The sequence below is a fragment of the Ursus americanus genome, chromosome 9 (assembly GCF_024610735.1).
Source record: "Ursus americanus isolate L20-20 chromosome 9, mUrsAme1.1.p, whole genome shotgun sequence".
In the NCBI taxonomy this organism is placed as follows: Eukaryota; Metazoa; Chordata; class Mammalia; order Carnivora; family Ursidae; genus Ursus; species Ursus americanus.
In genome coordinates this window covers 53,601,783-53,673,871 of record NC_142135.1, presented here as the reverse complement: position 1 = coordinate 53,673,871, position 72,089 = coordinate 53,601,783, and the positions used below count along the sequence as shown (strand labels likewise).

The 72,089-nt window shown below is 36.3% G+C and overlaps 1 long non-coding RNA gene across 1 annotated transcript; it reads right to left on the bottom strand.

The window, feature by feature from the left end:
- Nucleotides 1-24,875: 24,875 nt before the first annotated feature.
- Nucleotides 24,876-51,807, bottom strand: LOC123797700 (uncharacterized). The gene is made up of 3 exons (XR_006781028.2): nt 51,578-51,807; nt 45,723-45,833; nt 24,876-30,604 (listed from the first exon to the last, which is right to left on the bottom strand). It is a non-coding gene; the product is annotated as an uncharacterized LOC123797700 (long non-coding RNA).
- Nucleotides 51,808-72,089: the final 20,282 nt, after the last annotated feature.

Here is a 72,089-nt window from a genome sequence, read left to right as displayed (position 1 = left end):
AATTGAAGATTCCCAGAGACGTGTAAGATGTTGAGTGAATGCAAGGGGACAGGAGATTTAATCAGCCCAGTGAAGTCAGGAGAGGCTTCTGCAAGGAATAGTCTTTGAGCTGATATACTAGGGTTAAGCTGAGATATTTCAGAGAGGAAGGCAGGATAATGAAACTTTAGATAATAAGGAATTTCCTGGGAATCAGAAAGTAATTCAAAACTTTTAGGATATAAAACACAAGCAAGGTTGAAGACGGTGGAGTAGGAGGACCCTAAGTTCACCTCATCCCACAGATGCAACTAGATAACACTCGTATCGGTGCAAATAACCCAGAAAATGACCCCAAAACTGGCAGAACAAACTCCACAACTAAATGTAGATGAGGCCACATTGAAGAGGATAGGAAGGGCAGAGACTCAATGGGGACTAAACAGACCACAGGACTGTCAGCAGGTAGGGGGGACACAGAAGGCACAGAGAGGACAGAGAAACAAACTATCACACCAGGGAGCCCATGTGGGGAAGATGAATCCCCATAACATTGGCTTTGAAAGCCAGAGGAGCCAAACTTTAGGAGTTCTTGCAACCAGCAGGACTTAAAACCTAGAATTGTAAAAGTCAGTGGGCTCAGCTCTGGGAGAGCTAGGGAACGAAGAAGCTGGCAGGTGCCATTTTCCTTCCCTGCCACCCAGCATAAACATATGGCCACTGCAGGAACCAGCAAGGTGCCAATATGCAGTACCTAACTCGGTAACATGCCCTCCCTCGCACATGTCACAGATCTGCCCCATCTGTGGTGGTACCATGGGCCTGGCAGTGTGCAAGCAGCCCCAAGGGAGATAGCACCACCCCAAAACAATTCCTGTCCTGGAGAGAGGACCAGTCCAACAGCAGCCCCAGGGAAGCCGGAGGGAGACAACTATTCTGATTGCAGGTCCTGCCCACCAACAAAAGCTTCTCAGGGGACAACACAGGGAAAGAGCCCTGCCGTTTGGAGCTACTGCATTCTGACAAATGCCTGATCTGACTCAACGCAAGCCCAAGGTGACACCAGACTGGCCCACTAACAATGCAGGGACAAAACACTGCCCACAACAGGCAGAGAGAGCCACCGCAGATGACTGGACTGAAGGAAAAAGTGGCTCAGCCACAAAAAAGGAAGCATATGCAACACATGTAGGAGATAGTCCTACAGCACCCAGGTTCCAGTGAACAGGGAGCACTGCACTGCAAGGCACTCTAGGATCTCTTCTTCCTAAGGTTATTACTTTCAAAAGTAGGAGACATAGTGGACCGTCCTAACACACAGCAATAGACACAGAGGACAAAATGAGGAGGCAGAAAAATATGTCCCAAATGGGCACCTGGGTGGCTCAGTGGTTAAGCGTCTGCTTTCGGCTCAGGGCATGATCCCAGGATCCTGGGATCGAGCCCTGCATCGGGCTCCCTGCTCTGCTGGAAGCCTGCCTCTTCCTCTCTCACTCCCCCTGCTTGTGTTCCCTCTCATACTGGCTGTCTCTCTCTCTGTCAAATAAATAAATGAAATCTTAAAAAAAAAAAGAAAAGAAAAAGATGTCCCAAATGAAAGAACAGAAAAAAATTACAGCAGGAGACGTAAGTGGAAGGGAGATAAGTAATATGCCTGATAGGGAATTTAAAGTAATGGTCATAAAGATACTCACTGAACTTGATTAAAGAGTGGAGGACATCAGTAAGACCTTCAACAAAGAGACAAAAAAAGAACCAATCAGAGATAAAGAACACAATAAAATGAAATTTAAAAATATACTTGATGGAATAAAGAGTAGGCTAGAGGAAGCAGGAGAACATATCAGTGACCTGGAGGGCCAAGTAATGGAAAGTTATCAAGCCAAGCAGGTGGGAGAAAAAAACAATTAGGCAAAATGAGAATAGATTTAGAGAACTCAGTAAGGCCATGAAGCATAATAACATTTGCATTACAGGGATCCCAGAAGAAGAGAGAGAAAAGGGGACAGAAATTTTATTAGAAAAAAATAGTACCTGAAATCTTCCCTAATCTGGAGAAAGAAACAGAAATCCAGATCCAGGAAGCACAGAGATCACCTGACAAAATCAATCCAAGCAGGTCTGCACAAAGACAGACAGTGATTAAAATGGCAAAATGTAGTGATTAAAAGAGAATTTTAAAAGCAGCAAGATAAAAGAAAGCAGTTTTGTATAAGAGAAACCTCATGAGGCTATCAGCTGAATTTAAGCAGAAACTTTGCAGGCCAGAAGGGAGTGTCATGAGATGTATTGAAAGTGCTAAAAGGTAAAAATTCTAGAAAAAGCTAGAAAAAGAAGGACAAACAAAACCCAAACCAGTAGAAGTAAGAAAATGATAAATATTAAAGCAGAAATAAATGAAATAGAAACTAAAAACAAAACACAATAGAACAGGTCAATGAAACCAGAAGCTGGCTCTTTGAAAAGATTTTAAAAAATTGATAAAACTTTAGCCAGACCTATGAAAAAAAGGGGGGGGGGAAGTACTCAAATAAACAAAATCATAAGTGAGAGAGGAGAAATAACAACCAATACTACAGAAATACAATGGATTATAAGAGAATATAATTTAAAAAATTGTATGCCAACAAATTGGACAACCTAGAAGAATAGATAAATCCTTAGAAACATCTAACCTCCCAAAACTGAATTGGGAAGAAATAGAAAATTTGAACAGACTTATTACCAGCATTAAAATTGAAACAGTAATAAAAAAAACTCACAACATACTAAAGTCCAGAGACAGATGGCTTCACAAGTGAATTCTCCAAAACATTTAAAGAGGAGTTAATACTTATTCTCAAACTATTCCAAAAAATAGAGGAGGAAGGAAAACTTCCAAATTCATTATATGAGGTCAACATCACCTGATATCAAAACCAGATAGACATTACAAAAAAAAAAAAAAAAGAATTACAGACCCATACTCTGCTGAATATAGATGCAAAAATCCTCAACACAATACTAACATATTGAATCCAACAATGCATTTAAAAAAAAATTCACCACAATTTATTTATTCCCAGGATGTACATGTGGTTCAGAATTTACAAGTCAATCACCATCACATCAATAAAATGAAGGATAGAAACCATATGATCATTTCTATGGATACCAAAAACAAAAACAAAAACAAAAAAACAACAAAAAAAAATCTGACAAAATATATCATCCATTCATGACAAAAACCTTCAGCAAAGTATGTTTAGAGGGAACATACCTCAACATAATAAAGGCCATACATTAAAAACTCTCAGCTAACATCACACTCAATGGTGAAAAAGTGAGAACTTTTCCCCTAAGGTCAGGAGCAATAGTGGATAAAGGATGTCCACTCTCACCACTTTTATTCAACATAGTACTGAAAGTCTTAGTCACAGCAATCAGACCAAAAAAAAAAAAAAGTGGGAATAAAAGGCATCCAAATTTCTAAGGAAGAAGTAAAACTTTCACTATTTGCAAATGACATAATACTATTTATAGGAAACCCTAAAGACTCCACCAAAAAACGACTAGAATTGATAAATGAATTCAGTAAGATCACAGTATACAAAATCAATATACAGAAATCCATGGCACTTGTATACACTAATAATGAAGCAACAGAAAGAGAAATTAAGAAAACAATTCCATTTACAACTGCACCGAATGTCATAAAATACCTAGGAATAAATTTAACCAAGGAAGTGAAAGACCTGTACTCCAAAGACTAGTAAAAAAAAAAAATGATGAAAGAAATTGAGGACAAACAAATGCAAATATATTCCCTTCTCATGGATTGGAAGAACAAATATTGCTAAAATGTCCATACAACCCAAAGCAATATACAGATTAAACACAATCCCTATCAAATACCAATAGCATTTTTCATAGGACTAGAACAAACAATGCTAAAATTTGTAGGAAACCACAAAAGACCCCAAAAAGCCGGGCACCTGGGTGGCCCAGCCATTAAGCCTCTGCCTTCGGATCAGGTCATGATCCCAGGGTCCTGGGATTAAGCCCCGCATCAGGCTCCCTGCTCAACGGGAAGCCTGCTTCTCCCTCTCACACTCCCCTTGCTTGTGTTCCCTCTCTTGCTGTCTCTCTCCATCAAATAAATAAATAAAATCTTAAAAAAAAAAAAAAAAAACCAAAAAGCCAAAGCAATCTTGAAAAAGAAAAATAAATCTGGAGGTATCACAATTCCAGATGTCAAGTTATACTACAAGGCTGTACTAATCACAATGGTATAGTACTGGCACAAAAATAGACACATAGATCAATAGAACAGGATAGAAAACCCAGAAAGAAAAAACCCTCACAAGATTATATTGTCAATTATCTTCAACAAAGCAGGCAAGAATATGCAATGATTAAAACACAATCTCTTCAACAATTAGTATTGGGAAAGTTGGACAGCTACATGCAAAAGAATGAAACTGGACTACTTTCTTATGACATACACAAAAATAAACTCGAAACGGATTAAAGACATAAACGTGAGACCTGAAACTATAAAAATCATAGAAGAGAGTGCAGGCTGTAATTTCTCTGACATCAGCCATATCGTTTTTCTAGATATGTCTCCTGAGGCAAGGGAAAGAAAAGCAAAAATAAACTATTGGGACTTCATCAAAATAAAAATCTCTGTACAGCAAAGGAATCATTCAACAAAACTAAAAGACAACCTACTGAATGGGAGAAGATATTTTCAAATGGCATATCCGATAAAGGCTTAGTATCCAAAATATACAAAGAACTTAAACAACTCAACACCCAAAAAACAAATGATCTAATTAAAAACGGGGAGAAGACATAAACAGACATTTCTCCAAAGGAGATATACAAATGGCTAACAGGCGCATGAAAAGATGTTCAACATTACTTCTTGTCAGGGAAATGCAAATTAAAACCACAATGAGATATCATCTCACACTTGTCAGAATGGCTAAAACCAAAAGCAAAAGAAACAAGTGTTGGTGAGGATGTGAAGAAAAAGGAACCCTCGTGCATTGTGGGTGGGAATGCAAACTGGTGCAGCCACTGAGGAAAACAGCTTGGAGGTTCAAAGAATTAAAAATGGAACCATTCTGTGACCCAGTAATTGCACTACTGGGTACTTACCCAAAGAATACAAGAACACAATTCAAAAGGATACATGCTTCCCTATATTTCTGTAGCATCATTTACAATATCCAAATTATGGAAGCAACCCAAGTGTCCATTTGCAACAACATGAATAAATCTAGAGGGTATAATACAAAGCAAAGTAAATCAGTCAGAGAAAGACAAATACCATCTGATTTCACTCATGAGGAATTTAAAAAACAAAACAAAGAAAGAAAGGAAAAAAGAGACAAATCAAGCAACAAACTCTTAACTATAGAGAACAAACTGATGGTTGCCAGAGGGGAGGTAGATGGGGGGGCAGGGGCTGGATGAAACAGGTGTAGAGGGTTAAGAGTAGTATGCTTATCTTGAGGAGCACTGGGTGTTGTACCGAACTGTTGAAGGACTATGTCGTACACCTGAAACTAATATGCCCCTGCATGTTAACCACACTGCAATCAAAGAAGCAGCAGCAGCAGCAAGGAAGATGACAGATGATAAAATATCTCCAAAGACATTCTTTTAATATAGTAAATTCTTAAAAATTACACATTAAACTAATGAAGTTTTGATGTCAACCAGAAGAAACTACTGAAGTCCTTTGTCAAAATGGCCCAGATTAAATTCACACCCAAGGAATAACATGAATCTGTTGTGAGCCGTGAACTGTGTTATTTCCTTTACACATTATCCCCAGCAGTTGTGGCAGAGCACCTTGGTCATCTGCCCAGTGGTGGTATTTTCTCTTTCTTGCTGGTGGAAAATTTGGACTCGGTGTTCATCCAGAACCATTTTCCACCTCCAGCCTCTCTAACCTACTTGTCTATCCCTGAGACGAACTGCATTTGGCTTTTCTTTTCACGAGATACTTACAATTCAGAGCTATCTCCAAGCCCTTTCATCTCAGTAGAGTGTCTCTTATTGTTTCATATCCACATAATTCTTCCATTTCATATTGATGTTTCCTCATTTCTGCCTTTTCCTCCAACCTATTCCAGTACATCAGAGTAGACAACAAATGAGGCCCTTTCTGAATACACCATGGGAGTTAAAGTCATACTTTATGGTTAGATCGTTAGAGTAACTTGAAAATTTTCAATTCCAAAAGATGTTCATAGCGTAACATTTATTTGCAAACTGAACATGAGATTAGAGTTATGTGGCTGCTATAAAAATCACCTAAGTATATGCTCATATGTAGGAAAACATAAACGTTTTCCTCTTTTTCCTTACCAAAATCACAAGCTTCTCCTTTGTTAACCCAAAGCACACATCTGTGAGAGATGAGGATTAATATACAGAATGAATGTAAAATAAATAGAGGATATTGCTATTCTGTGTTACACATGTTAAAGCTGAAGAAAAGTTAAACAATTAATCCAGTCACCTAGTTACACAGCAACTGAGTTGTGAGTAGAAGCAAGTTCTACTGGGCTGCAAAGTCCATAAATGTTTTAACTATGAGACACTGTTCGACTTGGTTCTCCCAGAATTCTTTGTCTACACATTATTGTCAATTTGAGAATTCTGGACTAGCATGGGCCAGGTGAGATAAATTGATACCACGAACAAAAGAGAGAAATGAAGACAGACTGAAGTTTAAGATTTTAAATTTTAAGAAAAAAAGATGACCTTTCTTTCTTACTCTTAGGTAATGACATTGAAATGCTGAATAGAGATCAAAAGATCAAAGAGAGGACAAACTGGGAGACCTTTAGTCTGGATGCTGCCCTTTTGGGGCGGCAGCACAGACTTCATCAAAACTCTGTTGACCCCCAAAAGATCAGTTCCTGTCACTTTTTCTATTTATGATGATTCTTTTTTTAAAAAAAAGATTTATTTATTTATTTATGTGACAGAGAGACAGCCAGCGAGAAAAGGAACACAAGCAGGGGGAGTGGGAGAGGGAGAAGCAGGCTCCCAGCAGAGGAGCCTGATGTGGGACTCAATCCCAGAACGCCGGGATCACGCCCTGAGCCGAAGGCAGACGCTCAACAACTGCACTACCCGGGCGCCCCTATTTATGATGATTCTTGCATCAATCCCTCAACTAATTCCAGGTCAAAAAAAATCATGCTCCGGAACTTTGTAATTTGTGAAGTAAAGGCTTTAAGATGGATTATTGCTTTGGGGGATGTCCTTACAACAAGTTATATTCTCCTTTGAATAAGCATAGTTTAACAAAATTCTGAAATTCTACAGGCTACATCAAACTAAATATTTGTCTTGCAATCAGCAGTCAAAATCCTTGTTAATTAATTGTATTATTTCTGTTGTGAGGTATGGCTTATCTGACTAAAAAATAAAGAATTGTTTTTAAAATAATATTACAATGAACATACTTAGATTCTCATCTGTGAGTTAATTTAAAATTCAGTTTTCATACTTACATTTTTGGCTTTAAAGAAAGTGATTTATACAAAAGTGTTTCTTTAAAATTTTGATTGGCAATAATCAGTATACTAAAATATTCTGAAATTTTTACAAAAATGCCAGTTTATATTACATTATAGTATTTTAATCTCCTCTATACTATTTTACATACATTTATTATTTCCTAGTTTTTAATTATCTGGGAAAAATTTTTATTTCTATTTTAAACTTGGTTGGACTTTCTACTTTGTTTTTAACTTCCATTTAAATTTTATTTGGGGGGCCCCTGGGTGGCTCAGTCAGTTAAGCATCTGCCTCCGGCTCAGGTCATGATCCCAGGGTTCTGGGATTGAGTCCCGCATCAGGCTCCAAAATAAATTTTATTGGGGTGATGGGCATTAAGGAGGGCACATGATCTGATGAGCACTGGGTGTTATACACAACTGATGAATCATTGAACACTACATCTGAAACTAATGATGTACTATATGTTGACTAATTGAACTTAATAAAAAATAGAAAAAAATAAATTTTATTTAAATTAACACAAAAAATGATATTTCTAAAATTTTATGTCACCATTTATCAGAAAGATAGATCAGAATTTATTAAAGTAAAAAATTTTTATAGGAAATGTTGGAAACATAGGGCAGAACAACTGACAGTGAAAAAAAAAGTGGACTTCAATAGTAGGATGAGATGACAGTTATTTTTAATTTATCACAATGACAGAAAAAATACTAAGATTAAGTAAGCTTTGCTTGTCACAAATTTATTATTATTGAAACATCTGGATTTTTGAATAGTGAATTATTATTTTTTAAATCTTAATATAGTCTCTTTGTATATGTGGGTTGTTTTCCACCAAAGAATAAGAGCTATTCAAGAATCTGTCCAAGTAAAAGTAATTATGATTTATTGTTATTACACATTTTAATACAAAAGGTATACCCTCAAACCATACCAGTCATTGTGAAATACTGAAGTAATAGCATTTTCATTGCTGAGTTTCATCTAATATACACTGTAGTCCCCCCCCATCCAGCTTGAAGATTGAATTAAATGAGGGTATTATGAGTTAAACTGTATCTCCTCAAAATTCATATATTCAAATCCTAACTCCTAGCACCTCAAAATATGACTATATTTGGAAATAGGATGGTGGCAGATGTAATTAGTTAAGATGAGGTCATATTGGTGGAGGGTGGGTCTCTAATAGAATATGACTAGTATCCTTATTTAAAAGGGTAAATTGGAAGATCCACATTAACACATAAACATGAAGTTCATAGATCATGGTAATGAATCTACAAGCCAACAAACACCAAATATTGCCAGCAAACCACCAGAAGTGAAGATAGAGGCATGGAACAAATCTTTCCCTAATGTCTTCAGAGGGATCATGGCCTTGCTGACACCTTACTCTTGTACTTCTAGCCTCCACAACCATGGGATGGTAAAATTCAGTTTGTGGTACTTTGTAATGGCAGTCCTAGCAAAATTATACGGTTGGATATTACACTTGATATTTCATGAATTCACATAGCCTGGTGTCCCCTAATTTAGAAGTTAAAAATAACCATCCAAAGATCTTAGTGTCCAAATGGCTTGTTGTTTTAATGAACTCACTTTGGTGAGTTCACAGCCTCTGTTTGAAGTCAAATCATAGATTCACCCTTATGATAATTTAATCTTTCCCAACATGCTACTTGTTTCTGCATCTGTCTCCCCAATAAATAAGAGAATTAAACTTATTTGAAGTACAGTTTTCCTAATTGTCTCTATTTATGATTTACTGTGAATTCCATTAGTTTTAATTGTTAAAGGCTTTTGATTTAAGCCTTAGCATTCACTTATTATTTAACAATTACTATGTACCAGGAAGGTGTCTGGATGTTGAAAACACAGTAAGGAAAAAGAAAGACAACAGATAAAATCCTTACCACCCAAAATTGACATTTGAGTCCTTGTAGAACTAGTATTTAGAACTATACTCTTTTCAAAAAAAAAAAAAAAAGTAGGGGTTCTTTTAGGACTTTATCTTATATTCATACAATTACAGGTTGTTTTCAGGTAATGTAAACACAGTTTGGACAATCAAACTACATGTATATGAACCATGTTTAAAACCCTCCCTTGGGGCGCCTGGGTGGCACAGCGTTTAAGTGTCCGCCTTCGGCTCAGGACGTGATCCCGGCGTTATGGGATCGAGCCCCACATCAGGCTCCTCCGCTATGAGCCTGCTTCTTCCTCTCCCACTCCCCCTGCTTGTGTTCCCTCTCTCGCTGGCTGTCTCTATCTCTGTCGAATAAATAAATAAAATCTTAAAAAAAAAAAAAAGCAGCCTTTAAAACCCTCCCTTGATCTCGTATCTCTCTTTTGCTCTGTCCCATATATCTCCTTCCTTTACGGAAAAACTCACTGTTCCCTATTTGCTCTCCACATATCTATCTAAATCGACCCCAGGCAAGATTTTTCCCCTGCCCACCAACCCATAGTATTCTTTGTCAAGTTCAACGATGTCTCTGTGTTGTCCAATCTAGTCCTCCACTTTTTGTATTCACCTTATTTGCAAAGTCATCAGAATGTAAGCCAGTAGATATTTTTCTCCTCAAAACCCTTTCACCACTTGGCTTCAGGGATACCACCTTCTCTTAGTTTCTTCCTACACCTTGGCCACTGCTTATCCTTCATCTCCCAACCAGAGCAGATTTACTGTGAAGTTAATAAAGTTAAGCCTTAGTGTTTCTGATCTTAATAAACACCTTTCAAATTTTTGTACTTAATTTTGTATTTGTAATTGTCTATGACTTTTTTCAAAAAATAAACACCAAAATTGTGAAGTTTCAAACTCTGTAAAATCTGACTCCATCCTGGTCAAAAAACTATACGCATAAGATCTCCATTGCTTAGTCCTCCAACTTCTGTTTTATGTCAGTCGCTTACTGGGTAATCTTAGACCCAAAGTTTTAGATTCCATCTGGACACTGTTGATTCTTAAATGTATATGTCCAGTCTGGACCTTTCTACTGAACTTCATGCATGAATATCAAACAACCAATTCAACATTTCAAATTTAGTATCTCCAAGGCTAACCTTTTGGTTTCATATCCAGCCTTACTCCTCTGACAGTTGGCTTCATCTCAGCAAGTAAGTAAAAATTTCAATTTTCAATAGCTCAGGTCAAAAACTTTGGAATTAATTAAATCATTAATTGATCTCTTTTTTTATGGTCTACCTCTAATTCATCAATAGACATCAGTAGATGCTGTCAGTTCTAATGTCAAAATCCATCTTGAATCTTCCAATTCTTAGTCCTCTCTCTTGCCACTCGAGTCAGACTGCCTTCAGTTAACACCTAGATTATTGAAGTCACTTCCTAACCAAACTTTTTCCTTCCTCTCCTTCCCCAGAGTCAATTTTAAAGTCCAATCATCAGAGCTATCCTCTCAAATCATAAATTAGATCATTCTGCCCCTTGCTCTTAGCCTGTTAATAGTTTTCTGGCTTCCTTAGAACACAATCCAGACTCTTTACAATAGTCTACATGGTTTTACATGTGCTATGTATGCTCTTTTAGCCTGTATGACTTTATCACATATGATGGTTTCTAACTTTCCTACTGTTCCCTGAAAAATCCAAGTAACTTTGACCCAAGGCTAATACTATTCATTTGCTTGGACATCCCTTCCTCCAGGAAAACTCATCTCTCAAAACCATACTTTACCCTGGTTTCTGCTTAAATTCATATTATTGGAGAATTTTCCCTATTGACTTTTTTTTATAAGTTGGAGAAAAATGTTCCCACCACCAACACTTTTACTAAAGGATTCCCATCCTTAACAAACTTTATTTTCCCATGGAAATAATCCTTACCGGAAATTACATATTTTTTTAAATCTTTTTTTTTTCATCCCTCTATGAAATGCAAGTTCTATATGCTCAAGTACTGAATTACAGCCCATTACACTGTATCTGGAGTATATCATGCGTGTACATGTGTATAATTAATTAATTAATGGTATTCCGAAAATGACAACTTAATGCAATTTCTAAAACCAACTGAACTTAACTATACAAAGGCTTAGCATAACATAAGGAGAAGAAAGAAACAGAGACCTGATGAGCCTTCTATTTAATTTCAGAAAGAGCTATTAGAGGACTCTCTCCATGCTACTAATTTTCAAATAATTTCACAAATATTGAAGTTCTGTGCCTAGAAAATGGTCACTCTTTTTGCTGACATTTGCTATTTATAAGTCAATTGGTCTGTATTATCTAGGAATTTCCCTCACCATGAAACTAGGTGTATTTATTCAAGGAGAAAAAAAAGAGTGTATCTTGTAGACCATTTTAGTATTCCTAAACTGTTGCTTTTGATAAATAAATAACTGGATAATAAACCTATTGTTGATAACTAATTTGGAATGATTCCGGAAGGCATTAGAAGATCATACCTAGCTCTAGGCCTCAAAAACTAAGGTTAATGAAAGTCTCTGTAAGCATGGAATGGTGTCTAATTTTTAAAATTTATCATTTTCCATAAAGGAAAGTTCCAAACTGCTGGTTATTTTCAGTTACAAAAAAAAAAAAAATTGGCCTATTTTACAAAGGTAACTATATTTCCAGAGATTTTTTTCAAAAGATATTCAAAAGGAATTTTCAAAATGACTTAAATTAGTACTTTCTTTAATATTCCTCCAAATTATAAAGAATTTACCTTTCTTACAGCATATATCATACATCATACATTTTCATTTTATTTCTGCTTTGTAATTAATGTTTGTTATCTAAAGCTGGGGTACACCTTTTCCATTAATCACATTGTGAAGTCCCTAAATATAAATCCTCATATTTGCTATAAAAAAAGTTACTGAAAAGAATACTTTAAATTTCTACACTATTTCTGTATGTTACCTTTATTTGTAATTCCATTTATTGATTAAAAAATAAGGTATCTACTAATATTTAAGAAATTATCCTAATATGTACAACCTCTTTCAGAGATTGAAATGGGGGAAATACTTCCTAACTCATTCTGAGACTAACATTACCGAACACTAACACCAGACAAAGATATCATAAGAAAACTACAGACCAATATCTCTCATGAACATAAAACATAAAAATCTTCAACAAATTCTCAGTATATACAATCCAACAATGTAAAAAAAATAATCATCACCACAATCAAGGGAATTTATCTCTGATATGCAAGGCTGGTTCAACATCTGAAACTCAATGTAAGCCATCACATCAACATACTAGCAAAGATAATGCGTATGATCACCTCAATAGGAAAAAGTATTTGACAAAATCTAACACCCATTTATGATACAAAATCTCAAAACTAAAAATAGAGTGGAACTTCATTAACTTGAGAACTATCATTTACCAAAAACCTGCAGCTAACTATCACATTATAAGAAACTAAGAGCTTTCCCACTATGATCCGTAACAAGGCAAAGATATCCACTCTCACCATACCTTTCAACATCATGCTGGAATTCCAAACTAATAAAATAAGTCAGGAAAAAAATAAAAGGCATGCAGATTGGGAAGGAAGAAACAAAACCAAATGACCAAAATGCAAAACACCAATGACACCAATTTCTGGCAAGGGGACATGGAACAACAGGAACTTTGACTCATTGCCGGTGGGATTACAAAATGGTAGTCACTTTGGAAGATAGTTTCACAGTTTCTTAGAAAACTAAAGATACTTTCATCATAATATCCAGCAATTTTGCCTCCTTGGTATTTACCCAAATGAAGTAAAAACTTATGTCTTCACAAAAACCCAAACACAGATGTTTATAGCAGCTTTATTCATAATTACCAAAACTTGGAAACAATCAAGATGTCCTTCAGTAAATGAATGGATAAATAAACTATGGTATATCCAGATGATGGAATATCATCAAGTGCTAAAAAGAAATAAGCTATCAAGCCGTGAAGAAACATAGAGGAAGCTTAAATTAATATTGCTAAAAGAAAGAAACCAATCTGAAAAGGTTGCACACTATGTGATCTCAATTACATATTATGGAAAAGGCAAAACCATGAAAACAGTAAAAAGATTAGTGGTTGCCAGGGGATTGGGGAGGGGGGAGAGGGACGAATAGGTAGAGCACAGGGAGTTGTTAAGGAGAATTTTTAAGGAAACTATTATATATATAATGCCTTAATGGTGAATATGTGTCATTATGTATTTGTCTAAACCAATAGAATGTACCACAGCAAGAGTGAATCCTAACATAGGCTATAGATTTTGGATGACAATAATGTGTCGACGTAGGTTGCTGTGATATTATAACATCTGGTGCAGATGTTAATAGACAGACTGTGTACGTGAGGAGGGCCGGGAGGTTGGACATATATGGGAACTCTTTTTTCCTTCTCTTTTATTTTCCTGTGACCCTGAAATGGCTCTTAGAATGTCGATTTAAAATAGGAAAATCGGAATTTAGGTGTCCCAGAGAAGATTCCCTGCAGTCTGGTTGCTTTCCATTCCTTTGTGCTAAACGACTTATTGTAAGGTTGGAGTTATTATTTCCTTTGTTAGTTTTGTTTTCATTTATGGATTTGGTCTGTTGCTTTCTGTGACACTTACGGTGATGAAAAATGACTGTTTCTAATTTGCACATGGAAAGCTGTGTGTGGTACCTGAATACTAGGACTATGACAATTAGTGTATTCATTTTCTAGGCCTGCCACAACAAATTAGCGCTAACTTGATAACTCAAAACAACAGAAATTTATTCTCTCCCAGTTCCGGAGGCCAGAAGTCCAAAATCAAGGTGTCAGCAGTGTCAGTTCCCTCTGGAAGTGCTGAAGGAGAATTTGTTTCTTCCCTCCCTCCTAGCTTCTGGTAACTGTTAGCAATCTTTGACATTCCTTGGTAGGCAGGTGCCTTGATCCAGTCTCTGCCTTCAGCTTCGCACGACCTTCTATTCTGTCTCCAATTTTCTCCTCATCTTTCATGGACACTTGCCATTTCATTTAAGAGCCACTCAGTTGGTCCAGGATAATCTCATTTTGAAATCCTTAATTTAATTACATCTGCAAAGGTTTTTTTATTTTTGTTTTTTTTTTTTTTTCCAAATAAGGCCACGTTCACAGGTACCAGGTGTTAGGACTTGAACATATCTTTTTTAAGAAGTCACCACTCAACCCCCTACAATTAGCATTAATATAGTGCCCAAAAATCTGATGCCAGCATAATCCTGTTACCAATCAGCTTGCTCGCATATCCATACTTAACAGATGGAAAAAAACAGTCAAATCTAAAATTTTTTTCAAGAATTTTTTCTTCCTGACTTCCAGTGCTTTCTTTTACCTTCAAAGAGTCCTCATTTTATAATAAGAAATAACTAAAAACATATTTACATACATGAGATTTTTTTAAAAATAGACAAAAATATCCTAATCATTCATATAGAACCTTACACATTTTGTTCTGTGCTATCGCCCAATTGTATGTAGTTTATCAAAGTTTGTAGATACTTTTAGAACTCTAAATGAACTGTATCTCAGGTTTATTTCAATAATAAACTTTAGAACTAATCATTCAGGCTAGATCATCTACTTTTATTTATTTCTGTTTGGTTTATCTTTATATATATATATATATATATTGGGGATCCTAATGTCAGTGCTCATATTATACCCAATTATATTATACTAAGTTCCTAGGAGACCCCAAAAAGGATTTCTGTAAACATAGTAATGAACAGGAAAATAAAAGGAAAGACTATCAAATATTCTTTGGTTCTAGCTGTGCTTTTAAATAAGGTTATATCGGTAGGTAAATATCCCAGCACGGTCGTCATATAAGAAAGGGTTACGATGTGATTTTGAGTTTTAAAGATCCATTCCTATATTTTTCCTTTTTTCCATTTTTTTCTGATACTACTTTTCAGCACTGTCACCATAATACAGAGCAAGAAAAGTATTAAATTCACTGTAGGAAACAAGCCTTCATTTTTTTTTTTTTAAATAATGGGCTTATAACTATGCAGGACAAACCCTTCCTGACAGTGACAACTTTAAAGCATCTCTCTCTCCATCTTCAGCTGAAGGAAGTAAAAGCCATTGTTATTGATGTATGTGAAATTCTGGGAAAGAAGCAGAACTGGGGAAAACATGTATGCTCCCTAATCCCAGTTAGGGGACCAATTTGCAGTTTACCAATTTCCATACAGATGGTTGTATTCATTTCTCTGCTTTGATTATTTGCCCAGTTGCAAACCACCTTCCCTCCCCAAACACACACGTTGCTTGGATTTAGCTGATGATGAGGTCTGAATATTGCTGGAATGAAGAATAGAAGAGTGTTTGAATGTCATTATATTTGTCAGTGGGCTAGTCAGGAGGACTAAGTTAGCAATGATTCCTCCTCCTTGTCATCAAAAAACCCACTCTGAATACATTACCATGTGGCAGATTGGGATACAAAATTAGAGAAGAGAATATTATTAGTGACTGAAAAAAATCTATTCCAAAAGAAGCAGCCACATGTTTTCATCTGTTTTAAAATATTTTCTGATAGTACTGTGGTTACTATTTGCACTTAAGGGTTCTAGAAAATCTAGAAAATCCAGTGCAGGATGAGTTAGATTAAAGAAAAAGTAAAATAGTGAGTAAGGGAGAAAGAAGATCTAAATTCCAAACAGAATTCTCTCAGACTAAGTTTACGATGAGTCTCTCACAGTACATGCAGAATCCTACAGTTACACTTAACGAGCTTTTCAAAACACATAAGACACTTGCTCAGATTAAAAGTGAATTTCCTGGGATTTCTGTGGAGTGGATCTAGGGTTATTCTGTCATGACTCCAAAGTTTGGTCCCTGCAAAAATGTGGGCATGAGACGCTTGCTCCAGAGTGATTGTCTAATATATGTAATAGCTAATGGGCCAAAACCAGCCTCTCTTTCATAATATAATAAAAAAATAAAAACCTCAAAGCAGTCTTCTACATACTAAAATTTGTTTGAGTCAGTCCTTACATTATTCCGTTCTAAAAAAAAATTACTTTTTTTCTTAAGGAAAAGTTCCCCTAACTTCTTTTCCATGCCCATTAAATCAAGTTTCTGCTTTTTTTTCTTTTTTATTCATCCAATAAACTATTGCTTACAATTATAATGAAACAACATGGTTCTTTACTTGTCTTTTTCCACTAGTGACTCATAAGTTACTTTAGGATCAAGATTAGGTCCTGATGTATCACTTCAAATCCAGCACTTTGCTCTGAATATGGTATGTATGTTAAAATTAGATAGAAGATGATAGATAGATGATAGATGATAGATAGATAGATAGATAGATAATATGGTAGACGGAGGATGAGAGAGAGAGAGGAAGGTTTTGAAAGCCATTTTTTAAAAAGATAGTTGAAAAGCTAGAGAACATGCAGAAGAAAAGGACAGGGGGTCTTGAGTCCATATCCTAACAGTAAAAACTGTGCAAGGATGCTACAGAGTAAAATAATGAGTTTCCTATTGGATATTTTCAAACAGAAGCTTAATGACTCTCTATCTAAAAAGCTAGAGTCTGTAAATGTCTTGTTTGGGAAGAGGATGGAAGACTTTCAAGATCTTTTTAACTTTCTGGGGTGCTTGGATGACTCAGTTGAGCATCAGATTTTGGCTCAGGTCATAATCTCAGGGTCTTGAGATCAAGCCCCCCCAAAAGACCCATGCTCAGTGCAGAGTCTGGTGTCCCTCTCCCGCTGGTCCCTCTCCCTCCCCTTGCTTTCACTGTCTCTCTCTCTAAATTAAATAATTCAAATCTTTTTAAAATAAAAAGTTTCTTCTAACTCTCTGAACTATGGACTCTGTATTCATATGTCAATTATCTTGTCTATCCAAACTTTTGTTTGTTAACTTTCACTCCGAAGTAGGTGATTCAAAACAACTCATTTATTTGTTGATTTTAAGTTTTCTGTAATAAATATTATAAGCTCTTGGAAAATTTTCAATAGTTATGTGTGTCCAAAATATTAAAGGTAGAGATGAGGAATTCTGTTTTCATCGTGTTTAACACTTGAATTATGAAAATTAGGAAATTAGAGATGACTTCAAGGTAGTAGAAAAATAAGAGTTGTAGTGTGAAGCATTATCATGAAAAGATTGGGATTTGACATTTACCTATATAAACTAAATTGGAAGACAATGTCCCTTAAGACTTTTTGGGGGGAAAAAGTGATCAGCAATTCTTTTGTGTGGCAACCTTACTCAAGGCTCCTTATATTCAAATTCTTCCAGGATACAGGTAAGTGGATGTGTCTTTAAGATTCACACATATAGGGCTGCCTGGGTGGCGCTGTTGGTTAAGGGGCCAACTCTTGGTTTCGGCTCATACTGTGATGTCAGTGTCTTGGGATCAAGCCCTGCCCTTGGACTCTGCACTGAATGCAGAGTCTGCTCGAGATTCTCTCTCCCTCTCCCATAATATAGTTACTTAACAATTATTTTATTTTCCATTATTTAAATGTTACATGATATTAATATAATATCATGTTGTGTTGGGTTTTAATGAGAAGCAAACTGAAACAACTGAAAAATACTTTCCTATATCCACAGACTTCTGGCCAACTGGTAAATCCCAGGTAAATTAGGGAGATCACTAATTTAATGAATCCATTTTGCAAAATTAGCAAATTCATCAACTTTTTATACTAAATCTAATTTACATGGAATGTCTTTATAAACTGTTTCAGAACTTTGGGGGGAAAATGGCATCAATCTGTGTCCCCTCAAAAAAAATGTGATCACATATTTCTTATGAACCCAGTGAGGGATAAAGGTTTAAATCAGTCTCTCCTTTGTGTCATTTTCCCAAAAGTAGCAGGTCTTATGTTTGATATGCTTTGGGTGGTCAGCACCCATTAATGGCTGCCTCCCATAATAAGCTTAGTCCCCCAAAGCCCTGTGGTGTCTCAGAGTTAGTTCTATGAGGAGAAAGACATGAGAGTCAACAATAGTTGGGAAATCCTCTTCATGACTTAGAGTCTGCATTCTCTCCTAACTAGAGATAGGCCCCCAACGGAGACCCGCATGCTTCCCAAGGTAGAGCAAATTGGGACTTTTCCTGATGCTTAGATTCACAACGTCTTTGTCTGATGGAGTCACTTCTTCAGTGTGGCTAATTATATATATATACTGTTTTCCATTCTTTTAAGACGAACAGCTAATCGCCTCTGAAAAGAGTACGTGTACAGACTAATTGATTTAAAATGCTGATATCCATCTATCTGTGCTACCCCACCAGGAAGGTAAAATCCAATGAATCGGGTTTTATGCATTTGTATAAAGGTCAGATGGTAAAAACAATGCTGAGAAATTATTAGGACAAATCTAGTTTTGTCAGGGCTGCATTTAATTGGGTAGCATTAATGGTATTATGTTTTTAAGCAAGGGCTAATGTGCAATTTTATTTTTAAAATTACCTAGAGACATATTGTTTCTGGACTATTAACTTTTTTTTCTCAGTATTTAGATCACAACTCCGAAAGGCTTAGCTATATTTTGACAGGTACTGACAAAGAGTGCCATGGAATTGTGACTCGATTGTCACCTTCAGAGTGTTCGAGCTGAAAAACTCAGGATGAGTGCTAGGTACTAATTAGAACTGTTATATTAGGAAAGCAAATACAATGGTGTCTAACATTAAACAAAGCACAGTTCTCATCAAAAATGGTTTCTTTTGTGTGGGGGTTAGTCTATAAAACCATTTTGCATGTTAATGAAGCACAAACAATTATTGGCAGAGTAACTAGTTTCATGCAATTACAAAAATCACATAAAAGCCCTATTGTTTGTTGTCTTATGATTTTTTAATGCTAATTTTGCACTTGATAATTTTGGATTTCATTTGTACCACAGTGCACAATTAGGTTTTTATATCTGTGGAGGTGAAGGCTAGTAATGGGAGAAATAACTCCTCCTGTAAAAAGTAAAAGAAATAGTCGTTTCCAGAATGAGACGATCAGACAGCCCGAACACATGGAGAAAGGCGATGAGGCGAATTTCCATCAAGTGAAAAGGCAACGTTTATGTAGCTGAGAGACGAGGGTAACCTAGACTCTTTCCTATAGAATTTGGAGGAGAGACAGAAAGAGACAGAGAGGGAAGGATGGCGGGAGAGAGGGGGAGGAGAAGATTGGGAAGAATAAAAGAGAACACTGAAATAGTGGAAGATAAGGGATGGGAAGGAGAGGAGGGTGAAGACATGGCTGTGATCATGGCAGAGCCGCACGCAGAGCATGGTAAACCAGTTACAGCTCTTCAACTAGCGGGGTTCAGTGGGATGGGTTTACAAGTAAAAGTCCATGGAGACAATTAGGTGCCAAAACTATTTAAGCAAAGAAATGCCACTATCAAAAAGTCAGTATGACCACTGGCTGAAATTTCAGCAAAACCTTGGAATAATGGCTTCATTGATGACCAACGTTTTGCTTCAGCATCAGGAGAAATGGCAGATTTGTGCCTCGCGAAACCAGGCTTTCATTTTCGCCTCAACACGTGCAAGAGAGCTCACTCCTCAGGCTTCCCCTTTAGATCACAATTTAATATTTTACTCCAGGAATGCAGAAAGTAACGTGACGAAACAGTTTTTCCCTAGGGGGAAAAATTGCTATGATGTATTTAATTTGTTTGTATTTTATTTTTTAAATGAATTTTTAAGAAACCATAAGCCATTTGGAATGACTTCAACCGGTGCTTACCTCCTGCAGTGTTTATGAGAACTCTGTTTTTTCTGGTTGCTGCTACTTCCTAGACAGTGCAACATCCAGCAGGTACGAGCTTCGATTTAATGCTGCCTTAGACATTGTCGAACAGAGCACACTGTTTGAAAGGTCAGAATTCATTTTTCTGTTAGGATTCTGGGTTTTGTTTTTATTTACTGCAATTTAAAGCATGCTAAATGTTTGTAGCTCTCCTTCCTACTAAAGAAAATATTGCAAATATCCTTAAAAGGAGTATGCTTACACTGTGAGAATAAGAGCTCCAAAATCCCAAACATTTCACTTTCCACATAACTGGCTGAGTTTAACCTTCTTTCTTCCGGTTTTTTGCATCTCCGTTTTTTCACTCTTCTTTTTTTTTTTTTTTGGTCTACTTTTTCAAGCATGCCTCAGAACATTAGCATTTTCCAGGGGTGAATTTTCCTATTGCTAATTTTACAGTTAATTTATATCCTTGTTCCTCATTGACTATGATTTTGCCTGTATATAGAAAATACATCCTATCATATGGAAATATTAACATACACTTGCAGCTATGTAGCATTTTAGAAATATTACACACTTTTAGGTAAATATCTGTTTCGTGGTTATCACAAATTGAAGGCGTTACTGTATATTCCTGAATCTCTAACCTTCCTTGCCCACTACTACTGTCTCGTTGAAGGAAGGAAGGAAGGAAGGAAGGAAGGAAGGAAGGAAGGAAGGAAGGAAAGGAGAGAGGGAAGGAGGGAGGGAGGGAGGAAGGAAGGAAGGAAGGAAGGAAGGAAGGAAGGAAGGAAGGAAGGAAGAGAAGACAGAGAAGGAGGGAGGGAAAGGAAGTCTGGGAGTGTCTAAGTTGTTTCTACTACCTAAAGCAAAGAAAATCCTCAGGGTTTTTCTTTTAAATTTTGTTATCACTGTTTTTTACCTTTGTGCGAACATGATAATACATTTTCCTTAATGATGTGGAAGTCAATGACAAATATTTAGTGCATTAATCATGTACATTTTCAATGTAAAGAATTTTGAAACTCTCTAGACAAATAATGAAATCCGTTTTATGCACACATATTCGAGGCAAACGTAAGAATACATGTGTTTATTTAAATACACAACAACACTGCCTTCTGTTAATGTAAAAAGTCGTTTTTATATTACACAGTAATTGGTGACTAGCTATAGCATAATAATCTTAAGTTTATGTCCATGACTTACTTCTTCTGGTGTTTTACGGACCTGCAAAAAATAGATTTTAAAAATTTACCTCATGTCTATTCATTTTCGGGTTCAAGTCTATATCCCAAGCCTTGGTTCATAGATGTGAAGAAAACTTGCAGAGTATAAAATAATCATTCAGCAGCTCAGCAGTGTTACTAATGAGTCCAAAACAGGACTGAGTATGAGGGGTTAATAGTTTGGGAAATCAATAGACATTTTGGAGAATGCATACTTTAATGGGCATTCCCTACATTAATCACTCTTAAAAAGGATTAGATATACTAAGCATTTCAGCATCATTTTTTCTTGTCAATTTAAAGTAGGCGATGCATTGTTTCCATAACATTTTCTAAGCCGTTAGACAGAGGTGGTCTAAGGAGTCCCCTGAACGAATTCCTATTTATTAGTCATAAACCATAAAGTGATTGGTCTGTCTCACATTTTAGAAATGATAACATATCTGAAAGCAAAAATGCCACTTAATAAAAGGAATGCCTCCCATGCTTGTTTTCCCTCCAACTTTGGTCTCCTGCTCTTAACGTGGTTGTCAAATGTCCTCGACGGAAGCCACTGCCAGCCTGGCCAGGAAAGGGGGAGCCAGGAGTGCCTCAGGATCTCCGGAGTCCTGTGGCTAATCCTTCCCTTGCCCTGCTGCCCTGCCTGCCTGAATAGGGAGGGGGTCAGGAAACTTCTTTCAAACAATACCTCAGTCACTAAGTTTCCAGGGAAGGAAATGCCATGTATAAGCTACCATCTCTCCTTCCTTCTGGGGTCCCTCCACCTCTTTTTCCTTGCCAAGCGGCAGGGACACCTCCAATCTTGACCGGCCCAGATTCTGGGAAGAAATCTCCCTCTCCTTCACGGATGCCTTTTGGCTGCTCTCTGGATGCCTCCGTCCCACAGCTGGAATGACTAGCCCTACTGGTTTATTTATGATGCAATCAGCTGCTGTAAGAAGGTGAACAGTAACTGCTCTTCCATTGCATAAAAAAGCCTTTTTAGCCCAATGCTATAAACATTTAAAAGTCTCTCTTTTACCCTTTTAGAAAAAGCACAGCAGGAGGCAGATAGAGGTCACCGGGAGTCTCTAATTCATCTACATTTATAGTAGGTGTTGCAAGCTCTATTAGCAGAAAATGTATGACAGTCAGACCTAAGTTTAATGTTTTACTTAAAATATCTGCCTCTCCAGCTAATGCCAGAAGCTGTGCCCATGATTGGTGGCATGTAGACACTTACTAGCAAAAGCTTCCCCTTTGGCAGAAACTATCAGTTGGAAAACTGCTGTTCCGATAATATATTTGAGTATCATCCCAGAAAATCCTGCTTAAGAGAGATTTTTTTTTCCCCCTGCACAAGCCAGCGCTAACAGTACACAATGCTTCCTGCCAACACAGACATTGACGTGCACTAAAATATTGAATGGGAACCAGACGTATGTATATTATCTTGCAGTTCGCTGGTGGAAATTATTTTGAACCGGGAAAATAACGCTCTTCTCACTGTACCAGGGAGAGTGTCCTAAAAGAGCGTCAGCACCAGTCCACCAACCTAGCACCCCGAAAAAGCTTGTAGAGTGCTGCCCACTGACTGACTTCATCCTGTAATTATAATGGCTTCCTTAGTGGGCCCATTTCTTCTTTGCACACTGCCGTCTTGTGAGTACTAAATACATCATCAGTGAGGCTTGTTCTCATGTATCACACTAATACATCATTGGAATGACAACTGCTTCTGATGATCTATTAATGCAATACATCAGAGTGAGGTGTTTGAATGGGGTATTACTCAGAAGCCAGTGCCGTCTTCATAAAGCCAGGTCCAAAATCCAATTCCATTTAATTACACAGAACTCAGAGCACGCTAGCCGCAGACGAGTAATACCCAAATTCTAGCATCATCAAAGAAATTATTTGCATTCTCATTAAATTATCAACAAACTCTTTCCTTTCCTGGAAACAGAGCTGTCTGGTAAGTGGGTGATTCAGACTCCATGAGCTCACCATCCCCTACGACACGCGAGAGTCATTTTGCAATGGCCCATGAATGAAACAGATACTCTTTTCCCTATCCTCAGCACTTCACATTCTACGGTCGTTAAAAAGAGCATCAGATTTCCGCATCTAAACACAATTTCTTTGGTAAACATACACACTGCACTGAACACTCTTTGTAGTCACTAGACACCATCTAAACATTTGTACTTCTGAACATATTAGAAAAAAGAAGAGACGAGAAAAAAGCAGCTGAATTTGCTTTAGAGTCAGTTACACCGCACTCTATGTATGTGTCATTTGTCACAAAGCTATCATAAAGCACGCCCAATCCCTCTGTTCTTCATTTCTGTATAGAACACATCTATTGGTGTTTGGATAGCTTACCGTGAAACTTAAATCGTGTCATCTATTGCTCGTTGGTTGGTGTTATGAAGATTTTGAATTGTCTTTGAATAATCAAAGTTCAAACATCATAGCCAACCTTAATTAACATGAACTCTTTTTAGAAATTCACGTTTTTACCTGCATTTTTTAAATCCCTCGAGTGTTTTCCATTGTGCTTCACAACAAGGATCCAGCACAGTCTAAATGAGCCAGGTATCAAGATTTTGCAGCATTAACCTATGAGTGCTAGGTTATTTTGCTCTCGGTTAAAGTGAAGCCCACACGAAAGTGTGTCACAGATTGGTACCATAGTTTATGACACAATCGAAGCCCAATCGTACAACACCCGCCTTCCTTTGTAACAGATTTTTCAAATAGACTATTTTGTTTAAAAAGCTTTTATCTATCGTTAATGTCTTTGGAGAATTCATCTTGGGGTTTATGCTGAAGATAAATGCAGGCGTGTGAAGGTTTATGAAAAATGCCTCTGCGAGTGACATGCTGCCTGATATGAGCTACCACAGTCCGTTTCACATGTGGGCCGACCCACTACTTGCCTTGCATTCATTATGGTTTCTCGCCATGTATTTTTTCTTCCTGTTATTGAGATCTTTTGATATTATATGCTCTTAACTACAAAATGCTGGCAGTAAATCTGCAAAGAACGATCTATATCTACATATCTCTCTATATATATTTAATATCACATTTTATATTATATATAATGCTATCTACATAAAGTTAGAGTCACTTCGATATCAACTGCATTCCTGAATACCGATTGCACACCTCAAATATGCATTTCATTTTAACTCAGGACAAGAATAACAACAAATCGTCCTTAAAAACTACCTCAAAAAGAAAAGCTGCCTCGAACAGATGCTTCTTACTTTTGGAGCCAGAAAGTGTATGTGGGGGGGAGGGGAGGGTGACAGAAGGTACAAGAACAATGGTAAATAATGCATGTCTTCTGGAAATATAGATCAATCAATCTAGTTTGAATCTGTGATAAAGCTTCCTGTCACCTAAAAAATGAATGCAGAAGGTTTTAAACACGTGACTCCTTTATTGAGTTTACAATTCCTCCAAAGTTACAGTTCTGCTTTCCATTTCTTTTTCTCTCCTTTCCTTTCAGTAAAGTTTTCTTAGTCTCACAATTTCCCTGATATATGTTTCTCATAATAGTACCCACAATTAACTTCCAGCTTTTGCTACGTAAGGAATTACCTCGAGAGTTGAAGGCACACAGTATGTGAATAATACATAGTTGTTAAAAAGAAGCATGCTCACGATTAGTTCAGTTATAGATCTTCTTGTTTTTCTTTCCTTTCAATGGTGCCCCACGCCACTTGCTAATATTTTCCACCTTTGCAGCTTTTGGGTTGTCTACCGTACAACTACTAATCTGTACCCACTTAGGCACACATGAAAAGCCCTGGGTTAACGCAGGGAAAGTGCCTTCTGTGCTCTGAGGTGACGTTGCAAGTAAGTTCACGGTGACAGAGATACCCCCTGTGCAGTTTCAGGATGTCACGAGCAAGGGGAAAGATGGCCGGACTCCATCACTCTGGATGGATGCACTCAGGGGCTGAATGAATTTGAAATATAACCAAGTCTGAATGGAAGAGTGGTCAGAAAGCCAAGAGCAATTACTTCAGCTTGCAAAATGTTTAAACGATTTACTTCACAGGACAAATGCAGAGTCTTTCTGTGCTGGGAACTCTTAAAACTACATTTGGACAAAATTTGGTGAGGCTCCTTCCACAAGCTGTTGGAAAAGGGGAAGGGAAATGGCTTGAGATGCCAGCAGCATTTAGTCAGATCTTTCTGAAACCCAAACCCCTATCCTGTCACCTTTGTTTCAGAAAGTCTGACTCGTTGGCGTTTTCCATCACCTTGGGTAGAAAGCTCAGGTAAGTGGCTTAATTTATAGATTGAGGGGACAAACTTATTTAAAAATTCTCAGTATGTTATCATGAATCATGTAGGCCTATTAAACTAATTGCTAAGTAAATTTAAGCAGTATTACAGTAGAATTCAGTAGAATTTATCATCAATCTGGAGAGATCTTTGGTGGTCTCATGCTGCCCCCCACAGATATGTCTCAGAACATTCATTATGCCATAATTACAAAGTCTCTTTGAAGAGGCTAAAAAATCCCTAGACTCCTCTCATCAATTATTTTCACCTGTTAATTCATTTTGTGTGAGGTAATAACCTCGGCATAATAACAAATGTGCAAGTACTCCGATTTTGCAATTAAAAGCAGCAGGGCTTCTATTTTGATCATACAGACTGTGACATCCATCATAGAAAACAATTTGGGCCTAGCAGGATGACAGATGCCGTACTGATGGCTCTACTAACTAACTGCCTGTCCTAGGGAAAAAAAAAAAATGGTCGGGCCTCAGCCTGCAGCTGCAAGCTATCTGATAGCTTCTGACCAGTCAGCGGGAGAAAGCCTGCAGTGACTAAATTACTGAAAGGTAATTTTACTTCACAAAATGAGGATTTCTGAGCCATAAACGTATGCATTCCAGTGGCTGCTGTAATTTGGAAACAAATAGCCCTTTTCATTTGAAAATGACTGGAATCACTGCCAGTGTTCAGGACGTTTTGTTTCTCAGGCTTTTACATGAAAAAATACAATGTAATACTCATTATTTCTGCCCCCTTTCACATCTTATTAGACACAGAAGGCAAGGTGGTTATCTCTGCTCTCTTAGGCTAATCCACACAAGGAATTTCCCCCCCAACCTCCGGACAGGTGCCTAAATAATGGAAGAGAGCTCCTTTTTGTCGTTTGCTCTGCACCAAGTCCCAGTGAGCTCTGTCTGAGAACGGGATCCCACTACCCCAGCTCATCGGAAAGACGCCCACACCTAATGCAGGTGGAAGCCGCTTACCCGCACATCCTAGCTGCGGAAAAGGGAATTGGATACTAATAGATGCAGACGAAAGGTTTCTGCCTTATTTTTTCAATTCGTCGTATTTCAAAAGATTTCATAAAACACAATGTGCCTTCTCTTTTCACTTCAAAATTAAAGTATTTGGCATCTTACCCTACGCTTCATTAGAATGACTGTCTTTTGAAACATATGCTCTCATACTATTGCCAATTTCGAAGAGAAAAAATCGTACAAATGTGCAAATAAGTTTTGGCTAATTGAAAACATAAATATTTTCATTATTACCTTCAATAGGAAAAGATCTAAATAGAAATTGAGAGGCTGTGTGCATCTGTTTCTCTTGCAAAACTGAATTCAGGGAATAGATTATGGACCACGGGCCACTCAGTATAATAAAAGCAGATACGAAATGCAAACAAAAACCATATTATCGGAAATTGTTATGTTTTTAGGATTATGTGTTCAGATTTCTTGAGTGAAGCAGGACAACAAAGGATGAGGCAAAGACGAAAGGTTAAGCACAGTATGAACTTTCTCAGCTGTTGGGCACTTTAAGAAGATAGCGCCGATTATGATGTTAACAGACAATAATGCCTACATTTTACACTTTGCTCCCACATTCCTTGCAGACAAACAGCAAAGAACACAGTGTTTCTCGGGGAAAATCTACAGTTTCTTAGTCCATCGTGTCGATCTCATAAACCCTGTCGTCAAGAAGGACAAACAGATGATTGAGGCAGGGATGTTCTCCTGGAGAAACAGAGAGCAGGAAGGGAAGGGCTTCTTTTTTCAGCGCTCCAATCAGGTTCCTTCCTAAACCTTTGAAGGTAATCCAGGGTTGGACATGGGTCTCCTTTGACTTTTAGTAGGGTGATCCTTTCACATTTGCTACTAATAAATCCTTTACACTTGTGCAGAATACCTCTGCATAAGGGCAAAAGCCTCTGTGAGCAGCCTGGTAAGTTTCATACACAAGTTCTTTTCATCAGGTAGCACAGTGAAAAATCAAATGAAAGAGACGCATTAGAACAACGAAATTGCAATTACCCATCCGAGATCTCCTTTAATGGGATGCCAGGAGGACTTGCCCTTTATGCACGCGCTCTGACTGTAACTAATGCTCAGTAGCCATCAACAAATTATGACTCGTGACACTTTTGCTGCCGCAGTATTAAGCCCAAAGTCCAATGGAGAAAATATATGGTTTTTATTACAAAATTGTTCTTGTTTACAATTCTAATATCCTCTTCATTATCTACTTTTCCAGACATTTTAGGCAGTTCTGAAGACCTGGGGCAGCACTAGTCCTGTCATAAAGAGAAATTAATGTTGTTAAAGTTGGCCTAGCTGCCCTCTGGGACAGCAGAAGATGTGGAAATACAAGGCTCTGTTTTTAAAATGAAAATGATTAAAGGCACAGACACCTTGCTCTTGGAGCAGCCACTAAAACTTTTAATAAAATACGTGGGCACATACACACAAAAGCTGCTTCTCTTTCTCTTTCTTTAAGTCATCATCTTCCCTCTCTCTCTCTCTCAAATCCAACTTTGTTCTGTAGAAACAGCTTGCTTTAAAGACTAATAAGCGTAGGAATGACCTCATCATTATAAAGAACACATTTGTTTCATTGGGCAGTAGCTTACTCAGTAATGACCAGGCGCAGAGAGACCAGGAGAGCTTTCTCCAGATAGTCAGGAAGCTAATTAGGAGCACTCTTCAATGGGTCATCTTTACGACGACCGACAGGCTCAATCTGGCCTCTCGAAAACACATTCAGAACAGCCTGGAATTCACCACTGCCGGAGGTGTGCGCCCCTGCATGCCTCTTCCCAGATTTCAAGAAGGGGGTCTCCTCGGCGGGGGGCGGGGAGGGAAGCAAGGAAGAAACAGCAAGCCAGTGGAGGTTACGAGAAATCATTTTAGAGGGAGCCTACGAAAAGTATCTTGAACAAAATGGCTCATATATCAGGAGAAAAATGGCAGGAAATAACTCAAAGGAAGAGAGCATAACCTTTGCCATCCAAGGGCCAAAGAACGGCAGTCTAGACTTCACCTCCCTGATCCTTCCAACCTTAGTCATTTTGTCAGGTTAAGTGAATGCCCTCCATATAGAGCTGAAGAGTGAAGTAACACCTCCATTCCACTAATGTTTTAATTGTAGTGTTTTATTTCAAGAAGTGTTGTTTTTCCACTATTTTTCTTTTCTTCTTTCTTTCTTTCTTTCTTTCTTTCTTTCTTTCTTTCTTTTTCTTTCTTTCTTTCCTTCTTCTTCCTTCCTAACTTCCTTCTTTCTTTCTTTTTGGTTTCTGATTTCTTTCTGACTTCTTTTTAATTTGCTCTACTTGGCAGCATTCAGCTCAGACACAAATTCTATTATTATAGACATGAGAGGAATAAAAGTGTCACTATATTCTTTAATTGTTTTCATTGTCTCATTGTTTGCTTGGTTGCTATTCACAAGAGTCCGTGTAGGTTCCTTACAAATACAAAATTACTGGAGGATAGTCAAAGGTCACTAATGGTCGTCATCAGCATGCGCACCTCTCTCCTTTAGATAATTTCATCAAACGTTTGTTCTGTAAACAGACTTAGCAGACTGGAGTCACTCCTTCCCATATTTTGAAGTAGACTCATATAGAAGCCATGTGAAACCACAAATCAAGACCATTTCAACAGCTTAGGAAGAATTGGTCACAACGCCATTGCGTTACGCAGCTTGAGTATCCGGAAGACGGCCATACTGTCATGAAATGCTTCCCCGGCTGTTGCTTCAGTCTGCGTCCACTTCCTCCCCTGAGTTTAGGTTTTGTTTTCTCTCTTGATTCCTTGTTCTGGGGCTCTATTACACACAGATGGAGAAAGCATTTGCCCACACACAGTAATTTGAGGGGTGCCAGGCACTGCACACTGCTGCAATAGCCACGCTTCCTCTCCTGGGGCCTGATACAAAGTGTCTGAAATTCCACAATTAGATGTCCTGTCCTTTAGACTTTGAAGGTTTTCTAACCTTCAGGAGTCACCTAATTAAATTCTAATACCCTTAAGTATAAACACCTTAAGTGAAACAGCTAATACCTTGTTGGAGATTAGTTGGCAAGTAGCAAAGAAGTTTAGCTTTGGGATTATCGTAGCAATAACATTAACGTGATTGAGACCCTACTCTGTACCAGTCGCTAACTTCTTCCCATGGTTGAACTGATTTCAGCGCCACAGCAGCCCTTTGTAAGAGAGATAATCAAGGCACAGAGAGGGTAAGTCACACAGCTGCTAAGGACTGAACCACCAATCACACCCATGCACTCTGGCCCCAGATTTGACATTTACAACGAAACAATTCAACTCCACAATTCAACTCAAATCCATAATTAAAAAGGAGGGGGCGATGCCATTTGAAGGAAAGAACACTTAAAAGAGATGCTTGAACATCATGTTGCTTTCTTCAACCTCTGCTAAAGGCGCATAGCGTGACTACAACACCTCTTCAATGGTGAGCACATATCAACGATCACTATCTATTCCTGCTGCCAGGCATTTCTCCAGCAACTCATACAGCATTTTGCTTATTTGACTCTACTGTAGCCTTTTCCTGAGAAGTTATGTATCTACTCTCATTAAAATGCAAACACATGTTTGGAAGGGGGTTGGCCAAGGATGAAAAAGGCATCTGCTGCTGAGTCTGTGGTTTCCTCCCATGAAATATTTGTCTCCTTCACCCCAAGCTGTAGTTGAGGTCTAAACTTTCATATGCCTGTGCTCAATTATCAGGTAAATTGCATGAACCAAAAGGTGGAAAGCAGTGCATATTCTAACTGGATGTAGTGTTCTCATTTTTCACATTGAAAAATAATTTACAAAATACATCTTCAATCGAGCATCTTCATCTTACCTAAGTTAGAAAAAAAAAGAAAGAAAACAATTACTTTTCACTGATACCAATCGATAGAAGTTCATCATTATGTGTAATCAGAATTGAATGCAGATATTCCTAGTAAAACCTGTCAACTTGCTGAATTATTCATTTTATACACATATATACATATATCTATGAGTATATATATATATATATCTATACAATCTTATTTTGTGCCAATGAGCAAATATATAAAATTCCATGCATATGAATACTTAAGCTTTGGGTCAGAATCACAAGTGGAATGCTGTATTTGGTAAAGCCAGAGCAGTGGGGGAAAGACATCTATGGATTAAAGTCCTGGCACTGCTTCATACTAGCTTTCTGACCATGGTAAATGTTCCTTCATCTCTCTGCTCTTTTAGTTTCTTTTTTTTTTTTTTTTTTTAACTACAGCCATCATGCCATTTATTGGATTCCCAGAACTTATAAAATATTGTAACTGGAAATTTGTACTCTTTGACCGACATCTCCCCATTTCCCTCATGCCTCAGCCCATGAAAACCAAAGTCTGTTTGCATGAGTTGGCTTTTTTAAGATTCCACGTATAATCTATTTTCTCCCAGGAAAATAGAATTTTGTCAAAAAGAATAAAATAATTTCTACTTCATAAGATTATTGTGAAGAATAAATGAGATGTAGATTGGCTTATTTTTGAAATACAAGGTAAGTACTTGTCATATGGTGGAAATACAATAAATATTTTTGATGTCTTTGTTTTTTTTCCCATTGATTTTGCCCAGTACAGGTAATTACATTAAATTTGTAATTTCATTTATTCTTTATCTCAGATAAGTTTGTTTTCTATATTTAAGATCAGTATTTTTTTATGTCATCTTATTTTTGGGAAACCAAATAATTAAGTATACATTTTATATATTTTCCTTTGTTTCCATATCACTCACCTTAGCCATCTTATGAGTTTCTTTTGTTTTCTTGTGTTTTGAGGGAGAGCTTTTAAACTTCACCTTTGTACCACCAACTCAAATTTCTACAAGATTGATCAAGGAAAGGGGTGCCTGAGTGGCTCAGTTCATTGAGTGTCCAACTTTTGATATCAACGCAGGTCTTGACCTCAGGGTCATGAGTTTGAGCCCAGCGTTGGACTCCATGCTGGGCATAGAGACCACTTAAAGAAAAAAAATATATATAGATAGATAGATAGATAGATAGATAGATAGATAGATCGATCAAGGGGAAAAGAATGAAGATCCCAACTAGAAAAATGAGGAATGAAAGTGGTGACATTACTACTGACTTTATGGAAATAAACAGAGTATAAGGAAAGAAATACTATGGGGGCGCCTGGGTAGCGCAGTCATTAAGTGTCTGCCTTCGGCTCAGGGCGTGATCCCGGCGATCTGGGATCGAGCCCCACATCAGGCTCCTCCGCTGGGAGCCTGCTTCTTCCTCTCCCACTCCCCCTGCTTGTGTTCCCTCTCTCGCTGGCTGTCTCTCTGTCAAATAAATAAATAAAATCTTAAAAAAAAAAAAGGAAAGAAATACTATGAATAACTGTATGTTAACATATTAGATCATCTACATGAAGTGACAAATTCCTAAAAAGATACAACTACTGAAACTGGCCCAAGAAGAAATTAAAAAAAAAATCTAAATAGACCTATAACAAATAAACAGAATAGTAATCAAAAAAAAAAAAAAATCCAACAGCAAAAATTCCAAAACCAGATGTCTTTCACTGGTAAATCCCACCATATGGTTCAAACTAATTAACACATATACTTCACATCTTCTTTAAAAAAAATAAAGAGGAAATGTTTTTCAACTCATTTTGTGAATCCAATATTACCCTGGTAATATTGACAAATTTATCACAAGAAAACTGGAAACTACTATTCCTTACGAACACATATACAGAAATCCTCAACAATATACTACCAAACTGAATCTAGCAATATATAAAAAGGATTTATACACCATAATCAAGTGGAATTTATACTAAGAATGCAAGATTTATTCAATGTATGAAAATCAATCCATACACCATGTTGCTAGAAAAAGGGCAAAACCCCAAATGATCAAATCATCATAATAGATGAAGAAAAAAATTAAACAGAATTCAACACCCCTTCATGATAGAAAAAAAATTCAGCAAACTAGGAATAGATGTGCATGTCTTCAAGTTGATAAGGGGCATCTACAAAAAATAGTCCTATAACACCAAACTTAATGGTGAAAGACTGAAAACACTTCCCATAAGATTAGAACAAAATAAAGGTTTTTTGCTTTCACCACTTCTATTCAGTATTGTACTGAAGGTTCTAGCCAGGACAATTGGGTAAGAAGAAATAAAAGACATCTAGACTGAAAATGGCACTTGCAAATGGCATGCTTGTGTAATATGGAGAATTCTGAGTAATCCAATACTAAAAATACCACACACACACACACACACACACACACACACAAACTGCTAGTAGAATTAATAAACAAATTCAGCAAGTGTGTGAGATACAACATCAATATAGGAAATCATAAGAAATTATTACAAAAATTTAAAGGTGTTTTCATGTTACTGATACAATTTTTTAAAGTCCTTTTTAGAGACATAATAAAATATTTATAGATAAAAAAGAAATATAGTTCTATTTTTATACATTAACAACAAACAACCTAAAAATGAAATTAAGAAAACAATTTTATTTATAATAGCACCAAAAAATAAAATTCCTATAAGTAAATGTATCAAAAGAAACATAAGACTTGCACACTGAAAAAAAAAATCATCGTAACAAATTAAGATCTAAATAAATGGAAATACATAGATTGGAAGAAGGCAATTGTTAAGAAGGCAATACTCCATAAATTGATATACACATTCAACACAATTCCTATCAAAATTCCTGTTGCCTTTTCTGCAGAAATTGACAAGCTGGTCCTTACATTCTTATGGAAACCAAAGAGACCCAGAATAACCAAACAACCTTGCAAAACAAGAAGAAAATTGGAGGACTCTTTCTTTCTGATTTCAGATTTTACCAAAAAGCAACAATAACCAATAACTGTGTAATCCTGGCATAAGGACAAAAATATAGATCAATGGAATATAATTAAGAGTTCAGATATAAACTCATACATCTAAGGACACTTGATCTTCTATAAGATGCCAAGATAACATGATGGGGAAAGAACTGTACTTTCAGCAGACAGTGGTGGGCCACCTGAATATCCACATGCAAAAGAAGAGGGAACTGTGTAGTGTTAGTTCTTAGCTTTGTCTGTTTTGCTTCCATAAGAAATTATTATCAAACTTCATTTATGAGGAGGACATTCCAAACATAAACAAAAGTGAAAACATTTTCATTCTCTCTGCATTGCACAGTGGTTCCATGGGAGGAAGGAGAACTGTAGAGCACATCTATCATATAGCAAAGTTTCAGGGTGACCCTAGGCATGTGGCCATTCGGCACACAGAACCACCTGCAATAACTACTTTGGCAAAATTATCCACCAAGCTGCCATTCTTCCTTCTTTCATAATTGATATAACTGTGATTTCCTGGGGCATCCAGAAACATATTTTTAATCTGTCTTGCAGCTGGGTGTAGTCATGAGATCCAGTTCTGGCCAATAAGATATCAGTGGAAGTCACATGAGAACTTCACAATAAATGTGACTTCTTTACCCTTATTCCTGACTGGACAGCAGAAGTAAAGACCAGAGCTTCATCAGCCTTGTGACGACAAAATCACCAATAAGGGAAAGGCCAAGGGAATCCTAGATCTCATCCCTCACATTCATGAGTCCCTGACCCAAGGTCAACAGGCAAATGATTTTCTGTTATGTAGGAAAAACCAAACCCCAATTTCATTATCCTATTATCTGGGGTCTCCTTTACCTGCAGCTAAATTTAATTTCTAACGGATATACCTGATGAAATCTAACTGGTAAATGCCATTATTTCTGCTTTCCATTACAAGTTGTTCTTTTTCCTAGTATTAATCGAATGATTTTTCCCATACACTACATTTCAAAAATTCCGATGTAAGATTTATTTTCACATTATTATGATGTGGCAACTTGATTTTTTAAATAAGAGGTAATGGAAAGTTGCCATACTGTTTCATAAGAGAAATAGAAATTAATAAAGGGAAAGTTCATAACAATGTTACTGAAATAAATTATACTGGTTGGTTTAGTACATAATTAAATAAAAAGTGAAATAAGCAGAGTGATTCAAACTTCCTTGATAGCAGAAGTAATGTCTACACATAAAAATGGTCAAAGGAAATCAAAATATATAACACCAACGTGATAGGGCCTCACTGATTCGACAAGAGTGCTCATATTCAGAAGGAAAACACTACGGGATAGGAATCAAATTTCTTCACTTAAGCATCCGACTCAGTCCTCATTATCCTAAGGGCTGATTTTCCAAGGGGCTAAAATATTTATTTAAATTGGTGTGGTCTATATATATGTCACTTTGAAGAACCAACCGGTAGCCCTATGCATCTATTCAATCATCAAGTATTTATCAAGTTCCTACCGTATGTTAGAGATTCCCTCGATTGGAGCCAGGTATAAGAGGTGATTAATATACACTTGATATCCTGGCCTTACTGGGATTATACTGCAGGGTGATATGATTAAGGAACTAGAAATATACAATAAAAATTAAAAGTGCCATGAAGTAAAAACCAAAACGTTTCTACTATAGAAAAAAAAATCAGGAGCACCTGGGTGGCTCAGTAGGTTAAGCGTTTGACTCGGGTTCGGGTCATGATCCCAGGGTCCTGGGAGCAAGCCACACGGTGGGTTCCCAGCTCAGTGAGGGGCCTGCTTATCCCCCTACCTCTGCTGTTCCTCCTGCTTATGCTTTCTCACTTTCTCTGTCAAATAAATAAATAAAATCTTTTAAAAAAATTTAAAAAAATCACTGGGGGCAATTTCCTTAGCTATAATGATCAGATAAAGTATCTCTGAGAAGGGGCATTTAAACTGACACTCGACTGCTTAGAACAATGGGAATGCGATGATGCAGCGAATTAGACAAGAACTGGGGAAGGGTAGATATTGAGGGACATTGAGGTGGCGTTTCCGAGAAGAGACAGAAAAAAAGGCAGTGCTTCCTTGAGCAAAAAGGAAAGTGATGGGAAATGTAGTCATCAGGGTCCTGTCATGGGAGATCTTATGTGCCATGTAAAGGGTTATTCTAGTTAGGCAGGAAGCTATTTATATCAATTAAGGATGCCTTTCATTAAAAGGAACAGAAAACCTCGATATATCAATGGCCTCAATATATCAATGGTTGAATATATCAACCATTTCTATTTATGTCAACAGAAGTCTGGGGGTCAGTTTGTTACAGGATTAATTCGGTGGTTCAAAGACACCATCAGGGGTCTCGCTCTGTCCAGTCTTCCATCTGGCATCTCTGGAGAGTTGGCATTATGTCTTTACCCTTCTTGCCTCAAGGTCACAGTAGATAAACAGTTGTCCTCATTAAGATAAGCAGTTGTCATCTTGTTAGTGGATCCTACCAGGAAGGAACGGGCCTAGATCAAAAGGTCTTCTCCCTTATCTTTTTCTTCTGTAAATAGCACATTCCCCAATCCCGCGCAGTTCGTTGTTCCAGAGTGAAATTTAGGTTTAAGTTTAGGTTAGGGCCAGTGCTGCTATAAGAGCCAAGTACAGGGATAGCTGTAGAATGGTCAAAGTTTTCCATCAAACTTTTCTCTGTGTGAAACCCAGAAGACCTTATGGATTAGGGTAACTTCAGGAAAAACTACAAGGAAGCTGCTAAAAGCCAGGAGAACAGATCAAAAAATATGTTCACAGTAACTGCTCATTCTTTATAAGTTTGCTGAAATTTCAGTGATATCTCCTAATCTTTTGTTAATGGAAATATAGTAGGAAACCCAGTGAATTCTTTCCTTGATCTTTCTCTTCCATTTTTAATCTCAGTTCTACTTAGATATGAATTACATAATTCAGAATATCATCTGGAGTTTATTAAAATTCTTTGTGATTACTGAGGCCAAAATATTGCTCCAAAATCTTTAGAACTTCTTATAATATTTCTGGCACTTTGTTTTTAACAAATAACAATTTTTTTTTGAAAACTAACAATTTATCCTAAAGCATCAAGTTCATCAAACTCTAATTTCTCTAAAGTTTTGATTAATTTTTAATCTGTGAAAATCTCTGTGCTCTAAAGAAACAGGATTCATTTGACTTGAACTCATTTTCCTGTCTAATAGGGCATCCCTATTAAAGAAACTTTGAATTATCTACTCTCAATTTTTGGTAGATGGAATTACAGCCTTATAGTTTTCAAAAATGCAATTCCAGATATGGCCTTTTAATGTCAAAACCACCATTTCAGAATATTCAGTGTTCTCCATGAGGATTCTTATATAGCTGGGTTATAATTCCTAGGTATATTAAAGTATATCAAAAGAAGGCTTCCTTCCATGTCATTTTTCCCTTTCTTTTTTAAATATGCAAGAGTAGTTTAGTTTACACCCTATATTCCAGGATTTCCTGAATAAATCAGAGTTGCATCTGGAATGACACTTGGAGTACATGATTCAGGGGCAGGTCTACCCCCTCATTATTCAAATCATTAGAAATGGCTCATATGATGTCATCAGCTGTCAAGAGAACTTAGTATAAAGAGACCTTCCATCCGCAGACATCTATTTGGCCTCCTTTTAATTGTAGTGTCAACTCATTTGCAATATATCGTAGAGGGACAATAGCATTTAAACCTGGAATCTAGCATTCTGAAGGGTGGGCTCCTGGCCAAGATGCATTGGAAAAGGAAGATTGTAAGCTTAAAGAATAGATAAATATGAGCTTCAACCAAACCTATTGTCCAAAGAGAAACAAGAGTTTGCCATCAGGAATAAAATATTTCTGTTGAGACTTTGTAAAGGGTAAGGGCAAAGAACAGGAAAATTTTAATCTTCCTGTGGTTTTCACGAAGTATAACCTCACGTAAGCCAACCTGGCTAAGCAGAGTGAATTGTCTCATGACTTTGAAATGTCAATAACTCTTTATAAACAATGCATATGGTTTAATATCTGTCTAATTCCTCAGCCCGAGAGCTGCTACCATTTCTGAAATGAAATATAAGAATGAATAATATCTCGTAACACTGAAAAATCAAGGTATTCTAAGAAACATAGGGATACGGGATAAAAATTGTTCATTTCTCCTTGTGCTGGCTGGATTTGGAGTTGATTTCCATTAGCCTGGCTTTGATAGAATCCATGTGGATGCGGATGCTTAATAGATTCTGTTTGGTGATGGGGGTGGTGGGGGTGGTTATTTCTGCAGCTGGTTTTGTGCTGAAGCCAAAAGAGTATAAAATCCTTTTAACTAGACTCCCAGCCCCCATGTGTGATAAACATAGTAGGCTGCCTCACTAGCACCAGCAACACGTAAAGTTCAGTTTCCGTCTGCAGGGAGATAAGAGGATCTTAACGGGTGGCTCTGAGCGCTGCATTTCCTATTTCACGCTCAGTGCATACGACTTAGGTTAACTCTCTTCATATGTCATGGATTCTTTAACAAGCCCACACTGCCCTTCCCAAGACACAACACTTTCCATTTCCACCAAATGTGCAAAGGTAATTGCCTTAAACCATACTGAATGTTTAAAAGCAGTAATCAAAGGTGTGAATATTTAACTGGTTTTATCTAAATGATTAATTTCTGGTGTCTCTATGTAAATAGTACAATGCTCCAGCAGTCTCAGGCAACAGAATATTTGCTCTTCAGTTCTGAAATTCAAGATACAGTTGTCAGTTGTATCACTTGACATGTATTGATGGCCCAGATATGAACTATTGTCCTATGATATAAGTAGAATTCCAAGGCCTTTATTTAAATTATGCAAGATGTTCTTCCTGCCAGGGATTCGTTTGTCATGCACACCAAAGGATCCCTGTCTTTTTTAAAGCCTCTAACAAGTAAAGGGGATGCCTTCTATTGATCAAAATTATAGAGGAAATATAGTTCACCCCATGTCATTAGGTGCTGTAACCGCAGAATAGCATATCTTGCTCCTGAAATTATCATCTCTGCACTTAATACTTTATGGACAGAGAATTTCCTTTTCATAAACAATTGCATTTATTAAGTATGATTAACATATATAAACTTGATTTAAAAACCAAACAGTGCAGTTGGATATACAATAATATAAAGTTCTAACTCCTCTTCTTTGACTTGGAGAGCCACTTCCTGGAAGTTACATGTGAGCATTTCCTTGTGTATCTCTCATGTATCTTCACACATACATGCACGCTCCACACATATATAAAAACAGCATTATATACATTCACACACTCACATGGGTACACAGGCACTGCCTTTTTGCACTTAATAATATATCAGCATTTACAATCACACAATCTGTACAATATATATCATTATTTTTGGTGCCTGCTTGGTATCCTATTATATGAAGTTATTATATTTTAAGTAAACACTCTTTTTTAATTAATTGCATTTATAATATGAAGAATTCTACCGTGGGCATTTGTGACATGTATCTTTGTGCTCATGGGTAAATATATCCATAGCATAAATTTCTAAAAATGTACTCTAAAAATTGAAATGATGGGTCAGGAATACCAGAATATACAGAAGACTTTTGTTTTCTACAGGTTATTTCCTTTGTATTCCAAATTTGTAATATACTGACTGCCATCTAAACTTTGGAAACCATTGAGTCAGTTTGAATAAAAGGACAAAAAGAAATAACACTAGCATAAGTAAAAAAATGCAGAAGTACTTTTTTTTATTAAGTCCCATATTATCACAATTAAACTTAACTCAGCCCATAAGCCATGAGATAAAAATAAGGCATCATTCATAAGCACATTATGCCTTAACTTATTATTTCTTGAGACATAAAAGACAGCAAGTCTTATTCTTATCTTTAAATTTAAGATTTAGGGGTGCTTGGGTGGCTCAGTCAATTCAGCTCAGGTCATGATCCTGGGGTCCTGGGATAGAGCCCCGTGTCAGGCTCCCTGATCAGCAGGGATCCTGCTTCTCCTTCTGCCCCTACACCCATTAATGCTCTCTCTCTCTCTAATAAATAAATACAATCTTTTAAATAATTAAATAAATCCAGAATTTATATTTTCTTGGATATTGATGGGGTAATAGTTTTTCAAGCCTGAGTTCTTTATACTTCTCTGCCCTGAGTTCTTAGCCTAATTCAAAACTAAAACTCTACAGTAACAAAGTGTTTGCAATCCCCAACAACATCCATAGAGTGATTCTGTGCCTAAATTACAGCCTTTTTTTTGAGTGTGTGATCTTCCAGGAAGTGAGATTGAGAACAGGTTAACTATACCTAGTATTTATCAAGCCCTGAATCATTCATTCCAGGCCACAAAGACTGCTTTTGTGTGCAAAAGAAAAATTGCACTGGAGCAGTTAAGCAGGCAAGGAAGACTTTATTTAGACAAGATTATTGTAATAGAGGAGACAGTCTATTGCAATAGGAGAGAAAAATTGAACTCAACTCTCTGAAACATAAGGTCAGAGGATATTTATTTATTTATTTAAAGATTCATGTATTTATTTGAGCGAGAGAGAGAGAGAGAGAGAGTGTGCAAGTGGAGGGGAGGGGTAGAGGGGGAGGGAGAGGGGAAGCCAACTCCTCACTGAGCCTGGGGTTCCTAGGGTGGGGGCTTGATCCCCAACCAGGAGATCATGACCTGAGCCTAAACCCAGAGTGGCCTCTTAACCAACTGAGCCACTCAGGCACCCCAAGGTCGGAGGACATTCAAACACTAGAGTGAGCTAATGGAGAAGTGCCGGAGGAACGCAGTGGGTAGGCTTGTCAATGCTCACTAACTGTTGCCCTTGCCCCCACTGCCTCAAAAATATTTTTCTTGATGCTTATATTTCAAAAGGATGAGTCCCAGGTCCTTGAGAAAGACAATCCTGGGATTGTCTGGAAATTTACACCTCTATCAAGGGTAGAATGTACCTACAAGGAACGAGCCCTTGACAAAGTATACTCCGAATTTTTCAAAGTTCTGTAATTGGAAAGAATAGATTTCTAGAGAGAAAGGACTTCAAAGCAAATTAGATGTATTTATCATTTAACTTAGGTCAGTGCAGAAAATATGTTGTGCTTTTCATCAGGATTATATATTGATAAAAAGTTACTTTCCTATGATTTAGCATAAACCCGTAAACAATCTTATAAAGAAAGGAATCTGATTTTTGTGAAACTATATTACGAAACATACACTGGTGCCAGATTTCCCCTATGTTTAATGTAATTGTAACTTTGAAAAATAATTAATAGTTTGGGATTTCTGAAGCTTGACTTTTTTAAAAAATCCTGAATAATTTAGTCCATTCCCAGCAAAAATTAAATTTCTAAGGAAAAGAAGACAGTATTTAAAGCTTTCATTATGGGAAACAAAATGCTCTATGGAAATGTCTGTCTTGCTACAAATAAATGATCTAATGTATCACTGGTTAGAACTGGATGATAGCATTTCTTCAAAACCTTCAAACTCTTCCCAAATCCAGCTGCCCAAACAGGTTCACAAAAATCCATTTTATTAATAATCTCCTACTGCCTCTGAGAACTTTGAGATCAGGAAGGTTGGGCCATGTAATGTCATAGAAAATAAAAACATGCATTTGCCAAGAGTGTAGGAAGGAAATAAACACCCTCTGCAATGGTTCTTAATGCCTATGCCACTCTTCTCTTTTGTTTTACTGTGTAATTTTACATGTTATAAAGTAATTCACCCTATTATTACTCTTGCAGATTGGCTTTGAAGTGTCCAGTCTTTCACTGGAATCTGACAATATGACTGATAATAGATGCTTGAAGTGTTTGGGGAAAAATAACCAATTTGCCAATTGTCTATGAGGATAGTACTGTATAAGGATGCTTGGTCATATTCACCCTTTTTCCCCAAGATGGATACAACTGTTTGGGAGAATTTAGCAGCATAGCTAAGCCATTCTGTGTTTTGTTATTACATGAAAATGTAGGCATTATATGTAGAGGCTATAAATTGTGCACACAGGGTAGATCGCCTTGTGTGAAACAGGTTAACCCAGCTAAACAAAACCAAAACTTAAAGCAAAAGTCTCTAATATAATGGATTTGGCATATACATAGTTTTCAATTTGCTTATTCAACGTAGCTTTATTAAAATATTCATCAAGTCATCAAGAGCAAATACTAGCCATGTGAATTGTGAATGGCCATGTCCGTTAATATAAAAGAAAAATACATTTGCAATGAGAACCCATGGCTTCAAAAACTCTTGGTCATATTAATGGTAATCCTCTTATTTCCCTCATTGGTTTTAGGAAAGGGTGTGTTTAATATACATCAGAACTGTGTCCATTGAAATGTAATATTAACTGATTGAGAAACTAACATACACATTAGCCTCAAAGGTGACTTGTATGAACTTACGACTTCATATTTGAATAACATGAAAAATCCTTTTTAATCTCATTAATAATTTTCAAATCAAGCTTTTTTTACTTTACATAGCACCCGAGTTTCTTTGTGAAAATACAGGTTCTGATCATTCAAAAACTGTGTGCGGAATGTGTGCAGTTTTCATTGAAAAGCCACTTAGTTCTTTGAAGGTTTTATTTTTTTTTTTAAGATTTATTTATTTATTTGACAGAGAGAGAGACAGCCAGCGAGAGAGGGAACACAAGCAGGGGGAGTGGGAGAGGAAGAAGCAGGCTCTCTGCAGAGCAAGGAATCTGATGTGGGGCTCGATCCCAGGACCCTGAGATCAGGCCCTGAACCAAAGGCAGATGCTTAATGACTGAGCCACCCAGGCGCCCCTCTTTGAAGGTTTTAAACTACCTGCCTTAAATGCAGGGATGTAATACTTTGTACCCACTTGTCTTTTAATTCATTGCAGGTTTTTGTAGTTTTATTTCTAATTTCATTTTATTCATAATTTCCATGGTTAATGTTTAGTCTTAAGTCTTAATCAACCCCTAAACTATGACAAATCTCATTACATCTGGTGATAGCATTTATAAGAATAATAACAATAATGATAATAATAATTTTACTAAGGTCTACATCATGCTGCCTCTGATTTGCATGCTATTTTATTTTCTATTTTGGGATTAGTAGTGTGGTTTTCTACCTCTGCTACTTCATGATCGTTATATCTAATTAAAATGACCCTTTTTAAAACTCAGATTCACACCTAATGCTTGTAAAATTACAAATCAGTCATAAAATATGGGATGTTTTGTCCTTCATAATATGATAAATGTTATGGAAGAATTCCCAAATATTTAGTGTTATAATTTTTAGTCAGATATCAGGTTTCATATTTGGACTTTTTTTATTTTTATTTTTTGGTTATTTTTAAATTCAAGTTACAGAAAAGAGAATGGAATTGATATTCCTTAAAGACCTTTTGAATTCCATTCATTTATATATTCCACAAATAATTATTAAGTACATATTATGTGCCAGTCAGTGAACTAAGAACTAGACATAGAGATGAATAAGAAATAAATAAGTTAGCCATTTTAACAATGTGATAAATTATATAGTTAGATACGGAGCAAAGTACTGTGAAATCACAGTGTGAAGATCGTTGTAAGTACCATATAAATATCAACTGTCTACTTTATCATCAAGACATTTTCTAGTGAAGGATCTTAATTGATCTTCTCAATCCTCAACTGACAACAGATATCTCTGTGTGAGTTTTGAGTTCATTAACAGAGACAAACATGTCAGTAGATAATTAACAAAGTTTAACCTTTATTACTAAAAAAAAAAAAAAGCTAAATTTGAGGACATATTCTAAGTGTGCAGTGACAATGGTCCTTTTAATCCTGAGCCCCAGAATTAAACTGATGTGCTGACTTAGTCTAGGAAAAAGAAAGCCTGCCAGATTATGTGGTGGTCTTATCTATAAAAACTTATGGCATGGATGAGCTCCCAGAAAAAAGTGGGAGAAAATAACTGATCCACACATGCCAATTCCTCTCCCAAACTCATCAATCAGGTCATTTATTCACCTCCTTGCAAGGACTAGCAAGGCAGCTGAAGACCAGGAAGTATTAGAGAATAGCCTTCCTCATGGAAACTGTAAGAGTTGGGAAAACAATGTACCCTACTAAAAACAAGACAACAACAGGCCCAAAATGGAGTCACTTATGCTAAGTCACTAAATTGAGACTTAATTAGTTTTGGCTCTGCCGGAAATGGAATCTTAAACCAGTCAACCAGGAATCCCCTGATCAGCACTAGTCGGGTCATCTGCCTGATAGACCCCTGATGTCCCCTAAAGGAAAGTGACTTTGCCATAACCAATCCCCTTTTTTTTTCTAGTATAGCTTCCTTGCTCCCACTCCCTTCTGCCTATAAAAGTCTTTCATTTTGTACAGCTTCTCAGAGCTTCCTTCTATCTGCTCTATGGGATGCTGCCTGATTCATGAATTATTGAATAAAGCCAAAAAGATCTTTAAAATTTACTCAGCTGATTTTTGTTTCTTAACAACCCCGAGCATGCATGTTGAAAATCCTAAAATGGTAGTATAATTACTTTAATCTGGAAAGTCCAGTACATCTCTACCAGCCTTTAAACATTGCCAGATAGAAGTACAGTCCCATTACTGTCTTAAGTGCCCCCTCTATTTCAGCAGAGAAGTGTTCTCTCCACTTTGCTCCCACCAAATCTGCACTATCACGTGCTTACAAAGCCCTCAGCAACCTTCTACTGTCTTCATGTATAAGTAAAAATTGGAGAAAGCATGTTTTCTGCTCGAGTAAATGAAAATTAACCCATCTTTTCTCAAAAGAGGAGAATTTGAAGCTTTTCCTGACAGCTAAAATTTTTTCTTCTTGCTGAGCACTGTTAAACTCTTCTCCAACAAAAATAACCATCCATAATTTCGTTATCTGTGCTACTGTTTATAAAATAATAAAGTGGGGACTTAAATAAACAAAGATAAATAAAAAGCAGATGTTGGACTAAAGCCTTACATAATTCTTCAGAGCATAGAGATTTTCAGGGGCAAAGGCTGTGGCAATTCAGAAATAAAGGTTTTTGTTTTGTTCTGTATTGAAAGATAAAGACGGATTAAAGAAAAGAAGAAAAGAAAAAAGAAAAGGAGACCAGTACACACTTAACACAGTGGCTGGTGAGCATGACCCTTGTATATTGGATCATTTTTTTAAGTGACCTAGGGAAACTTCGAAGCCTTCAAGGCTACCCAACAACCATAGCCCCCAAACAAGATGTCCACCCCCTCTCCTCGCACCTTCATACCTTTTCCTGTTTCCTGTCAATGTCAGATCCATGTGTTTTTTCTTCTTTCTCTTGCAATGCCAATTTCTTTTTCTCCAGTTGTCCCTACTGTTGTCACGCCCAGGTCTTGCTGATCCTCAAAATCCTTTGTCATTTACCAAGTATGGTGTCCTCCTGTTCATGTCTCTTTTTGAAATCTCCCTCAACTTCTATGACGCCACGCTCTTTGGGTTCTCGTAAGTGTTCCCTTTCTCTTTCTTTCACTAGTCCAGGCAAGCATTTCTGAATGCCTGCTAAACATCTTCACTTCTATAAATACCTACAACTGAACGAACTTTGGGAGGCAGTGGCCAATGCTTATTCACCCACCATTCCTATTTCCAAATGGAAAAACATCCATTAGCATGATACAGTCCCCGGAAAGAAAAAATATCTTAATTAATTGGTGACTTTGATATAAATTGTGTGCCTTCAGCTCTTATTTCTCTGTGGGAGCTGGCTGCCAGCGGAGAGCACGTGTTCGGATGAGCAGCTCAATATTAAGTTTTACAGGGGAGGACATTACGCTATGAGAGCTTCGCATAAAGTGGTCTGGGAACACATACCTAAAATAAATAATCGTGCCTAGTAAAAAGTGGAAGTTATGGACCACTAAAAAGAACTAGTAAATTTTGAGGACTAAATAGATATATTCTAATACCAGGACGGAGTCTCAAATCTTAAATATAAGAAACACCATACAATAGCAAGAATACTCAGCAGAAGAAATGATGTTCGTAAAAGATAAGTTCTGTGAGGTGAAGGGGATGTTAGAGGTTTGGAAAAGATACCTGGAGATTTGGGGATGAGCCGTAGATGAGGTCAGTCAGGAAGACTAGAGACAGATTTTATGAAAGTCTTCGTACTCCTGGTTAGGGAATTTAGACGTGAATGTGTAGGCACTGTGAAAACAGGAGAGGCATTTGTATCCATTATGTAACAAAATTCATTCTGAATTTTAAAACAATAGCTATTACATCAGTATGGAAGATTAATTGGAAGCATCACTGCTACATACCGGTGTCTAAAACAGCAATTGATTCACTGCTGGGCTTGCAAAACACAATTGCTGAGTGAATCAATTATGTAAATGGAGAGAGGAGGCCAAGATGGCATTCAGAACGATTTAAGTGGTGGTAATACAAAGAGAGGAGAAGAGGACTGGCAAAGACCATTGGAAGAATAATAGAGTCCTTTCCATAAGAAAGGAAGGACTAACACAATTTAGCATTTGCTACGTGTTAGAAACTATTTTGACATGTTCCTTCACTTGGTCTTCACAATAATCCTGTGAGGTGACAGAGACTCAGGGATTCAATTTGCTGAAGTCACATTGCAGGGAAAAGGCAAAGAACAATTTAAATGGTATTTTGACTTTAAATCATATACTATTCACTTCAGCATGATTTCAACAGTGTCAGTGCAGCTTTGTCCTTTAAAGAAAGTTCCCAATGTCTCTGAAGCTTGCTAAAATATTCTTAAGAAAAATATCTCAACAGATGAGCAGTTTGCAGAGAGTGTGTTTCCTTACCTGTTAGACATTCAAGAAGTCAACACAGCTCAGCTAAAATCATGATCTCCCCCCACGGCCCCTCTCCATAGTACGTTCTGCATACACTATGCAACAGTTTCCACGCCACTGCCCAAGTGATACTCCCAGGAGTAAGGTCAGTCTCTCTAATTACACCCTCTGCATTCAATTAAATACCAAGTTATGCCAACATTTTCCTAAAAATTTCTCAATCTACTTTCTTTTTTCCTTCTGTCCAACTAGAGTCCTGGTTCAGACTCATCACCTGTCATATGTATTACTGTCAATCCTTATACTCGTCTTCAGCCTTGCTCTACTCCAACACATTTTCTGTCCCACAAGTGTAAAAAATGTATCTAACTTATTTAAATATTATTTCCTTCAGATATTTTCAAAATAAGTGGAATATTACATTGACTTTTTATGGTATGTGTTATTCTTATGGAAAAAAGTGCTCGTCAATTTCCTTTAAATGCAAACAAATAGATGTAAACAAATGTTCATTAGAATCCTTTATTTAAATCTACCTAAAGCCATATATCAATTTCTGTTTGTTTTCTTTTTTAGTTATCTAATCCCTCTACAATCTTATCTTTACTTATTTCTGAAAGTGAAAGAAATAAAAATCTCCATTATGCAATGAAGTCTGCAATATTTGACCATCATCCCCGAAAGAACTGTGGTCGAAACTACCAATTTTCTTGGACACTTAAGTGATGCTATGTGTCAAATGGAGGAATTCGGAGGAGGAAACTAGAGTGGGAAGGAGAGAGAAGTCTTTTACAAAGATGTTTACAAATAACATTTCTTGGGTGCCTGGGTGGCTCAGTCGGTTGAGTGCTTGATTTCCACTCAGGTCATGATCTCAGGGCCTTGAGATCAAGGCCCACGCAGGGCTCTGCGCTAAGCATGGAGCCTGCTTAAGATTCTCTCTCTCTCTCTCTCTCCCTCCGTCCCTCCCTATTCTCTCTCTCTCTCTCAGAAAAAAAATTTAAAAATTTTAAAAAATAAAATAAAAATAACATTTCTGGTCAAAGTATTTTGATCCCAATTCTGCTTTGTCAGAAGTTATACTTTTTTCATGAGAACTCAACAGGTCTTAAAGAAGTAATTATTTCTATTTCTTCTAAATTGAATATGTAAGATTTAAGGTAACTAAAAAATCCGTTTATTAAAGGAAATATTTTTAGAGGAAAACTTCAATATACACAATCACTTAAAATTTTAATTTTAGGGGCGCCTGGGTGGCACAGCGGTTAAGCGTCTGCCTTCGGCTCAGGGCGTGATCCCGGCGTTATGGGATCGAGCCCCACATCAGGCTCCTCCGCTATGAGCCTGCTTCTTCCTCCCCCACTCCCCCTGCTTGTGTTCCCTCTCTCGCTGGCTGTCTCTATCTCTGTCGAATAAATAAATAAAAAATCTTAAAAAAAAATTTAATTTTACTTTATCAAATCATAATATTTGAGTCTGATTAAAGTATAACCACATTTTTTATGGCATTCAAAAGATATTTACCAGAAAATTTGACCTTTGTGGTAACTCGTTCACAAAATATGGAAAATTAAATAAAAATATTAAAAAATAAAAAATATTTTATAACTCAAATTGCATAATTTATGACTGCAACGGCAAATGCAATTCCACAAAGTTTATTATGCTGAGTATATATTGCCATTTATTTTTTTTCCAAATGTAAAAGTAATTGCAAGCACAGAATAGTTAAGCTATGTATGGATATAGAAATGGTAACATTTTGTTTTCATGTGAAAGCTTCCAACCCCATTTTAGGCCAGAGTTCTGTAGAGTACCAACATTATTGTCTCTTTCTTTGGGTTTCCATAAACTCCGACATTTTTGCCACACAAGTTCCAAGTCACAATTTCTTCTTGTTGTGAACATCCACAATTCCTTGGGTCTGCATGGCTCTATTACATGGTGAGACACTGGAGAAGACCGGCTTTCTCTCTGGGATAAATTACACAGTACCAATAATGGCAACTAAAAAGTTTACAAAGACTTCAAATAAAGAAAATATACAAAATGGTTATAAAAAGAGTTGCCTTTAGTGACACAATAATATTATGGAAAGCAAAGAGGTTCATTTTATTGGATTTAGTAAGAAGCACTTGATGTAGAGAACTTCATGGTGCTTATCATGAATAGGACATATTTATGGGAGAAGAGCACTGAGCCTATCACTGCAAAGCTGGCTGAATTTCAGAAAAATAATAGAATGACTCACTTGGGATTTCCAGAACATATTCCTTCCTGCATTTTCATACCTCTCATTTCCTTACAAGGGTGCTTATAAAGAAACATTCTCTCAACTGTAGTTATTTCTTTCTTTGTGACAAGAAAATCAAATCTTAGTCTAGAGAACCAATGCTTATCACCTGTAGAAAGAATTTTTTTCTTGTAGACAGACACATAATTAGGAAATTGACTAATACATTCTGCTTATTTACTAAATACTCATGAGCTTTGTTCCAATAGCACAGTGTACATACTGAGAAGTGTATGAAACACAATAGTGCAAATCTGTTCATATTGTCTAATATTGGTATTCAGGCAAACCTGAGTCTTTTAAGTATTATGACCTATAATTCAAAAATGACGGGAACCTTTTTAACATAAGCGTATCTCTACTAGAAAGTCATACATGGAAATAATTAATACAAAGCCATGAGATTTTGTTTTCTATTGCATTATCAAGAAACAAATATAAAATCCTCTGCTTAAATATAATTTTGAGTGTCATATAAAGGTTTCACATTAGTGGGTGGAGGAAAAACATATATGGACAAATACTATAAATGAATAAATCTCTGAATGACTATGAACATCCAGACACAAAATAGTGATTAAAATAAGCATGAAGACTGGAAAAACTTTGAGGAAAAGCCCATCAAAAAAGGTCCTGATTATAGTCTTAATTCATATAGTGTCTTCTTTTAATAGAGATAACAACAATTGTATAATTAAGGTTTTGTTTTATAACTTTTTAACATTTTCCTATATGCATCAGCCAGTATTGCGAACCGTAAAACAAGTTCCTCATCTTGCATCCTATCTCAATGTGGCGTTTGTGATCGTCGAACTCATTAACAAAAATGAGGATTCAAACATAACTTATGTCGGAGTGAAAGTTTGATTTAAAATGGCTTATGTTCTTGTATTCCCCTTTGCTTACCAGAACATCTAAACAATTACTTAACTGAAGGAATGTTCTATTGCTTTGAAATGAAGTATAGCTTCTTGTACTTTCATTATCCTTCTAATATTTAGAAAATGCTTTTTATCACAAGAGTCTACATAACTGATTTCACAGACATTACGTCCTTCATACCCACAGCACCTTGGGAGATACTGGAGATTTATTTCTACCTAGTTAGTTATATTGGGTCAAGAAACATTCACTGCCATGGTGAAGATCAACTAGTCACTATTATAACAACAACCACAAAAGCAATCTTGATTTATTTATAGAGCTATAGTAGAGATAACTTTTAATAGACTAAATATTTTTATTGCATGTAATTTAAGATGAGTAATTTAATGATTGTATGAGTATGATCTGATGAATCAGCTAAGAAACCTAGAAAAGAGAATGAAACTTCAACTGTAATATTTTAAAAAAGGAATGTGATCCCATTATATGTTGAGTCCCCTGTTAATTGTTCAGGCTTTTGGTCCATTTTTGGCTGCATGTGGACTCAAAATGGTAATATACATATATACATATATATAATTCCGATGATGAGTTCTTTGGTCAGACTCTTTCCTAGTTCTTATTTAGAAGCCAGTTTTCTCAACAGCCATGATGTTCAGTGCACAGAAGATACCTAGCCAAACTATTGCTAATAATTACTGGTATCTATACAGAGCTTTGCAGTTTGCAAAATGCGTGTGCACAATTATTTCACGTGTCCCTCATGTCTACCATGTGACATAGAGATTCATCATTATCTACATTTGGAAATGAGGTAGTTGAAGACAATGCCGTAGCCTTCCCCAGCTCACTCTGTTTTGGTTGGGGCTTTGAGCCACGATCTTTGGATTATAGTCTAGTACTTCCTGCTTTAACAGGTTGCCACTGCTAATGGTACTTAGTGGTCAACCATTCAAACACATGACTGTCTGAGTTTAGAATGCTATAGCTTTAAATATAAACTAAAACAAACAAACAAAATCAAGCTATAGTACATACAATGGACATATAGTACATCAACTTTGTGAAACATTTCTAAAAGCTTAATGTCTCTCAGTTTTTATATTCTGGTGCTTTTAAGAAATAAAAATTTCACAGTAGGTCATGAAAAAAATAGATCCAAATATACATAAAAAAGAAACATAGACTGTAAAAATATTTGAAAGATAATGAAGAGGATTTGTTATCTGTATTGATTGAAATAAACATGGAGAAATCTCTTAATAGAGTTAGAATTAATTTCCTTTACTTCAACAGTGATATAGTGATCTCTGCCCCATATCTCTTTGTTTGGATCGGTTTGGGTTTTATTTTTCTTGTCATCTTTATTCAAGTATTTCACATCAGTTATATTACAAATTACAGTAAATGTTGAAAATTCCAGAATTCAAAAATTAAATAATTTACTTCAAAATAATGTAAGATAATGTCAATATAAATCATCAGTTTAACACAATTCTAAACTAAACTACAAACCCAAAATAGACAATAGTCAATGGAGTCTACTTAATCTACAAAGTAGGCATTCATGACTAAAACCAAAGAAGACTCCCAAAGTCTAAATAACAGAAAACGCATAATACAAAAGATGTAGGTACAAGACCAAATCCAAGCTCTAAATATGATTAAAAATAATTATAATATAATAATATTGAAGATACCTATCGAATAGCAACATAGCTGAACAACTTAATCAAAAAATGGGAAGATAACACTACCCCACTCGATAAAAATAAAATTCTGTAAGACTGCAAATACCTTGATATGAGAAAAATCAAATCATGAAAGGACTTTAAAAAAAAAATCACAGCTGAGATTCCAGCTCTAAAGCACAACTGCACAGCCATTGGTTTCAACCCCGATAAGTAGTGAGACATCCAGGTAGAAGAAAGCAATAACTATCCTACCGTCCAAACCTGTTGTCGCCTCCTTCGAAGATGTCACATTCATAATTTTCCTTGTGTTCTTAAGAAATGAGGAAGCATCAGATAGAACAAATCCAGGTCTTCATTCTATAAACAACCACGCAATAAAGAAAAGTTTTCCCTCATTGTTCTTGCCACTTCTCTTACTTGTGGTCCTTTTATTCTGTTTACTACATCACTCCTCCTGGTTAAAATTCATGTACCCTACTGCGGGCGTGAGCAAACAGAACTGAGAGCATGCCGCCTGAGCAAGGGCTGCTACAAGATTTCGTCAGTTTTCCTCCCTCTTTGGCACTTGGTTTGAAGAGGGAAGGATGACACAGCTATTAGGAACTAAGTTACTTAACACACTGACCAGGCTGAGTACGATCCTTCCAAAGAGAAAGAACTACATTATTCCTCTGTGAAACAGATTAGACTTTAAGAAAGAATCATGGATAAGGTGACCATATTCTCTCTTATTTAAATAAATATTCAGGTCCAAAGCCATTTACAGACCCAAGTGTATTCTTCCTTACCTCCTGCCCCTACCTCTACCCACTACCTACCTTAGGAAATATGGACGGCTTCTTCCTTACCTCCTGCCCCTACCCCTACCCACCCCCACCTTAGGAAATATGGCCGGCTTCTTGGAGTTTGATGATTCAAAACCTTCATTTACAGACAATATGCCTCATATTCTGACTTATTTGTTCTCTTTGATATGGATTATATATATGGCCTTAGAATTCATGGACAATATCATTATTTTCCTTATGTTGAAGAAGTTGCTTTTATTTTCTTTCAGTTCAGGAGTTAAAAAATATTTTTGTTATTTCCTCTCATATTCTCCATGAACACTATAAAAGGTAAAACAAGGGTCCCTGGGTGGCCCAGCTGGTTAAGTGTCTGACTCCTGGTTTCAGCTCAGGTCCTGATCGCAGGGGCGTGAGATCAAGCCCTGCGTGAGGCTCCGCTCTGAGTGGAGAGTCTGCCTGAGATTCTCTCTCTCTCTCCCTTTGCCCCTCCCACTCGTGAGCTCTCTCCCTTTCTCTCTAAAATAAATAAATCTTTAAAAAAGGAAAAATAATTGATATTGTTTTGTGGTGATATTTACCACCAGTTGTGAAGCTTTGTACTACCTGGAGCATTTCATATGCAACACTTTATCCTATAAATAACACTGTAAGTCTGGTATTATTATTTTCACTTGGCAGACAAAAAAATTAAAGCTCACAGAAGTTAAGAACTTTTCAGATATCACAGCATTAATGAGGGATAAAGAGCCAAAATTGAAGCTGTATTTGTTGTGGTGTTTTTAACATTAAAACATTTTTTACTCTGACTAGACAGTTCATATAACAGGTATTATGCTTAAGCATTCCCTATACTTAATTGGAAAGTAGTTATGATTATTTTCAATCCCATCAAACTTTTTTAAAAAAAATCTCTTTTGATATTTGATAATTTCTAGAAATTTTGTAAAATTTTCTTACAAAAATTTAAGTCCCCCATTGAAAAAAAGAGACTGGGATATAGCATATTTCTGAACCACCTTCTTTATTTTGTAAGCAAAGTAATAGACACTGAGACTTGCAACAAAATCACATGCTTGGCTTTATCTGTGGTATTCCCAGAACGACAGTATAATGAAATGTCCCCACATTGTAATAGTGGGCTTATAAACATGTCCGTATGTGTATATACTTATAATATTTTTTTGTGCCAAAGGGACTTTCATGTTTGCCAATAGTCCTCAGAAATATGAAATTAAAAAATCATACACAATAATTTGAAACATAAATGAACTTTAAATTCATGTTGACTCTACCATAAATAGCTCTCAAAACATGCACTTCAATATATGCATGTGAATATGTTTCACAAAGAGCACCCACATTAATGTAAAAGAAAAGAACTTCTGGGATTCAGTAAGTTTATTCTTTTGTTATGAAGAAAGAATCTACATCCTAAGGTTTCATATGCTCAATGTATTGTTTAAACATTTTTAACCCAGTAATTGATTAAATGTGCAGGTCAATCCAGTTGGAATGATTGGACAAAAGGGCATAAAGAGTGTGTTCAGATCTTATGAGAAGATTTCACAGTTTGTCTTTCCAACATGCCTTAGTCAACGTAGACTGCTATAATAAGAATACTGTATGGATTAAACAACAAATATTTATTTCTCATAGTTCTAAAGGCTGGAGCATCAAAGATCAGCCTTCTTACTTTAGCCTCACATGACAGATTAACTCTCTTGTGCCTCTTTTTACAAGGGCACTAATCCCACCCATGAAGGCTCCCACATCACGACCTAATTACTTCCCATAGCCCACCTCCAAATACCATCGCACTGGGGATGAGAGTCTCAGTATATGAACTTTGGGGGAGGAAGCATAAACATCCAGTACATAGCACAACCTACTCACAAATTTTAATTTTACTTTAAAGAATATAAGTAATTTTGAATAGTAAAATGTTGCTGGCCTTTGGGGAAGAATTCTTTATAAATTAAATACATATATTAAATATATATTATATATAAATTAAAAGTATTAAATTATTAATATTAATATATGACATATATCAATAATATTGATATTATATTGATTGTGTGATTATTATAATTATATTTCTAATGATTATATATTATATATTTGATATCAATATAAAAAATATAAATATTAAATAATACAAATATAAAATTAATAGTAATATAATGACATGTTGATATGTCAATAATATTAAAGATATATTATTTAATATTATTAATATATATTAAATATAAATATACATATCCTTTAGTCATGACTGAATAAAAAAAGTAATAATTTAAATTATCACACTTTTTTCTTAAATGTGTTCTTGTCTAACCATTCATGTACATCTCTGTGGAACACAGAAATTTAAGATGGCACTCATTACTTTTATCCCATGATGCTATTCTTTTGACAATGTGGCAAAAGGTAAATTATTCAACTTGGCTTAATCCAAACACATGAGACCTCTAAAAGCATAGCATTTTCTCCAGGTGGTAGTAGAAGGGGAAGTCAGGGGAATTTCAATTGCAAGAAGGACTCAATGCATTGCTGTAGCCTTGAAGATGGAAGGGCCATGTAGAAAGAATGTGGGTGGCAAGAATATTGATGGTATCTCTGAGCAGAGCATGCTCCTGACAGCAAAGGAAACAGAACTGCAGACTGGTAGCCACAAGTAAGTGGATTCTGCCAACATTCTGAATGAGCCTGGAAGTAGATTCTTCCCTAAGCCTCTAGCTAAAAGCCTACTCAAGCTGACACCTTGATTGGAGCTTTGTAAGACACTAAGCAGAATTCTGTTGAGCTTGCTTGGACTTCTCACCTACAGAGCTGTGAGCTAATAAATGGGTATTGTTTGAATCTGCGAAGTTTTGGTAATTTACCTCTATAGCAATAAAGAAGTAAAACATTAAGATTTGCTTAAAAATTATTATCTCCTTTTAAGTCCAGAAACTTTTACATCTCATTCAAGCTATAATCCCAATATTGCTAAAAAACTAGCAACATGATCTACTTGTCTGAGACGTGAAAAAACCAAAGCATTCTTTATTTCATATTGAAAACCATTAGTGAGCTCTCACCATGTGCCAGGCACTAGACTAGACAATGGTTTTACAAAGACGTGTGTAAGAGTCACTACCATAAGGACCTTATGGTAGACAGAAAAGTAAAAACACAAGTTGCTATATAAAACGATGAACGCAAAACGTGGAACACTTCAAAATATGGAGATAGCCCCAAGAAGGACACACTTCTTTAATGGCTGGGGACATAGGAAGAGATGCTTCTGAAATTATTTATCATTGAAGTGTTTCTTTTTTCATTATCTGACGTATATAACTAAAGATTTCCATTTCTTTTACTTCTGTCTCTTTGAATAAACATTTTATGATGACTATGTCCCCAACAGTCTTCCAGACAAAGTTAATTTACTATATAACATATTGACTTTTATTTTTAAACATTTACTCTATCAGAATAATCCACGCAAAATATTTGTAGTCAAGAACAGGGTTTATGTATCTTTTTGTTCTATAAATGTCTAGCACACGTATTCAACTGAATTCAGAAAGGTGCTCAGTAAATTTTGAGAGCAGAATTTTGAATCAGACCAGAGATATTTGCCACATGAAATCAAAATGAAAAGGAATTTCAACATTTACACATTGAGAAGAATAACATTAAAGAAAAAAATTTAACAAACCATTACTTTTTAAAAAGAGGGTTGGTGCAAATATTAATATGTAGAATGCTGCTTATATTAAGGCAGCTAATTATATGCTCCAGATAACAGGCATATCACTCACCATAAATAAAATATGTAGAGTGTTTTTATTCTCTCCCCAAAAGGATCTTTTTATGTAATTGCTTGGTATATCATTAAGACCATTTCTGTATAACAGGAAACAAAAAAGGTTCAGACCATTTATACTTTAGAGATTTCTCTGTGGTATGTCACAAGTTACTGACACAGAGATTGCTTGTAAATATTAACCAAAAAGGAATCCTTTGTGAAATTAATAGCTTTTTTTATTCTATACATGTCAAAAGAGCCTGTTATTTTACTGTCAGCCTACTCGGTATATTTAACAATTAGTTTATACTCAAAAATCCATAAGGACAAAAAACAGAAGGGTTGCCAATTTCCAGAATGGCCAAAAGATCACTCATAGCCCCAGGCTAATGAGTTATAGTTTATTTCTTTGACCTCTGCTTGAAATGACTGTAAGATCATTTGAAGTAAAGTTTGAGCATTGCTATCATCCCTTCTGATTTCACATTTCTAATTAGGCCAAATGTAGTCTTATCAAGATATTATAAAAGAATATTAAAATATTCTAAAACAAGAAGATTTCAGGATAACAGTACACTAACATGATAGAAATAAGGAATTAAAGAAAGTGCCTCACTCAAATGACTCAATTCATACATAAAGAAAACTATAAAGAATAAAACCAAATAAAGAAAGTGGTAATAACCCTATGATGGTCAGGTAATACAAATCAGTCCAAAGTCTCTTTCAAATAAAGTTAATATAATTCAAAAAAGAGAAGAAAGGAAGGAAGGAAGGAAGGAAGGAAGGAAGGAAGGAAGGAAGGAAGGATATAATATGAAATCATCTATTATTGGTTGCTGTTTAGTGAGAAACTACAAAGTTCATTTTCTTAATAAGTTTTTAAAAACTAGAAAATTGGCAGATAGAAAAGGATTCAACTGGATTGGATAATATTTCATAGAGATGATTTCTATCAATATGTTATTATTATTATTAAATAATTTTTAAAGTAAATACATACAACTATAAAATAAAAATATTTCAACATTTTAGCTCATTAATAAGTGAAGAAATAAGACGTTAAAGCACGTGCAAAATAAATCTGAATACATGCACCCAATCAAGTAAGCTGACATTAATTTACAGATAGATACACAATTGCTTAATAGCCAATGAGCAATGAAATGCAATGTCTGGAATCATCTCTTAGGGCAGGGAGGATGGGATCAAAGCATTTTTGCATTTCTACCAGAAAAAATTCACTTGCATCTTTATGAACAGGAACATTCTGTATCACCATCAGCCCTGCACAAGTTAACTTTACCTCTGAAAATTTCAAAACAGACCAGTTAAAAATAATGAAAGAACAGTCTCTATAAAATCAGATAACCCCAAGGGTCTGCTGAATATCAATTATTCCATTGTAAAAATAACCTGTAAGCTTTTTATCTATTTTAAAGATTTCACATTTTCCCCACCACTATGTCCTTCTCATGCCCAGAAATGTATCCTTTCATTTTAAGAAAATATTTATCGATTATTTACATTAGGTTAGTGCTGGTATAAGTTTTTGATAATGCAAAGTTGAGTGAACTATGGATCCATCCATCAAGGATATTTTGGTAAAGATTGATAGAGTCAAGTGAATTATCACTTTCAATCCCATGAGGTCATAAATGATAGAGGAATGAATGAAGCCCAGTATGTCATGTTGCCATAGTAATTAAAGTAAGCATATAAATAATCTGAGATTTGAGAAAAATATTCCTGCAAGAAACAATATTTGAGCTCAACCCTAAAGAACACATAAGATAACTAATTAGGTTTGTACTTCCCACAATTTTGGAGGCCAAAAGTCTGAGATCAAGGTGTCAGCAGAGTTGATTTCTTCTGGGTCTCTCTCTTGGGCTTGTAGACGAACATCTTCTCCCTCTGTCTTCACAAGGTCTTTCCTTTCTGTCCTAACCTCCTCTTATTATGAGGACACCAATTACAATGGATTAGGTCCCACACAGATGATCTTATTTTATTTTAATTACCTCTTTAAAGGCACATTCTGAGCTACCAAGGTACTCAGTTTCAGGACTCTAACATATAAATTTGGGGAAGGGGGAAAGGAGACACAGTTCAGCCCATAATAGTGTGTAATCTAAAAATTCATAAATGAAGACATTTACTAAAGAGGAGATATTAGAATGTTGTTATCACAGAGAAAATGGCTCATAGGATGGTTGAATTTACAAAGGCACACCATGCAGTGAAAAAATAATTTTAGTGAGATACTATTTTGACATATCACCCAACTTACTTTATTTTTTATGTATGCATGTACAAAGGTATGTATATACTTACTTTCCTCCTATAATCTTTTAACCATTAAGAATAAGATCCATGGGGCCACCTGGGTGGCTCAGTCTTTAAGCGTCTGCCTTCGGCTCAGGGTGTGATCCCAGAGTCCTGGAATCGAGCCCCACATCAGGCTCCTCGGCTGGGAGCCTGCTTCTTCCTCTCCCACCCCCCTTCCCCCGCCTGTGTTCCTTCTCTCACTGGCTCTCTCTCTCTGTCAAATAAATACACAAAATCTAAAAAAAAAAAAAAAAAAAAGAATAAGATCCATGGCTGATATCCATTATCTCAGGAAAGGGAGTACCAAAATTATTTAGAACAGTGAAGGTCATTGCTTCATTTCTAAGTTCTTAGTTTCAAAAGAAACTTTTACAACTATATTCTTAAAAGTATATAACAACTACACAATTGTCTCAAAACTTGACTTTACAGACAAGAATGAGAAAACACTTGTAGTCTGTTGGGATAAAGGAGGGAGTTGGGGGTGCATTCTGAAGAGGAAGAGGGAAGATGAAGAAATCAATGTGTGCTGGAAAGAGATGGGTGATAGAACAGCCTAAGTGAGGAAGCGCAGCTTTCTTTTTTATGTTCAGTTAGCCAGCATATAGTACATCATAAGTGTGGTGTTCAAAGACTCATTAGTTGTGTATAACACCCAGCGCTCATCCCAGCACGTGCCCGTCTTAATACCCATCACCCGGTTAGCCCATCCCCCACCCTCCTCCCTTCTTTAACCCTCAGTTTGTTTCCTGGAGTCCAGAGTCTGTCATGGTTTGTCTCCCTCTCCGATTTCTTCCCAATCAGTTTTCCCTCCTTTCCCCTGTGGTCCTCCACTCTATTCTTGATGTTCCACATATGAGTGAAACCATATGATAATTGTCTTTCTCTGCTTGACTTATTTCACTTAGCGTAATCCCCTCCAGTTCCATCCGTGTCAATGCAAATGATGGGTATTCATCCTTTCTGATGGCTGAGTAATATTCTATTGTATATATGGACCACATCTTCTTTATCCATTCGTCTGTTGAAGGGTATCTCGGTTCCTTCCACAGTTTGGCTATTGTGGACACTGGCTGCTATGAACATTGGGGTGCATGTCCCCTTTCTTTTCACTACATCTGTATCTTTGGTGTAAATACCTAGATGCAGTCGCTGGATCATAGGGTAGCTCTATTTTTAACGTCTTGAGGAAACTCCATACTGTTTTCCAGAGTGGCTGCACCAGCTTGCATTCCCGCCAACAGTGTAAGAGGCTTCCCCTTTCTCCACAACCTCGCCAGCACATGTTGTTCCCTGTCTTGTTAATTTTGGCCATTCTAACTGGAAGCATAGCTTTTTGCTTCTGAGAATAAGGTGGTGTTCTTGAGATGGCAGAATAGAATTAGTTGAGAGAAAGCCTAGTCTAGTCAAGATGGGTTTAGGAAGCACCTCAGGTCCCCTGCTTCTATGCAGTATTTAGAACACAGTTCTCTTGATTCTTTGACTTCATGACCACTTCATACTTTTACAAATTATTGAGAAACCCACAGAGTTATAATATTTACTCTATTAAAAATTTAAAATCTACTACTTACTATACTAGAAATTCAAACAAAATTGTAACGTTAACGTGAAACACCAATAATTTTCAAAAAATAATAAGTAAGAGATTTTTTGATTTACATTTTTCTAAATTTCCTTATTTTCTGGCATAATAGAAGACAGCCAGTTTCCCATATCTGCTTCTTCAGTCAACAACGTATCTTTTATGATATGTTAATACCATTCAAGAATACCCAGCCACATCCAGACATTTATATGGAAATGACTGGGGTATGTAAATTACTTTTTTTAGATAATTATGAATATCTTTCTAAGGTACTATGCCAGCACGCTACAAGTGGTAGTTTCCCACCGTCCACTATTACATCAAAATCCATTGGTCTATCTTGTACTTTGATTGATGATTTTACCCATGCATTTGAAACTAGTCATTTACAACATACTGGTTCACTGCGGTAAGAATAAAACTACTATTGCAAATTGGTACCGCTGCCTTGATTTGTGCTGAGAGATTTTATTCTGGATTGCTTTTACACCATCAAAAACATCGATCTAGGAAACCCAAGGAGTCCCACGAGCCACAGGAGAGATACAGAAACAGTGACAAGAAACCTGCATTTTAGAAGAGAAGGTGGGAAAAACTGGGGCTTCATGACTCGAGACTGGGCGGCAGCCGTGTGTGCCAGCCTCGTGTCCAAAAGTTCAGGTGGATCTCGTCATCTTTTAATGGATACCGGTGAAGACATTTCAGGGGTCAGACTAGTTAAGAATAACCTCAGAATAAATCAGCATAAGAACTAGACATCTCTTCCTTATACCAAGATGATATTTAAACTCACTAAAAATTTCAGTATCTGTCAGACAAAAGGGAAGGAGAAGCTTGAAGGTAAGAATCAATGTGTGCCTGAGCAGCAATTCATCCTGGGCTGAGATAAGGAGAGCTGGAAGAGATGGCTGTAAGTCTGGAAGAAATAGAGTCATTTTCAGTGTGCAGCCCAGGCTTTGATGTTTTTTGGTTTGTTCGCTGTTTGTTTGCTTGCTGTTTTTTGTGTTCTCCTCAGGGTATAAATGGTGGTTGAAGAGCAGGATGAAATCAGTTCTCAAAGTAGAAACAAAGTGTGTCTTTTAAATATTTATAATAAATATAGGCACTCGTCCTTACATATTTAACATAAGAAAAATAAAAGAAAAAGTACGATATACCCATGGACTGCCTTAACTAAACTTTTGTTGAATAGGTTATGAACTATATATGAATATATAAAAATAGGCACCCCTGCCTACAGAAACTGCTCAAAAAAAAAAAAAGGCCAAATCTACAAGATGAAATTCTGATATGAAATATCTATGTTTTACAGACTACAAATAAAACACTTCTTAATATTTCTATAAAAAACAATGACCATCCTCCATGCTTTTTCTGACAGTTGTGTTTCCACTTCAATAATTAAGTAACTAGGGGCTAGGAAACAAGTGCGTTGATTAAAAGATTTGTTCATATAATGATTTTTTCTAATGAAAATTTTTAAAATATAAAAAACAAATTATTTTATCTTCAATTAAAGCTTCTCTGCAATTTGCTTCTCAGCTATCTACAACAAACATGCTTTTTATATTAAAAAACTTGTAAGAAAATTTATTCCCTACTTAATCAGATTCCTTTTAATGTGAGAAACCCCATTCTTTTCCAACACTAAAAACTAAGTGTCTAAAGGGAATGTTCTGTGCATGCACTACCCTTTAAACACACACGCTTATATCTGTATCTACTTCTATGTCAATATCTGTGTCTATTTAAGCTTAGGCTATAAGAAAAGCTCAAATTAAAATGCTAATAAGTATTAATTCAATTTATTTTTTACTGTGGTTCACTACAACTTTTTTTAATGTTCCTAATTTATACCGTAGGTGTACAAAATAGAATGAGAAGTAGCAGATCCCATTATTCTTTTAATTGATTTTGGAATCATCTTCAGAATACATATATATATGATTACTGTCTTTTAACATGAATGTTAAATTTTAATAAGGCTCAACATGTACTGAATAAATGATCTGGAATTCAGTAAACTCTTTGTCGAAAGGGTATTATGTGTCAGAAATGCTAGCCATTCAGAAGCTTCTATAAGAAAGTTACCTTTAAAAATACAAATCAAATAGATAGGTGAAAAACATGTAATACGCTGAGTGTTATGAAACACTGATAAGTTTGTAGAATGTTGACGAATCTCTAACTAGAAAGTAATATTCTCAGTACATGACCTCTAAGAAGATTAGACAATCTGAGACTAGTTACAGAAAAGATGAAGTTAGAAGTAAGAGATGTAGGATTTAAAATGTGAAGCTCTGAATATACAATACCAAGAAGTAAATCATTTCAGGGTTTGAAACAGCATGTACCACAAGCATTGGGTTTAGAATCATTATTCAGCCAGCATAGTGAAGGATGGCGTGGAGAGAATGGAAGCTACAGGAAGGAAAATAAGTTAGAAAGTTATGGATAAAATGCAGATATGAAGCAAAGAAACTCACACAGAGGTAGTGGGAACTAAAGGAGGAAGATATATTCAAGAGATATTTGGAAGAAGAATTAATATGACTTCATGATTATCGTATTCACCAATTTTAAGAAGCACGAATTTATATTTTAAAATTTCTGAAATCTTAAAATGGATGTTGTCTTATAATCACTGAGGCACAGGTGGGTTTCATGACTCAATTACACGAAGGTGTGATCTTCAAAAGCATAATGTCATGACTCACATGCAAGTTTAAAATGAATACACTGCTAAGATTTATTAAATTCATTAACTGATGAAGAAACCAAAGCAAGATACAAAAGCAGTTCAGAGGAGTATGTGAAGAAAAAACATATATATGTAAGCAATCTAGAATGCTGAAATAAATTTGCTAATAGATGCAAATTTGGTTTGTGTCTTATAAAGCAATAAAATGTAATGAGTAGGTTCATCTTTTCAATTAGGCAGAAATTGTATCTCTATCAGACAGAATGCATTTTTACTTATATGGATAAAAATCACTTGTTTTGGTGATGGGTAGTAAGGAGGGCACATACTGCATGGTGCACTGGGTGTTATACGCAACTAATGAATCATCGAACCTTGCATCAGAAACCAGGGCTGTACTGTATGGTGACTAACATAATGTAATAAAAAAACATTAAAAAAAATCACTTGTTTTTTATCCTTTTTTAACTACTAAACATCTACTTCAGTAAAGTTGTATGATACCCTAAATACCAGAAAGAAAAACACACGAGTGCACCTCCCTATAGTTAGATAATGGAGAGTCTACCACACAATTCTCAGCACTGCACTAGAAAGGATACTTAGTCCTCTCTGTTGGCATTTCCAAGTCTGGACAGTTTTTAAACAGTTGACATTGCCTAATCATACCCAACTATAAAAATTATCAACACTAACACTTGTGATGAATAGGTGTCAGAGTCTTGAAATGAGATTTCAGAGACCAAAGTATTCACGTAATCCCTAGGAATCAAATGGTTGCTTGGAAGGTTGGTAGGTCAGGTATGTTAGGACCGCTTCTGAGCTTCAGTTCCTAACTGAAAAGCTGGTTCAAGAATTCAACAGCACCACCAATCCACAGGAACTGAAAAGCTGGTTCAAGAATTCAACAGCACCCCCAATCAACAGCACATAAGTGACATCAATAGACTACTTCATCGACAACAGCACATGACACATTCTTCTGAAGCTCACGTGGGACATTCCCCAAGATAGACCACATTCTGGGCCATAAAATGCACTTCAACAAGTCTTAAAAAAAATTAGAAATCAGGGATTCCTGGGTGGCTCAGTTTGTTAAGTGTCTGCCTTCGGCTCAGGTCTGCTCCCATGGTCCTGGGATGGAGCCCTGTGTGTCGGGCTCCCTGCTCAGTGCAGAACCTGCTTCTCCCTCTCCCCCCTGCTCATGCTCTCTCTCCCTATCTCTGTTGCTATCTCTGTGTGTCTCTCTCAAATAAATAAATAAAATGGAAATCATACAATGGAATAAAACTAGAAATCAGTAAGAAAAAGATAGCTGGAAAATCCTTAAATACTTAGAAATATGAAAACTTTTAAATGCCACATGGCTCAAAGGAGAACTCTCAAGAGAAATTAATAAATACTCTGAACTACATGAAAATATAACTTACCAAAATTTATAGGATACAGCAAAGCAGTTCACAAAGAGAAATTCATGGTATTGAATGCATATATTAGAAAAAAAAGAGACCTAAAATCACCAAAGAAGATATACAGAGGGCAAATAAACATATGAAAATATTTTCAGCATCAAATGTCATCAAGGAATTGCAAATTAAAATGACAATGAGATTCCACTACACATGCAGTAGAATTTCTAGGCCAAAATCCAAAACACTAGAACACCAAATGCGGGCAAGGATGTGGAGCAATAGGAACTCTCATTCATTGCTGGGAGAAATGCAAAATGGTACAGCCACTTGGTAAGACAATTTGATAGTTTCTTATAAAACTAAACATACTTTTACCATATTATCCACCAATCACACTCTTTGGTATTTACCTGAAGAGCTGAAATCAATGAGTTGAAAAATTATGTTCACACAAAAACCTGCACACAGATGTTTATAGCAACTTTATTCATAATTGTCAAAATGAGAAAGCAACGAAGGTGTCCTACAGGAGGCGAATGGATAGATAAACTGTGAAACATCCAGACAATAGAATATTATTCCGTGCTAAAAAGAAATGGAGCTATCAAGGTATGAGAACACATAAAGGAAACTAAAATGCATGTTATTAACTGAAAGAAGCCAATTTGAAAATGCTACATAAGTACAATTCTAACTATATGACATTTTGCAAAAGGCGATCATGGAGACAGTAAAAAAGATCAGTGAGCACCACAAGTTAGTAGGGAGAGAGGAGTAACAGGTAGAGCACAGAAGACTTTTAGGGCAGTGAAAACACTCTGTATGATACCATAATGACGGAAATATGTAGCTACATTGGTCAATAGCCATAGAAAGCACAACACCAATATCGAACTTTAATGTTAACTATGAACTTTGGAGAATAATGATGCATCAAAATGGGTTCACAGATGGTTTTAAATGTACGACTGTGGCGTGGAATATCAATAGTGGGAGAGCTTGTGTACGTGTGGAGCCTGGGAACCCTCTGAACTCGCCACTTCGGTTTGGTGTGAACACAGAGCTTCTCTAAAAAGTGAAGTTTATTATTTTTTAAAAAGCTGGCTTAAAAGCCCAGCACCAATGACCCAACTGAGTGTTAAAACACAGACATTAACAATCTCAATTCCAAAGCAGATCAAAAAAGTAGTACTTTGAGGGTTAAATAGTTTCAGAAGTAGCTTAAACAAATTATTTTCCCCGTAGTTTGTTTTTAATGTAAGTGCAAAAATAATTGATAAAATCAATGCCTACTTCACTATGAAAAAATTGAGTATAAAAATACTCTAAGTAAGAAGAAAGCATTGCATTATTGCTAATTGTAGGGGTTTTTTTGGTGCAATATAAAATAAAAAACATCCTTTACTCACTAGCATCTTAGAAATAGATACAATATGGTAGTGTAAGAAATAGTGGTTGCTGGATAGGGATTTGTCTACTCATGGTGTCATCAACTATTTTTATGACTATAGAGAAAGGAATTTATGGGAAAAGTATGTAAATTCCACTGGTCAGTAAAATATACGATGGAGATATCAGGTCAATCAATAATTAGAACTATGTCCATGGACTTCAGGAGAAGTAAAAGACTAAAGATAGTTTTAGGAGGTATCAGTGTGCATGTAGAAAGATGGTTTAGAAAAAGAAGGTAATGAGAAATGAAGAGTACCAAGGGTGAGATTTTTATTAGCTGAGACATAGAAAATTAAGAAAAAGAAAACTATTTACCATTTAATTGATTAGTAGCTAGGATTGTCATATCATATCCACATCCCAACCAAAACCAGTCTTTGTGAGTGTTAAGCCAGCAGGCAATGAAATACTCTAATTGGCTGTTGGACTTAGATGATTTTTTTTCAAACCATAATGATATATTCATTAAACTCACTATGCCAATCAATATATCAGTTTAAAAGGTGAAAACACACTGTAAAATTTGATTCTTTTATTCATTCTTTGTACTGTATACCCAGAGTATATATTTTATATATTTTATGCATAATGCCTCTTTTTGAAATCATTCCGATACTGCCCCTAAGACAATGCATATATTTCTGTATCAACCCTTGTCATGATGCATTATAATTTCCTGTTTGTCAGTTTTTTCCCCCTTAGAATCCTTGATTCTCAATCGTTCTAACAGTGTCTCACTTACTGTTACACCATCAGAAATGTAGCACAGTGCTGGCATATAGCAGATGCTCAATAAGTCCTTAAAAAATAATAATGAATGAACTATTTCTTAGGACTACACTTAGATACATAAGCGCCATTGCATAGGTTAGAGGAAGGAACAGAACTTTGACACTACTTACAAGTTGTGTGACCTACAGAAAGTCACATTTTCTTTCCCAATTTCCCCATCAATAAACCAGAGATGATAATATCACCTATCTTGCAAGGTCGTTAAAAGGATTGAATTACGTTTTATATGGAAATAGAGTGCCTAGTCCTGGCACATAGTTATGCGATAGATGGTAACTATTATTATTGTTATAATTAATATGTCCCTTTTGCAAGGACCAAATTTTAACCACAGAGCTCTCTGTGGATTCCATGTCCTCTTTTTATTTGACATTAAGTAACACTTATAAAGAGTTGATGATGTGAAAAAAAAATGTGATCTCTGTCTGCAAAGGACATCACTGATTAAAAAGTTCTTAACCATTCTCAGGCATGGTCTACCTACTCAGCAGTAGTAATGAAGAAGTCATTTGGTAATAAAAGTGCAGCCATTCTCATACAACTCCATATCCTCATTCATATTCCACATTCTCGAACAACAACCATGCTGTTCCTACATAAATCCTAGGCTACAGATAGAACTTTAATCCAATACGGGTCCAAGGTTCCGACGTCCTCTGTTTCTTCCAGGAAACACTTCCAGCTGATTCCCAAACTTGAGTTCCAAACAGTTTACCACATTTTTGCTTCAGTCTTGCTTCCTGTTTAATGTTTGAATTCTAATCTTGAGGCTTCCAAATTCATGTAGGAAATTGGACAAGAAATCTTCCTTTGGCTAAGTCCCTAAACGACCTCTAGGGGATTCCCAGAGATAAAGAAATGTGGTGCTCACTTACCTGCTATATTGACACCAATACCCATGCAGTTCTTTGGTACAAAGATGGAGGCATGAGGTCAAAACCAGGAAGGAAATGAAAGCTGTGTGACTGGCAGTGCATGGGAAAAATACTAAGTCTTACATTACTAAGTCATACATAACTATGTGAAGTGCTAAGAGAGTACTATAGGAGATAAATAATTCGTGTAGAGCTAGGTGTAGAACTAGAGATGGTTAAGTACAGATCAAAACTCCAAGAAGAGATTGGAAAACAATACATAATCTTCTGAAGTAATACTGAGAATCTGTGAGCTATTTTTATTATATTTTAAAAATTCAACAATATTCAGCCACAATAAAAGATGCAGCATTCATTTTTCTTAATGGTCTTAAATTAGTTAATTCTGAAAAAAACTTATTGAGAGATCTTAGCTAAATACCACATAAAATATACAAGGTCAAATTTTCCAATTTTAAATAAAAGGTTTACTTAGAATGATCTTCCCATAAGTTTGGCATTTATTCATAGTCATTAGCACTAGACACAGATATTAAGCAGAGTTCTCATGAGAATTTTAATTCTATCAAAAAGGATCTCTTTCAAGTTTTTACCTCTTTGGGCATTACTGAAAGTGTTGTTCTATTCCAACTGTCTATAAAGTAATAGGAACTCATACTTTGTCCTTGATACTTTCTTTGCTCTGCAACTGACATTTCTTTCTTTTATTTACTCGATGATTTCTTGGAGGAACAGTTCCATCTGCTTAGCCTTACTTATCTAAAAAGATCTAAAATATGTAAGAGTGAAGGTCAAGAAAGAGACCACAGATCAAAAATTCAATAAAAGGCCAAAATTTACAAAACCCCAAAAATAATGAAACTAAACTAAACTGGAAATCAGAGGTCAGGTGAAAGGCTAAACATAGCCTTCCCTCAATTCCCATCTAAAGAGCAAAGGAAGATACTGTGCGCATTCCTTGAAGTTGAGACAGCAAGATCTCTAAGAAAAAAAAATGCCCTCATTTGATAAAGCAAGATTCCTGAAAAATCCGTTGATGTCTACTTTGTTGCTAATTCAGAATACGAAGAACACATAAGTAACAAGTTCATGGACGTTGCTTCCGCGTTTCAAGGAAGACTAACTTAGCTCCCAGAGCTTCAAAAATTGTCGTTGACCTACCGCTGTTCTGCATTCCTCCAAAAAGAAAATCGGTCTCCAAGGCACTCTTAACAGAAAAGTCTTGGATATGATACACATTTCTCTCTCACAAGACAGAGCAAACTCTTGCTGGCACAGCAGCCTCACTGTTGCGTCTTCATCTGTATACTGGGAATAGTAATACTTGTCACATAGGATTAATGGGTATAATATTCATAAAACACTTTGAACTTCTCAGATAGTGGACCCTATAAATATGACATATTAGTATTACTCTGATAATATGTAAAGATACAGTTACTATATACCCCAAAATTGATCTTTTTCACTGATCCGTGGATTATGGCTGTATTTAATTACTATAAAATGCATAGACTGTCTTTTTGGAATAAAAGCTGAAAAGACTTTTTTTTTTTTTTTTTTTTGGTTCAGGTGTTAGCAGAATTTTTTTTTTTTATTCCAAGCCAAGTACAAAACATTATAGAAAAAAAACACCCCACTAAAACGGACTAAATCTTCATGGGTTCACCACATATTAGGCATATAACCTACGGGATACAGTTGTAGAAACCTAAAACCTCCTCTTCCAAAAATTTCTACTATTTTTTTTAATAAAAAGATAGCCCAGTGGCTCCCCCTGACTTTCTTCTATCAAGAACTCCTGCTATTTTTCCCTTATGCATTTATACTTTGAAATGTTTCATCTACCAGATGAAAACTGATTACATAATAATGTCATTATATTTTTTATTAATATGTGCTGGCTGGTTCCTTATCAGTCAGGGCTAATCAACATGCTTTTAAGTGGAATTGTATTACAACAATAACAACAACTGCAGAAACAAAAGAAAATCATATCCTTATCCATGTATCCCAAAAGAAAATCATATCCTTATCCATGTATCCCATTTCTGACTCATAGAAAAATGAAAATATCTTTATTAGCTAAAATATCCCTAAGCCTAGATGACACCAGTTTCGAAATTAATGCTTACAAAAGCTATATTTGAAGTCAAGACAACAGTTCTCATAAAGCAACCATTTCTTGAGACCCTGTAGGACACACAGGGCTTTAGTAGCTGACACTGTTTTAAGTGAATTAAATGTTATCAATGCTTTTAATCTTCACAAAAGCCCCTGAGATGAACTATTATTATTCCCATTTTCATAGGCGAGGAAACCGGGACACCCAAAGGTGAAATCATTCAAGTCACAAAATTAAAAAGAAAAAGTCAAAATTATCTGTATTCAGAAAGAATCCCAGAAAACAGGCTTTACAGTATGCACTATTATCCACTGCACAAAAGCCATCTTGCAGACAGATGTGCAAAACCAAGGTAAGATATAGTTAAATACAAGTTTAATTAGTGGTTGTCTCATAGTTGCAATTTCAAATATGCAAGAAGTATTCTGATACACGTCAGAATCTTGGATCTACATAAACATGGAAGAGCATCAAAGAAGGAATAAGTAAAACATTTTCTACATGATAATTTAAAAAGTAACTCAGGTTAAAAAAACAATATGAATGGCTCCCACAGATAGACACCGAATAGTATTTATTAAATATTCAAGTTGACTGAGCTTCCATTTTCTCTTTGTGTATCTCCCAGTGAGGAGGAAGATGCATAAATTCTTGAGGAACTTCAATGCCTCCCTTCAGTGTCTCACTCCCCAACTTTTTCTCCAAACTATACCCAGTAATTATCGATAATAACTCAACCACTGCCCTCTTCCACCTACAAGGACTGCACTGTCAGTAATTGCAAACTCACCTTGAGAATATTTCAAGATCAGTCAAAAGGCATATTTATTATTCTGGCCAGGTGAGGACCATCTTTTTAGAAAGCACTTGAACTATGATGCTATTGGAAAACTGTGCTCTTTATACTTTCACTTACTTAGGAGTTACCACTCACTACATGGCAGCCACAGTAGAAAGAGCTATGAAGGCGGTGGAAAGGAGATAAATAGGATACACCCCTTATCTCAAGTATTTATGAGCGGTAACAAAAAGTATAAAAAGAATGCAAATGCGTGTTTTCGGGTTTTTTTTTTTTTTCTTTTCTTCAACTTGTCCTTCGGTCAAGCTTGAGTCCAATGGCTCACCCACAGCAGCAACAAGTAACACCAATAAAGGCTGGCTGCAGTATTTCTAGCCAATGAATCAGAAATCAAAGCAGCTATTTAAAAATACTCTATTTTTTAAATTAATTTATTTATTTGAGAGATAGAGAGCATGCGTGGGGGGGGGGGCAGAGAGAGAAGGAGAAGAGCAGACTCCCAGCTGAGCACGGAGCCTGACATGGAGCTCAATCCCAGGACCCTGAGATCATGACCTGAGCTGAAACCAAGAGTCCAATGCTTAACTGACTGAGCTACCCAGGCCCCCCTAAAAGTATTTTAATATAAACTCAATTTTCAACTCTAGGTATCAGAATATTTGGGGAGGGAGTCCAGCTTGGAAAGTCTCATGGTTTTCTTTCCTTCCCTCCCTCTCTCTTCCTTCCTTCCTTCCTTCTTTCCTCCCTCGCTTCCTTCCTCCTTCCTTCCTTCCTTCCTTCCTTCCTTCCTTCCTTCCTTCCTCCTTCCTTCCTTCCTTCCTTCCTTCCTTCCTTCCTTCCTTCCTTCCTTCCTTCCTTCCTTCCTTTCCTCTTTCAGGTTTGCTTTCTCTCTGCTCCCTCCATCCCTTTCTCCCTCTTTCTCCTTCCTTCATCCCCTCCATCCTTTCTTCTAATTTTTTATTTCTTGGAAAAGATTAGATTTTGAATAGCTACCATTCTTTAAATAAAATAAAGTAATAATTCTATATATTGCAAATGTCATGTCTCCAATGTTCAAGTAACAGAATTTAGTTCTCACTTTTGTAATACAAGTACAGATAAGAAAAAGTAAGATACATTGGTTATTTTTCAAAGTAAAAGGGAAATGTAAATTAAATATGAAAATCTAGAAACATTTTCCTTTTAATTTCTTGCACACCTGATCAGAATCATCAAGGGAAGCAATTCATTGTCTTTTATACAAACACCAAAACTCCTACTATCCTGTTAAAAACATATATTAACTAATTGTTATAAAATCTGTTTGAGTCTTGGAATTTGAAATGTAATATTTCACATATTGAAATTATTTTAGAAATAAAATCCTACAGGCTTTTAAGTTCATAGTATACTGATTGCAACGCTACTGGACATACAACAGCTGTATGAAAAAGAATAATAAACATCTTAACAGGAACTGCATGCATAACCCTATTTTGCCATCATTACTTGCCGAACACGCCATATTATAAGGCAAGTATCATGACCATCTTTCAGAAATGCGGAAAAGTTTGCTATTCTCTCCTACATTCTGCGGGTTTTTATAGGCCGGTTCCTTTTGTCTCCTCTGTGAAATATCTTAAAAGGTACCATGGTATTCTGACGCTAGCAGTAATTTATTATCCCCGTTAATCTTGTAAAATTGCCCTTTGCATGTAATAATTTGTTATTCTTTTATTAGACCTTCTTCTGCATACTGTGTTTATCATAAAGATGTCACCATTGTGATGCCTAGCAACCGTTACAAGGTTCTGGAGGTGTTTGCATATATTTTCCTGGGGGAGAGATCTGCGTGGTCCCTGCATGGGAGAGCTGTCAGTGGATTCTGATGTATGAGGATAAAAGGAGCCCCTGCTGCAGACTCCAATAAGCTCAAGTCACGGCCTGAAAGCAGAGACTTGGGCATCACTATACTGTGTTAGAAAATGTGTCAATTATCACATGGACCGCCTAAGGGTATTGCCTGGGTCTAGGTCATAAAACCATCAAGACTGAAGGGGGAAAAAATTGATGAAGAAGTAAGTTGAGTTAATTGATAACAAGGAAGCCTGTATATGGAATGTTCATTG